This window comes from Pseudophryne corroboree, unplaced genomic scaffold, assembly GCF_028390025.1.
Source record: "Pseudophryne corroboree isolate aPseCor3 unplaced genomic scaffold, aPseCor3.hap2 scaffold_574, whole genome shotgun sequence".
NCBI lineage: Eukaryota > Metazoa > Chordata > Amphibia > Anura > Myobatrachidae > Pseudophryne > Pseudophryne corroboree.
This window is the reverse complement of record NW_026970173.1, coordinates 274,028-339,600: the sequence shown is the minus strand read 5'-3', so window position 1 is coordinate 339,600 and position 65,573 is coordinate 274,028. Positions and strand designations below refer to the sequence as shown.

The window sequence follows — 65,573 nt, the reverse complement described above, 5'->3', positions numbered from 1 at the left end:
TACACATCCCAGCATGCCCTGCCACAGTTTTGCTATTAAGGTATGCTAAAACTGAGGCAGGGCATGCTGGGATGTGTAGTTCCACAGCAGCTGGAGGGTCGCAGGTTGAAGACCCATGTTTTAGCATGCCTGTTCTATGATGCATGTTCCATGATGTCACAATCAGCTTGGAATGGGGTGTCTAGCAGGCATTTGCTGACAGCCACTTGAGGGAGACACACATCAGGAGATGCAGCATATCGGAGGTCTTCGATGCCTTTCCAGCAAATGCACACCACCTGCTGCTGGTCTGGACACAAAACAATGCCCACAATCGAAGTCCCAAAATGCCCAACTACAGGATTCATGTAAGTAGTGAATTTAGGAATGAATTTAGAAGTAGGAAATTAAGTTAGTTCACAAGTACATTCAAATTCAGATCTAAAGACTAAACACAAAACACAAAATAAGACTCCACAGAGCAATTATCAGGTGTCTTTATCAATTGTTGCATTTAAAAAATCAAGCAATTAGGGAACACAATGTTGCGACAATGTAACCCTATTTGCAAAATAGTACTAAATAAGTTTGTCGATGTAAGACATTTGCAAAGGCGCAAACAAAACACGCTGGAAAATGCAACTGAATCTGTTTTTGGAGGTTAGAAAAGATGCAGGATCAAGTAGCTCCATGGGTAGGGTGTTTGATTAGAATTCAACAGGTTATAGGTTTGAATCCAGGGTATGATAGTTTGAGGTGTTATTTAATAAAGTATGTTTATATATTAGTCACACATGGCTTACTTGTACAAATGGCATGTCACCAGTTAGTGCTGACTGCTGATATGCCTTTTGCACTAAAACAAATTAAAATGGTAAAAGTTATTGTACTTTAAGTAAAAATAAAAGCTAAAATATCAATCCCAGTTTTGGATTACTTTAATGAACAAAAAAAATATGCATATAGCAAAGGATAGTTTCAATCTGCCTACCTCTGGGTTATGGGCCCAGCATGCTTCCATTGCAGTACTCTGCTGCACATGTAAGTGCAAGAGATCCTGAAGCACTCACTCATCATGCGAAAGTACCAATGTGTTTCTTCATTGGTTGCTGGAAGAAACATCTTACAAAAACTCTCCAGATTATTGACTTTTTAAAGTTTTTCTAGGAAACGTTCTAGATGAATGCTTATTAATCTTTGTCAGTATGGACTTTTTGCAAAGTGTCTCTGTGGCGCAATCGGTTAGTGTGTTCAGCTATTAATCAAAAGGTTGGTGGTTCAATCCCACCCAGGGACGTAATTGACCTTGTAATCAGATTTTGGTGATATTTAAGTAGACAAGTCAAAATTGCAAACCCCCTCTTATGGTGTAGGGTACCTGGCCTTCTCTGATGTAATCAGAGTTAGATTTGATTAAGTGATTTTATAAAAAAAACAGCTAGGAAGCACAATTTAGCAGTGGGTTGCAGAGAAAAAGAAAAATGCTGGCAGAAAAATCCAATTGAGTGATTAAACAGCTCTTCATTTTCTGGGTTTATTTTTATGATAACAAATTTGTTCTCTGAAAAGTGTCCACAAAGCCAAGTATCTGATTAACATCTTTGTAGGGATGTTTTTTCACCTATTACTAAATTAAACTTGCTTCATTGGAAAGGCAGCAAGATGCATCCTCATTTCAATATCTACGGAAATAATACAGGTTGACACCAGGAAACATTAACGCCACTGCATCTTTGCTGTTTTCTCATGTGGAAGTCTGTTTAATGTGAAAACAAGGTGATATCTAATTAGCACACAGGTAAGGAATTAAGAAAATCTTTATTTAAGGGTGAAGATGTTTCTCACAAAATCGTTGCCCCAATGCATCATTGAAATTCAAGCTGGAAAGATGATTTTAATATATCACTTGTACATTTTGTATTGCTCTTCTGGTGACAATGTAGTTTGTTTTTGTCAATTACCATTTTAATAATCGGGTAAAGAAAATTAATTGGATTTTTGAAAGAAAACAATACTGTCAATATACTATTAAAACAAATTAAAATGGTAAAAGTTATTGTACTTTAAGTAAAAATAAAAGAGCAAAAATATCAATCCCAGTTTTGGATTAATTTAATTAACAAAACAAAATGCATATAGCAGAGGATAGTTTCAATCTGCCTACCTCTGGGTTATGGACCCAGCATGCTTCCATTACAGTACTCTGCTGCACATGTAAGTGCAAGAGATCCTGAAGCACTCACTCGTCATGGGAAAGTACCAATGTGTTTCTTCATTGGTTGATGGAAGAAACATCTTACAAAAACTCTCCACATTATTGACTTTTTAAAATGTTTCTAGGAATCGTTCTAGATGAATGCTTATTAGCCTTTGTAAGTATGTACTTTTGCAAAGTGTCGCTGTGGCGCAATCAGTTAGTGTGTAAGGCTATTAACCAAAAGGTTGGTGGTTCAATCCTACCCAGGGACTTAATTGACCTTGTTATCAGATTTTGGTGATCTTTAAGTAGACAAGTCAAAATTTCAAACCCCCTGTTATGGTGTAGGGTACCTGGCCTTCTCTGATGTAATCAGAGTTAGATTTGATTCAGTGATTTTATAAAAACAGCTAGGAAGCACAATTTAGCAGTGGGTTGCAGAGAAAAAGAAATATGCTGGCAGAAAAATCCAATTGAGTGATTAAACAGCTCTTCATTTTCTGGCTTTATTTTTATGCTAACTAATTTGTTCTCTGAAAAGTGTCCACAAAGCCAAGTATCTGATTAACATATTTGTAGGGATGGTTTTTCACCTATTACTAAATTAAACTTGCTTCATTGGAAAGGCAGCAAGATGCATCCTCATTTCAATATCTACTGAAATAATACAGGTTGACACCAGGAAACATTAACGCCACTGCATCCTTGCTGCTTTCTCATGTGGAAGTCTGTTTAATGTGAAAACAAGGTGATATCTAATTAGCACACAGGTAAGGAATTAAGAAAATCTTTATTTAAGGGTGAAGATGTTTCTCACAAAATCGTTGCCCCAATGCATCATTGAAATTCAAGCTGGAAAGATGATTTTAATATATCACTTGTACATTTTGTATTGCTCTTCTGGTGACAATGTAGTTTGTTTTTGTCAATTACCATTTTAATAATAGGGTAAAGAAAATTAAGTGGATTTTTGAAAGAAAACAATACTGTCAATATACTATTAAAACAAATTAAAATGGTAAAAGTTATTGTACTTTAAGTAAAAATAAAAGCTAAAATATCAATCCCAGTTTTGGATTACTTTAATGAACAAAAAAAAAATGCATATAGCAAAGGATAGTTTCAATCTGCCTACCTCTGGGTTATGGGCCCAGCATGCTTCCATTGCAGTACTCTGCTGCACATGTAAGTGCAAGAGATCCTGAAGCACTCACTCATCATGCGAAAGTACCAATGTGTTTCTTCATTGGTTGCTGGAAGAAACATCTTACAAAAACTCTCCAGATTATTGACTTTTTAAAGTTTTTCTAGGAAACGTTCTAGATGAATGCTTATTAGTCTTTGTCAGTATGGACTTTTTGCAAAGTGTCTCTGTGGCGCAATCGGTTAGTGTGTTCAGCTATTAGTCAAAAGGTTGGTGGTTCAATCCCACCCAGGGACGTAATTGACCTTGTGGTCAGATTTTGGTGATATTTAAGTAGACAAGTCAAAATTGCAAACCCCCTCTTATGGTGTAGGGTACCTGGCCTTCTCTGATGTAATCAGAGTTAGATTTGATTAAGTGATTTTATAAAAAAACAGCTAGGAAGCACAATTTAGCAGTGGGTTGCAGAGAAAAAGAAAAATGCTGGCAGAAAAATCCAATTGAGTGATTAAACAGCTCTTCATTTACTGGCTTTATTTTTATGATAACAAATTTGTTCTCTGAAAAGTGTCCACAAAGCCAAGTATCTGATTAACATCTTTGTAGGGATGGTTTTTCACCTATTACTAAATTAAACTTGCTTCATTGGAAAGGCAGCAAGATGCATCCTCATTTCAATATCTACGGAAATAATACAGGTTGACACCAGGAAACATTAACGCCACTGCATCTTTGCTGTTTTCTCATGTGGAAGTCTGTTTAATGTGAAAACAAGGTGATATCTAATTAGCACACAGGTAAGGAATTAAGAAAATCTTTATTTAAGGGTGAAGATGTTTCTCACAAAATCGTTGCCCCAATGCATCATTGAAATTCAAGCTGGAAAGATGATTTTAATATATCACTTGTACATTTTGTATTGCTCTTCTGGTGACAATGTAGTTTGTTTTTGTCAATTACCATTTTAATAATCGGGTAAAGAAAATTAATTGGATTTTTGAAAGAAAACAATACTGTCAATATACTATTAAAACAAATTAAAATGGTAAAAGTTATTGTACTTTAAGTAAAAATAAAAGAGCAAAAATATCAATCCCAGTTTTGGATTACTTTAATTAACAAAAAAAATGCATATAGCAGAGGATAGTTTCAATCTGCCTACCTCTGGGTTATGGACCCAGCATGCTTCCATTACAGTACTCTGCTGCACATGTAAGTGCAAGAGATCCTGAAGCACTCACTCATCATGGGAAAGTACCAATGTGTTTCTTCATTGGTTGATGGAAGAAACATCTTACAAAAACTCTCCACATTATTGACTTTTTAAAATGTTTCTAGGAATCGTTCTAGATGAATGCTTATTAGCCTTTGTCAGTATATAGTTTTGCAAAGTGTCGCTGTGGCGCAATCAGTTAGTGTGTAAGGCTATTAACCAAAAGGTTGGTGGTTCAATCCCACCCAGGGACTTAATTGACCTTGTGATCAGATTTTGGTGATCTTTAAGTAGACAAGTCAAAATTTCAAACCCCCTGTTATGGTGTAGGGTACCTGGCCTTCTCTGATGTAATCAGAGTTAGATTTGATTCAGTGATTTTATAAAAACAGCTAGGAAGCACAATTTAGCAGTGGGTTGCAGAGAAAAAGAAATATGCTGGCAGAAAAATCCAATTGAGTGATTAAACAGCTCTTCATTTTCTGGCTTTATTTTTATGCTAACTAATTTGTTCTCTGAAAAGTGTCCACAAAGCCAAGTATCTGATTAACATATTTGTAGTGATGGTTTTTCACCTATTACTAAATTAAACTTGCTTCATTGGAAAGGCAGCAAGATGCATCCTCATTTCAATATCTACTGAAATAATACAGGTTGACACCAGGAAACATTAACGCCACTGCATCCTTGCTGCTTTCTCATGTGGAAGTCTGTTTAATGTGAAAACAAGGTGATATCTAATTAGCACACAGGTAAGGAATTAAGAAAATCTTTATTTAAGGGTGAAGATGTTTCTCACAAAATCGTTGCCCCAATGCATCATTGAAATTCAAGCTGGAAAGATGATTTTAATATATCACTTGTACATTTTGTATTGCTCTTCTGGTGACAATGTAGTTTGTTTTTGTCAATTACCATTTTAATAATCGGGTAAAGAAAATTAATTGGATTTTTGAAAGAAAACAATACTGTCAATATACTATTAAAAAAAATTAAAATGGTAAAAGTTATTGTACTTTAAGTAAAAATAAAAGCTAAAATATCAATCCCAGTTTTGGATTACTTTAATGAACAAAAAAAAATGCATATAGCAAAGGATAGTTTCAATCTGCCTACCTCTGGGTTATGGGCCCAGCATGCTTCCAGTGCAGTACTCTGCTGCACATGTAAGTGCAAGAGATCCTGAAGCACTCACTCATCATGCGAAAGTACCAATGTGTTTCTTCATTGGTTGCTGGAAGAAACATCTTACAAAAACTCTCCAGATTATTGACTTTTTAAAGTTTTTCTAGGAAACGTTCTAGATGAATGCTTATTAGTCTTTGTCAGTATGTACTTTTTGCAAAGTGTCTCTGTGGCGCAATCGGTTAGTGTGTTCAGCTATTAATCAAAAGGTTGGTGGTTCAATCCCACCCAGGGACGTAATTGACCTTGTGATCAGATTTTGGTGATATTTAAGTAGACAAGTCAAAATTTCGAAAACCCCTGTTATGGTGTAGGGTACCTGGCCTTCTCTGATGTAATCAGAGTTAGATTTGATTCAGTGATTTTATAAAAACAGCTAGGAAGCACAATTTAGCAGTGGGTTGCAGAGAAAAAGAAATATGCTGGCAAAAAAATCAAATTGACTGATTAAACAGCTCTTCATTTTCTGGCTTTATTTTTATGCTAACAAATTTGTTCTCTGAAAAGTGTCCACAAAGCCAAGTATCTGATTAACATCTTTGTAGGGATGGTTTTTCACCTATTACTAAATTAAACTTGCTTCATTGGAAAGGCAGCAAGATGCATCCTCATTTCAATATCTACTGAAATAATACAGGTTGACACCAGGAAACATTAACGCCACTGCATCCTTGCTGCTTTCTCATGTGGAAGTCTGTTTAATGTGAAAACAAGGTGATATCTAATTAGCACACAGGTAAGGAATTAAGAAAATCTTTATTTAAGGGTGAAGATGTTTCTCACAAAATCGTTGCCCCAATGCATCATTGAAATTCAAGCTGGAAAGATGATTTTAATATATCACTTGTACATTTTGTATTGCTCTTCTGGTGACAATGTAGTTTGCTTTTGTCAATTACCATTTTAATAATCGGGTAAAGAAAATTAATTGGATTTTTGAAAGAAAACAATACTGTCAATATACTATTAAAACAAATTAAAATGGTAAAAGTTATTGTACTTTAAGTAAAAATAAAAGAGCAAAAATATCAATCCCAGTTTTGGATTACTTTAATTAACAAAAAAAAAATGCATATAGCAGAGGATAGTTTCAATCTGCCTACCTCTGGGTTATGGACCCAGCATGCTTCCATTACAGTACTCTGCTGCACATGTAAGTGCAAGAGATCCTGAAGCACTCACTCATCATGGGAAAGTACCAATGTGTTTCTTCATTGGTTGATGGAAGAAACATCATACAAAAACTCTCCACATTATTGACTTTTTAAAATGTTTCTAGGAATCGTTCTAGATGAATGCTTATTAGCCTTTGTCAGAATGTACTTTTGCAAAGTGTCGCAGTGGCGCAATCAGTTAGTGTGTAAGGCTATTAACCAAAAGGTTGGTGGTTCAATCCCACCCAGGGACTTAATTGACCTTGTTATCAGATTTTGGTGATCTTTAAGTAGACAAGTCAAAATTTCAAACCCCCTGTTATGGTGTAGGGTACCTGGCCTTCTCTGATGTAATCAGAGTTAGATTTGATTCAGTGATTTTATAAAAACAGCTAGGAAGCACAATTTAGCAGTGGGTTGCAGAGAAAAAGAAAAATGCTGGCAGAAAAATCCAATTGAGTGATTAAACAGCTCTTCATTTTCTGGCTTTATTTTTATGCTAACTAATTTGTTCTCTGAAAAGTGTCCACAAAGCCAAGTATCTGATTAACATATTTGTAGGGATGGTTTTTCACCTATTACTAAATTAAACTTGCTTCATTGGAAAGGCAGCAAGATGCATCCTCATTTCAATATCTACTGAAATAATACAGGTTGACACCAGGAAACATTAACGCCACTGCATCCTTGCTGCTTTCTCATGTGGAAGTCTGTTTAATGTGAAAACAAGGTGATATCTAATTAGCACACAGGTAAGGAGTTAAGAAAATCTTTATTTAAGGGTGAAGATGTTTCTCACAAAATCGTTGCCCCAATGCATCATTGAAATTCAAGCTGGAAAGATGATTTTAATATATCACTTGTACATTTTGTATTGCTCTTCTGGTGACAATGTAGTTTGTTTTTGTCAATTACCATTTTAATAATAGGGTAAAGAAAATTAAGTGGATTTTTGAAAGAAAACAATACTGTCAATATACTATTAAAACAAATTAAAATGGTAAAAGTTATTGTACTTTAAGTAAAAATAAAAGCTAAAATATCAATCCCAGTTTTGGATTACTTTAATGAACAAAAAAAAATGCATATAGCAAAGGATAGTTTCAATCTGCCTACCTCTGGGTTATGGGCCCAGCATGCTTCCATTGCAGTACTCTGCTGCACATGTAAGTGCAAGAGATCCTGAAGCACTCACTCATCATGCGAAAGTACCAATGTGTTTCTTCATTGGTTGCTGGAAGAAACATCTTACAAACACTCTCCAGATTATTGACTTTTTAAAGTTTTTCTAGGAAACGTTCTAGATGAATGCTTATTAGTCTTTGTCAGTATATACTTTTTGCAAAGTGTCTCTGTGGCGCAATCGGTTAGTGTGTTCAGCTATTAATCAAAAGGTTGGTGGTTCAATCCCACCCAGGGACGTAATTGACCTTGTGATCAGATTTTGGTGATATTTAAGTAGACAAGTCAAAATTGCAAACCCCCTCTTATGGTGTAGGGTACCTGGCCTTCTCTGATGTAATCAGAGTTAGATTTGATTCAGTGATTTTATAAAAACAGCTAGGAAGCACAATTTAGCAGTGGGTTGCAGAGAAAAAGAAATATGCTGGCAGAAAAATCCAATTGAGTGATTAAACAGCTCTTCATTTTCTGGCTTTATTTTTATGCTAACTAATTTGTTCTCTGAAAAGTGTCCACAAAGCCAAGTATCTGATTAACATATTTGTAGTGATGGTTTTTCACCTATTACTAAATTAAACTTGCTTCATTGGAAAGGCAGCAAGATGCATCCTCATTTCAATATCTACTGAAATAATACAGGTTGACACCAGGAAACATTAACGCCACTGCATCCTTGCTGCTTTCTCATGTGGAAGTCTGTTTAATGTGAAAACAAGGTGATATCTAATTAGCACACAGGTAAGGAATTAAGAAAATCTTTATTTAAGGGTGAAGATGTTTCTCACAAAATCGTTGCCCCAATGCATCATTGAAATTCAAGCTGGAAAGATGATTTTAATATATCACTTGTACATTTTGTATTGCTCTTCTGGTGACAATGTAGTTTGTTTTTGTCAATTACCATTTTAATAATCGGGTAAAGAAAATTAATTGGATTTTTGAAAGAAAACAATACTGTCAATATACTATTAAAAAAAATTAAAATGGTAAAAGTTATTGTACTTTAAGTAAAAATAAAAGCTAAAATATCAATCCCAGTTTTGGATTACTTTAATGAACAAAAAAAAATGCATATAGCAAAGGATAGTTTCAATCTGCCTACCTCTGGGTTATGGGCCCAGCATGCTTCCAGTGCAGTACTCTGCTGCACATGTAAGTGCAAGAGATCCTGAAGCACTCACTCATCATGCGAAAGTACCAATGTGTTTCTTCATTGGTTGCTGGAAGAAACATCTTACAAAAACTCTCCAGATTATTGACTTTTTAAAGTTTTTCTAGGAAACGTTCTAGATGAATGCTTATTAGTCTTTGTCAGTATGTACTTTTTGCAAAGTGTCTCTGTGGCGCAATCGGTTAGTGTGTTCAGCTATTAATCAAAAGGTTGGTGGTTCAATCCCACCCAGGGACGTAATTGACCTTGTGATCAGATTTTGGTGATATTTAAGTAGACAAGTCAAAATTTCGAAAACCCCTGTTATGGTGTAGGGTACCTGGCCTTCTCTGATGTAATCAGAGTTAGATTTGATTCAGTGATTTTATAAAAACAGCTAGGAAGCACAATTTAGCAGTGGGTTGCAGAGAAAAAGAAATATGCTGGCAAAAAAATCCAATTGACTGATTAAACAGCTCTTCATTTTCTGGCTTTATTTTTATGCTAACAAATTTGTTCTCTGAAAAGTGTCCACAAAGCCAAGTATCTGATTAACATCTTTGTAGGGATGGTTTTTCACCTATTACTAAATTAAACTTGCTTCATTGGAAAGGCAGCAAGATGCATCCTCATTTCAATATCTACTGAAATAATACAGGTTGACACCAGGAAACATTAACGCCACTGCATCCTTGCTGCTTTCTCATGTGGAAGTCTGTTTAATGTGAAAACAAGGTGATATCTAATTAGCACACAGGTAAGGAATTAAGAAAATCTTTATTTAAGGGTGAAGATGTTTCTCACAAAATCGTTGCCCCAATGCATCATTGAAATTCAAGCTGGAAAGATGATTTTAATATATCACTTGTACATTTTGTATTGCTCTTCTGGTGACAATGTAGTTTGCTTTTGTCAATTACCATTTTAATAATCGGGTAAAGAAAATTAATTGGATTTTTGAAAGAAAACAATACTGTCAATATACTATTAAAACAAATTAAAATGGTAAAAGTTATTGTACTTTAAGTAAAAATAAAAGAGCAAAAATATCAATCCCAGTTTTGGATTACTTTAATTAACAAAAAAAAAATGCATATAGCAGAGGATAGTTTCAATCTGCCTACCTCTGGGTTATGGACCCAGCATGCTTCCATTACTGTACTCTGCTGCACATGTAAGTGCAAGAGATCCTGAAGCACTCACTCATCATGGGAAAGTACCAATGTGTTTCTTCATTGGTTGCTGGAAGAAACATCTTACAAAAACTCTCCAGATTATTGACTTTTTAAAGTTTTTCTAGGAAACGTTCTAGATGAATGCTTATTAGTCTTTGTCAGTATGGACTTTTTGCAAAGTGTCTCTGTGGCGCAATCGGTTAGTGTGTTCAGCTATTAGTCAAAAGGTTGGTGGTTCAATCCCACCCAGGGACGTAATTGACCTTGTGATCAGATTTTGGTGATATTTAAGTAGACAAGTCAAAATTGCAAACCCCCTCTTATGGTGTAGGGTACCTGGCCTTCTCTGATGTAATCAGAGTTAGATTTGATTAAGTGATTTTATAAAAAATCAGCTAGGAAGCACAATTTAGCAGTGGGTTGCAGAGAAAAAGAAAAATGCTGGCAGAAAAATCCAATTGAGTGATTAAACAGCTCTTCATTTTCTGGCTTTATTTTTATGATAACAAATTTGTTCTCTGAAAAGTGTCCACAAAGCCAAGTATCTGATTAACATCTTTGTAGGGATGGTTTTTCACCTATTACTAAATTAAACTTGCTTCATTGGAAAGGCAGCAAGATGCATCCTCATTTCAATATCTACGGAAATAATACAGGTTGACACCAGGAAACATTAACGCCACTGCATCTTTGCTGTTTTCTCATGTGGAAGTCTGTTTAATGTGAAAACAAGGTGATATCTAATTAGCACACAGGTAAGGAATTAAGAAAATCTTTATTTAAGGGTGAAGATGTTTCTCACAAAATCGTTGCCCCAATGCATCATTGAAATTCAAGCTGGAAAGATGATTTTAATATATCACTTGTACATTTTGTATTGCTCTTCTGGTGACAATGTAGTTTGTTTTTGTCAATTACCATTTTAATAATCGGGTAAAGAAAATTAATTGGATTTTTGAAAGAAAACAATACTGTCAATATACTATTAAAACAAATTAAAATGGTAAAAGTTATTGTACTTTAAGTAAAAATAAAAGAGCAAAAATATCAATCCCAGTTTTGGATTACTTTAATTAACAAAAAAAATGCATATAGCAGAGGATAGTTTCAATCTGCCTACCTCTGGGTTATGGACCCAGCATGCTTCCATTACAGTACTCTGCTGCACATGTAAGTGCAAGAGATCCTGAAGCACTCACTCATCATGGGAAAGTACCAATGTGTTTCTTCATTGGTTGATGGAAGAAACATCTTACAAAAACTCTCAACATTATTGACTTTTTAAAATGTTTCTAGGAATCGTTCTAGATGAATGCTTATTAGCCATTGTCAGTATATAGTTTTGCAAAGTGTCGCTGTGGCGCAATCAGTTAGTGTGTAAGGCTATTAACCAAAAGGTTGGTGGTTCAATCCCACCCAGGGACTTAATTGACCTTGTTATCAGATTTTGGTGATCTTTAAGTAGACAAGTCAAAATTTCAAACCCCCTGTTATGGTGTAGGGTACCTGGCCTTCTCTGATGTAATCAGAGTTAGATTTGATTCAGTGATTTTATAAAAACAGCTAGGAAGCACAATTTAGCAGTGGGTTGCAGAGAAAAAGAAATATGCTGGCAGAAAAATCCAATTGAGTGATTAAACAGCTCTTCATTTTCTGGCTTTATTTTTATGCTAACTAATTTGTTCTCTGAAAAGTGTCCACAAAGCCAAGTATCTGATTAACATATTTGTAGTGATGGTTTTTCACCTATTACTAAATTAAACTTGCTTCATTGGAAAGGCAGCAAGATGCATCCTCATTTCAATATCTACTGAAATAATACAGGTTGACACCAGGAAACATTAACGCCACTGCATCCTTGCTGCTTTCTCATGTGGAAGTCTGTTTAATGTGAAAACAAGGTGATATCTAATTAGCACACAGGTAAGGAATTAAGAAAATCTTTATTTAAGGGTGAAGATGTTTCTCACAAAATCGTTGCCCCAATGCATCATTGAAATTCAAGCTGGAAAGATGATTTTAATATATCACTTGTACATTTTGTATTGCTCTTCTGGTGACAATGTAGTTTGTTTTTGTCAATTACCATTTTAATAATCGGGTAAAGAAAATTAATTGGATTTTTGAAAGAAAACAATACTGTCAATATACTATTAAAACAAATTAAAATGGTAAAAGTTATTGTACTTTAAGTAAAAATAAAAGCTAAAATATCAATCCCAGTTTTGGATTACTTTAATGAACAAAAAAAAAATGCATATAGCAAAGGATAGTTTCAATCTGCCTACCTCTGGGTTATGGGCCCGGCATGCTTCCAGTGCAGTACTCTGCTGCACATGTAAGTGCAAGAGATCCTGAAGCACTCACTCATCATGCGAAAGTACCAATGTGTTTCTTCATTGGTTGCTGGAAGAAACATCTTACAAAAACTCTCCAGATTATTGACTTTTTAAAGTTTTTCTAGGAAACGTTCTAGATGAATGCTTATTAGTCTTTGTCAGTATGTACTTTTTGCAAAGTGTCTCTGTGGCGCAATCGGTTAGTGTGTTCAGCTATTAATCAAAAGGTTGGTGGTTCAATCCCACCCAGGGACGTAATTGACTTTGTGATCAGATTTTGGTGATATTTAAGTAGACAAGTCAAAATTTCGAAAACCCCTGTTATGGTGTAGGGTACCTGGCCTTCTCTGATGTAATCAGAGTTAGATTTGATTCAGTGATTTTATAAAAACAGCTAGGAAGCACAATTTAGCAGTGGGTTGCAGAGAAAAAGAAATATGCTGGCAAAAAAATCCAATTGACTGATTAAACAGCTCTTCATTTTCTGGCTTTATTTTTATGCTAACAAATTTGTTCTCTGAAAAGTGTCCACAAAGCCAAGTATCTGATTAACATCTTTGTAGGGATGGTTTTTCACCTATTACTAAATTAAACTTGCTTCATTGGAAAGGCAGCAAGATGCATCCTCATTTCAATATCTACTGAAATAATACAGGTTGACACCAGGAAACATTAACGCCACTGCATCCTTGCTGCTTTCTCATGTGGAAGTCTGTTTAATGTGAAAACAAGGTGATATCTAATTAGCACACAGGTAAGGAATTAAGAAAATCTTTATTTAAGGGTGAAGATGTTTCTCACAAAATCGTTGCCCCAATGCATCATTGAAATTCAAGCTGGAAAGATGATTTTAATATATCACTTGTACATTTTGTATTGCTCTTCTGGTGACAATGTAGTTTGTTTTTGTCAATTACCATTTTAATAATCGGGTAAAGAAAATTAATTGGATTTTTGAAAGAAAACAATACTGTCAATATACTATTAAAACAAATTAAAATGGTAAAATTTATTGTACTTTAAGTAAAAATAAAAGAGCAAAAATATCAATCCCAGTTTTGGATTACTTTAATTAACAAAAAAAAAATGCATATAGCAGAGGATAGTTTCAATCTGCCTACCTCTGGGTTATGGACCCAGCATGCTTCCATTACAGTACTCTGCTGCACATGTAAGTGCAAGAGATCCTGAAGCACTCACTCATCATGCGAAAGTACCAATGTGTTTCTTCATTGGTTGCTGGAAGAAACATCTTACAAACACTCTCCAGATTATTGACTTTTTAAAGTTTTTCTAGGAAACGTTCTAGATGAATGCTTATTAGTCTTTGTCAGTATATACTTTTCGCAAAGTGTCTCTGTGGCGCAATCGGTTAGTGTGTTCAGCTATTAATCAAAAGGTTGGTGGTTCAATCCCACCCAGGGACGTAATTGACCTTGTGATCAGATTTTGGTGATATTTAAGTAGACAAGTCAAAATTGCAAACCCCCTCTTATGGTGTAGAGTACCTGGCCTTCTCTGATGTAATCAGAGTTAGATTTGATTCAGTGATTTTATAAAAACAGCTAGGAAGCACAATTTAGCAGTGGGTTGCAGAGAAAAAGAAATATGCTGGCAGAAAAATCCAATTGAATGATTAAACAGCTCTTCATTTTCTGGCTTTATTTTTATGCTAACTAATTTGTTCTCTGAAAAGTGTCCACAAAGCCAAGTATCTGATTAACATATTTGTAGTGATGGTTTTTCACCTATTACTAAATTAAACTTGCTTCATTGGAAAGGCAGCAAGATGCATCCTCATTTCAATATCTACTGAAATAATACAGGTTGACACCAGGAAACATTAACGCCACTGCATCCTTGCTGCTTTCTCATGTGGAAGTCTGTTTAATGTGAAAACAAGGTGATATCTAATTAGCACACAGGTAAGGAATTAAGAAAATCTTTATTTAAGGGTGAAGATGTTTCTCACAAAATCGTTGCCCCAATGCATCATTGAAATTCAAGCTGAAAAGATGATTTTAATATATCACTTGTACATTTTGTATTGCTCTTCTGGTGACAATGTAGTTTGTTTTTGTCAATTACCATTTTAATAATCGGGTAAAGAAAATTAATTGGATTTTTGAAAGAAAACAATACTGTCAATATACTATTAAAAAAAATTAAAATGGTAAAAGTTATTGTACTTTAAGTAAAAATAAAAGCTAAAATATCAATCCCAGTTTTGGATTACTTTAATGAACAAAAAAAAAATGCATATAGCAAAGGATAGTTTCAATCTGCCTACCTCTGGGTTATGGGCCCAGCATGCTTCCAGTGCAGTACTCTGCTGCACATGTAAGTGCAAGAGATCCTGAAGCACTCACTCATCATGCGAAAGTACCAATGTGTTTCTTCATTGGTTGCTGGAAGAAACATCTTACAAAAACTCTCCAGATTATTGACTTTTTAAAGTTTTTCTAGGAAACGTTCTAGATGAATGCTTATTAGTCTTTGTCAGTATGTACTTTTTGCAAAGTGTCTCTGTGGCGCAATCGGTTAGTGTGTTCAGCTATTAATCAAAAGGTTGGTGGTTCAATCCCACCCAGGGACGTAATTGACCTTGTGATCAGATTTTGGTGATATTTAAGTAGACAAGTCAAAATTTCGAAAACCCCTGTTATGGTGTAGGGTACCTGGCCTTCTCTGATGTAATCAGAGTTAGATTTGATTCAGTGATTTTATAAAAACAGCTAGGAAGCACAATTTAGCAGTGGGTTGCAGAGAAAAAGAAATATGCTGGCAAAAAAATCCAATTGACTGATTAAACAGCTCTTCATTTTCTGGCTTTATTTTTATGCTAACAAATTTGTTCTCTGAAAAGTGTCCACAAAGCCAAGTATCTGATTAACATCTTTGTAGGGATGGTTTTTCACCTATTACTAAATTAAACTTGCTTCATTGGAAAGGCAGCAAGATGCATCCTCATTTCAATATCTACTGAAATAATACAGGTTGACACCAGGAAACATTAACGCCACTGCATCCTTGCTGCTTTCTCATGTGGAAGTCTGTTTAATGTGAAAACAAGGTGATATCTAATTAGCACACAGGTAAGGAATTAAGAAAATCTTTATTTAAGGGTGAAGATGTTTCTCACAAAATCGTTGCCCCAATGCATCATTGAAATTCAAGCTGGAAAGATGATTTTAATATATCACTTGTACATTTTGTATTGCTCTTCTGGTGACAATGTAGTTTGCTTTTGTCAATTACCATTTTAATAATCGGGTAAAGAAAATTAATTGGATTTTTGAAAGAAAACAATACTGTCAATATACTATTAAAACAAATTAAAATGGTAAAAGTTATTGTACTTTAAGTAAAAATAAAAGAGCAAAAATATCAATCCCAGTTTTGGATTACTTTAATTAACAAAAAAAAAATGCATATAGCAGAGGATAGTTTCAATCTGCCTACCTCTGGGTTATGGACCCAGCATGCTTCCATTACAGTACTCTGCTGCACATGTAAGTGCAAGAGATCCTGAAGCACTCACTCATCATGGGAAAGTACCAATGTGTTTCTTCATTGGTTGATGGAAGAAACATCATACAAAAACTCTCCACATTATTGACTTTTTAAAATGTTTCTAGGAATCGTTCTAGATGAATGCTTATTAGCCTTTGTCAGTATGTACTTTTGCAAAGTGTCGCGGAGGCGCAATCAGTTAGTGTGTAAGGCTTTTAACCAAAAGGTTGGTGGTTCAATCCCACCCAGGGACTTAATTGACCTTGTTATCAGATTTTGGTGATCTTTAAGTAGACAAGTCAAAATTTCAAACCCCCTGTTATGGTGTAGGGTACCTGGCCTTCTCTGATGTAATCAGAGTTAGATTTGATTCAGTGATTTTATAAAAACAGCTAGGAAGCACAATTTAGCAGTGGGTTGCAGAGAAAAAGAAAAATGCTGGCAGAAAAATCCAATTGAGTGATTAAACAGCTCTTCATTTTCTGGCTTTATTTTTATGCTAACTAATTTGTTCTCTGAAAAGTGTCCACAAAGCCAAGTATCTGATTAACATATTTGTAGGGATGGTTTTTCACCTATTACTAAATTAAACTTGCTTCATTGGAAAGGCAGCAAGATGCATCCTCATTTCAATATCTACTGAAATAATACAGGTTGACACCAGGAAACATTAACGCCACTGCATCCTTGCTGCTTTCTCATGTGGAAGTCTGTTTAATGTGAAAACAAGGTGATATCTAATTAGCACACAGGTAAGGAATTAAGAAAATCTTTATTTAAGGGTGAAGATGTTTCTCACAAAATCGTTGCCCCAATGCATCATTGAAATTCAAGCTGGAAAGATGATTTTAATATATCACTTGTACATTTTGTATTGCTCTTCTGGTGACAATGTAGTTTGTTTTTGTCAATTACCATTTTAATAATCGGGTAAAGAAAATTAATTGGATTTTTGAAAGAAAACAATACTGTCAATATACTATTAAAAAAAATTAAAATGGTAAAAGTTATTGTACTTTAAGTAAAAATAAAAGCTAAAATATCAATCCCAGTTTTGGATTACTTTAATGAACAAAAAAAAAATGCATATAGCAAAGGATAGTTTCAATCTGCCTACCTCTGGGTTATGGGCCCAGCATGCTTCCAGTGCAGTACTCTGCTGCACATGTAAGTGCAAGAGATCCTGAAGCACTCACTCATCATGCGAAAGTACCAATGTGTTTCTTCATTGGTTGCTGGAAGAAACATCTTACAAACACTCTCCAGATTATTGACTTTTTAAAGTTTTTCTAGGAAACGTTCTAGATGAATGCTTATTAGTCTTTGTCAGTATATACTTTTCGCAAAGTGTCTCTGTGGCGCAATCGGTTAGTGTGTTCAGCTATTAATCAAAAGGTTGGTGGTTCAATCCCACCCAGGGACGTAATTGACCTTGTGATCAGATTTTGGTGATATTTAAGTAGACAAGTCAAAATTGCAAACCCCCTCTTATGGTGTAGGGTACCTGGCCTTCTCTGATGTAATCAGAGTTAGATTTGATTCAGTGATTTTATAAAAACAGCTAGGAAGCACAATTTAGCAGTGGGTTGCAGAGAAAAAGAAATATGCTGGCAGAAAAATCCAATTGAATGATTAAACAGCTCTTCATTTTCTGGCTTTATTTTTATGCTAACTAATTTGTTCTCTGAAAAGTGTCCACAAAGCCAAGTATCTGATTAACATATTTGTAGTGATGGTTTTTCACCTATTACTAAATTAAACTTGCTTCATTGGAAAGGCAGCAAGATGCATCCTCATTTCAATATCTACTGAAATAATACAGGTTGACACCAGGAAACATTAACGCCACTGCATCCTTGCTGCTTTCTCATGTGGAAGTCTGTTTAATGTGAAAACAAGGTGATATCTAATTAGCACACAGGTAAGGAATTAAGAAAATCTTTATTTAAGGGTGAAGATGTTTCTCACAAAATCGTTGCCCCAATGCATCATTGAAATTCAAGCTGAAAAGATGATTTTAATATATCACTTGTACATTTTGTATTGCTCTTCTGGTGACAATGTAGTTTGTTTTTGTCAATTACCATTTTAATAATCGGGTAAAGAAAATTAATTGGATTTTTGAAAGAAAACAATACTGTCAATATACTATTAAAAAAAATTAAAATGGTAAAAGTTATTGTACTTTAAGTAAAAATAAAAGCTAAAATATCAATCCCAGTTTTGGATTACTTTAATGAACAAAAAAAAAATGCATATAGCAAAGGATAGTTTCAATCTGCCTACCTCTGGGTTATGGGCCCAGCATGCTTCCAGTGCAGTACTCTGCTGCACATGTAAGTGCAAGAGATCCTGAAGCACTCACTCATCATGCGAAAGTACCAATGTGTTTCTTCATTGGTTGCTGGAAGAAACATCTTACAAAAACTCTCCAGATTATTGACTTTTTAAAGTTTTTCTAGGAAACGTTCTAGATGAATGCTTATTAGTCTTTGTCAGTATGTACTTTTTGCAAAGTGTCTCTGTGGCGCAATCGGTTAGTGTGTTCAGCTATTAATCAAAAGGTTGGTGGTTCAATCCCACCCAGGGACGTAATTGACCTTGTGATCAGATTTTGGTGATATTTAAGTAGACAAGTCAAAATTTCGAAAACCACTGTTATGGTGTAGGGTACCTGGCCTTCTCTGATGTAATCAGAGTTAGATTTGATTCAGTGATTTTATAAAAACAGCTAGGAAGCACAATTTAGCAGTGGGTTGCAGAGAAAAAGAAATATGCTGGCAAAAAAATCCAATTGACTGATTAAACAGCTCTTCATTTTCTGGCTTTATTTTTATGCTAACAAATTTGTTCTCTGAAAAGTGTCCACAAAGCCAAGTATCTGATTAACATCTTTGTAGGGATGGTTTTTCACCTATTACTAAATTAAACTTGCTTCATTGGAAAGGCAGCAAGATGCATCCTCATTTCAATATCTACTGAAATAATACAGGTTGACACCAGGAAACATTAACGCCACTGCATCCTTGCTGCTTTCTCATGTGGAAGTCTGTTTAATGTGAAAACAAGGTGATATCTAATTAGCACACAGGTAAGGAATTAAGAAAATCTTTATTTAAGGGTGAAGATGTTTCTCACAAAATCGTTGCCCCAATGCATCATTGAAATTCAAGCTGGAAAGATGATTTTAATATATCACTTGTACATTTTGTATTGCTCTTCTGGTGACAATGTAGTTTGCTTTTGTCAATTACCATTTTAATAATCGGGTAAAGAAAATTAATTGGATTTTTGAAAGAAAACAATACTGTCAATATACTATTAAAACAAATTAAAATGGTAAAAGTTATTGTACTTTAAGTAAAAATAAAAGAGCAAAAATATCAATCCCAGTTTTGGATTACTTTAATTAACAAAAAAAAAATGCATATAGCAGAGGATAGTTTCAATCTGCCTACCTCTGGGTTATGGACCCAGCATGCTTCCATTACAGTACTCTGCTGCACATGTAAGTGCAAGAGATCCTGAAGCACTCACTCATCATGGGAAAGTACCAATGTGTTTCTTCATTGGTTGATGGAAGAAACATCATACAAAAACTCTCCACATTATTGACTTTTTAAAATGTTTCTAGGAATCGTTCTAGATGAATGCTTATTAGCCTTTGTCAGTATGTACTTTTGCAAAGTGTCGCGGTGGCGCAATCAGTTAGTGTGTAAGGCTTTTAACCAAAAGGTTGGTGGTTCAATCCCACCCAGGGACTTAATTGACCTTGTTATCAGATTTTGGTGATCTTTAAGTAGACAAGTCAAAATTTCAAACCCCCTGTTATGGTGTAGGGTACCTGGCCTTCTCTGATGTAATCAGAGTTAGATTTGATTCAGTGATTTTATAAAAACAGCTAGGAAGCACAATTTAGCAGTGGGTTGCAGAGAAAAAGAAAAATGCTGGCAGAAAAATCCAATTGAGTGATTAAACAGCTCTTCATTTTCTGGCTTTATTTTTATGCTAACTAATTTGTTCTCTGAAAAGTGTCCACAAAGCCAAGTATCTGATTAACATATTTGTAGGGATGGTTTTTCACCTATTACTAAATTAAACTTGCTTCATTGGAAAGGCAGCAAGATGCATCCTCATTTCAATATCTACTGAAATAATACAGGTTGACACCAGGAAACATTAACGCCACTGCATCCTTGCTGCTTTCTCATGTGGAAGTCTGTTTAATGTGAAAACAAGGTGATATCTAATTAGCACACAGGTAAGGAATTAAGAAAATCTTTATTTAAGGGTGAAGATGTTTCTCACAAAATCGTTGCCCCAATGCATCATTGAAATTCAAGCTGGAAAGATGATTTTAATATATCACTTGTACATTTTGTATTGCCCTTCTGGTGACAATGTAGTTTGTTTTTGTCAATTACCATTTTAATAATCGGGTAAAGAAAATTAATTGGATTTTTGAAAGAAAACAATACTGTCAATATACTATTAAAAAAAATTAAAATGGTAAAAGTTATTGTACTTTAAGTAAAAATAAAAGCTAAAATATCAATCCCAGTTTTGGATTACTTTAATGAACAAAAAAAAAATGCATATAGCAAAGGATAGTTTCAATCTGCCTACCTCTGGGTTATGGGCCCAGCATGCTTCCAGTGCAGTACTCTGCTGCACATGTAAGTGCAAGAGATCCTGAAGCACTCACTCATCATGCGAAAGTACCAATGTGTTTCTTCATTGGTTGCTGGAAGAAACATCTTACAAAAACTCTCCAGATTATTGACTTTTTAAAGTTTTTCTAGGAAACGTTCTAGATGAATGCTTATTAGTCTTTGTCAGTATGTACTTTTTGCAAAGTGTCTCTGTGGCGCAATCGGTTAGTGTGTTCAGCTATTAATCAAAAGGTTGGTGGTTCAATCCCACCCAGGGATGTAATTGACCTGGTGATCAGATTTTGGTGATATTTAAGTAGACAAGTCAAAATTTCGAAACCCCCTGTTATGGTGTAGGGTACCTGGCCTTCTCTGATGTAATCAGAGTTAGATTTGATTCAGTGATTTTATAAAAACAGCTAGGAAGCACAATTTAGCAGTGGGTTGCAGAGAAAAAGAAAAATGCTGGCAGAAAAATCCAATTGAGTGATTAAACAGCTCTTCATTTTCTGGCTTTATTTTTATGCTAACTAATTTGTTCTCTGAAAAGTGTCCACAAAGCCAAGTATCTGATTAACATATTTGTAGGGATGGTTTTTCACCTATTACTAAATTAAACTTGCTTCATTGGAAAGGCAGCAAGATGCATCCTCATTTCAATATCTACTGAAATAATACAGGTTGACACCAGGAAACATTAACGCCACTGCATCCTTGCTGCTTTCTCATGTGGAAGTCTGTTTAATGTGAAAACAAGGTGATATCTAATTAGCACACAGGTAAGGAATTAAGAAAATCTTTATTTAAGGGTGAAGATGTTTCGCACAAAATCGTTGCCCCAATGCATCATTGAAATTCAAGCTGGAAAGATGATTTTAATATATCACTTGTACATTTTGTATTGCCCTTCTGGTGACAATGTAGTTTGTTTTTGTCAATTACCATTTTAATAATAGGGTAAAGAAAATTAAGTGGATTTTTGAAAGAAAACAATACTGTCAATATACTATTAAAACAAATTAAAATGGTAAAAGTTATTGTACTTTAAGTAAAAATAAAAGCTAAAATATCAATCCCAGTTTTGGATTACTTTAATGAACAACAAAAAAATGCATATAGCAAAGGATAGTTTCAATCTGCCTACCTCTGGGTTATGGACCCAGCATGCTTCCATTGCAGTACTCTGCTGCACATGTAAGTGCAAGAGATCCTGAAGCACTCACTCATCATGCGAAAGTACCAATGTGTTTCTTCATTGGTTGCTGGAAGAAACATCTTACAAACACTCTCCAGATTATTGACTTTTTAAAGTTTTTCTAGGAAACGTTCTAGATGAATGCTTATTAGTCTTTGTCAGTATATACTTTTTGCAAAGTGTCTCTGTGGCGCAATCGGTTAGTGTGTTCAGCTAACCCTTGTGCACTATCCTGACTTCTCCTCCTGTCTGCTTACTTTGTGCCTTCCAATGCACAATGCAAACTACAGGTAGTGCTGCAGGGCCCACACCCTTTTACTTGCCTTACGGAGCAGCTCTGGAGCTGTTTCAGTGCCAAGCTGCTGTAAGAAATAAGCTTGAATGCTTCAGAGGCTGGGGCATTGTCAACATGAGCCCCACACCAAAGGAGGGTGGAGGTGTTTAATGCGAACTAGGGGTCATCCAAGCGCCGCAAAAGGCCGCCATACCCTGCACGCCCCTTTTCTCTTTTCATATGCAGATGAGGATTGAAGCCAACTTTGACCCACTGCTTGGATGACATCACCATATGCAAATCCATCTGCTGCAGGCCTTCCCCCCGGAATGCTTGCACTAGTTGTTGCATTTGGTTTGTTGTTTGGGGGTGCTTCAGTATTAGGCAGCCTTCTGCCCTCCCATGTTCATCTGAAAATATGTGTTCTCCCTGCAGTTGTTGTCCCAAGATGAGAGTTCCCTTGTGCTGCCTCAGTTGAATCTCCTTTACTTGACAGAGATGTGCCTGAGCAGCGGCCCTCCCCAGCCCTATCCCAAATCATACTTATTTTGCATAGGAGATACCATGGTCATGAAGATTGTTCTCCCAGGGTGAGGTTCATTCATTGCATTTTGGGTATGCTGATCCCTGTGATTTCCCCAAATGTGGGTAACTCGACTGCATTATTTGTGGTAGTGGGGGACTGTGTTTGTGTTTTCCTCTGGTCAGCTCTGGTAAAAGTCAGATTTCTTTGTTTCAGATCTTCCTCTAGCCTTGTTCTTCTTTCGAGAGTTCCCTTGTGCTTCCTCAGTTGGATCTCCTTCAGTTGACAGGGCGGTGCCCGAGCAGCGACCCTCCCCAGCTCAAGCCCAACTCCTACTTACCTGCCAGGTGAGATACTATGATCATGAAGGTGCTTCTTCCAGGGCAAGGCTTACCCATTGCACTCTGGGTGTGCTGCCCCTGCGATTTCCCCAAATGTGGGAAACTTGACTGCATAATTTGTGTTTCCCCTGGTCGGCTCTCGTATAATTCAGATCTCTTTGTCTCAGGTCTCTCTCCAGCCTAGTTTGCTGTCTGTTTCCACTTCTTTTTTCTTGAGCCCCTCCCTTTTATACCCTTGTGCACTATCCTGACTTCTCCTCCTGTCTGCTTACTTTGTGCCTTCCAATGCACAATGCAAACTACACACCCTTTTACTTGCCTTACAGAGCAGCTCTGGAGCTGTTACAGTGCCAAGCTGCTGTAAGAAATCAGCTTGAATGCTTCAGGGGCTGGGGCATTGTCAACATGAGCCCCACACCGAAGGAGGGTGGGGGTGTTTAATGCGAACTAAGGGTCATCCAAGCGCCGCAAAAGGCCGCCATGCCCTGCATGCCCCTTTTCTCTTTTCATATGCAGATGAGGGTTCCAGCCAACTTTGGCCCACTGCTTGGATGACATCACCGTATGCAAATCCGTCTTCTGCAGAACTTCCCCCAGGAATGCTTGTACTAGTTGTTGCATTTGGTTTGTTGTTTGGGGGTGCTTCAGTATTAGGCAGCCTTCTGCCCTCCCATGTTCATCTGAAAATATGTGTTCTCCCTGCAGTTGTTGTCCCCAGATGAGAGTTCCCTTGTGCTGCCTCAGTTGAATCTCCTATACTTGACAGAGATGTGCCTGAGCAGCGGCCCTCCCCAGCCCTATCCCAAATCATACTTATTTTGCATAGGCGATACCATGGTCATGAAGATTGTTCTCCCAGGGTGAGGTTCATTCATTGCATTCTGGGTATGCTGACCCCTGTGATTTCCAAAATGTGGGAAACTCGACTGCATTATTTGTGGTAGTGGGGGACTGTGTTTGTGCTTTCCTCTGGTCAGCTCTGGTAAAAGTCAGATTTCTTTGTCTCAGATCTTCCTCTAGCCTTGTTCTTCTTTCGAGAGTTCCCTTGTGCTGCCTCAGTTGGATCTCCTTCACTTCACAGGGGGTGCCCGAGCAGCAATCCTCCACAGCTCTGGCCCAACTCCTACTTACCTGCCAGGTGAGATACTATGATCTTCACTGTTAGGGCAATCAGGATGTGGAATTCCCTGCCAGGGAAGGTGGTAATGGCGGACTCTGTAATTGGATTTAAAAAAGGAATGGATACATTTCTGAATGAAAAAGCTATCCAAGTTTATAATACTTAAAATATCAACATGGTTAATCCGGGGGTAACATGAGTTGTAGTAGCTAACTAGTCATAATACATTATTAAGCAAGTATGTAGAATCATCACAACTTAAAACAGGTTGAACACGATGGGCAATTTGCCTCTATTCAACCTCAAAAACTATGTTACTATATGTTACTATATTACTATGTTACTGTAGTATACAGAACACCACAATGCAATGAGCAGTGATAGTGAGCACTGATGAGGATACTAGAACTGACACTGAGCAGCAAGATGCAGCACTGGACTATTAGTAATGTACTGTAGTATGCTGAGCACAACAATGCAGCACAAGACAATGAGCAGTGATACTGAGCACTGATGAGGATACTACTGAGAACTGACACTGAGCAGGAGAGACACACTACTAGTATTACTGAGCAGCAATAAGTATCCACTGATACTGAGCACTGATATTGAGATTTCCACTGAGAGAACATAGCCACGTCCTCTCCGCTCTCTCTTCAATGCACGAGTAAAAATGGCGGCAACGCGCAGCTCTTTATATGGAATCCGAATCTCGCGAGAATCCGACAGCGGGATGATGACATTTTCCCTTGTTCATAGAATTTGGGAGTCATTTTGATCCCAAAGTATTATTAACCTCAATAACCATAATTTCCACTCATTTTCAGTCTATTCTTAACACCTTACACCTCACAATATTATTTTTAGTCCTAAAATTTGCACCGAGGTCGCTGGATGACTAAGCTCAGCGACCCAAGTGGCCGACACAAACACCTGGCCCATCTAGGAGTGGCACTGCAGTGTCACGCAGGATAGCCCTTCCAAAAAACACTCCCCAAACAGCACATGACGCAAAGAAAAAAAGAGGCGCAATGAGGTAGCTGTGTGACTAAGCTCAGCGACCCAAGTGGCCGACACAAACACCTGGCCCATCTAGGAGTGGCACTGCAGTGTCACGCAGGATGGCCCTTCCAAAAAACACTCCCCAAACAGCACATGACGCAAAGAAAAAAAGAGGCGCAATGAGGTAGCTGTGTGACTAAGCTCAGCGACCCAAGTGGCCGACACAAACACCTGGCCCATCTAGGAGTGGCACTGCAGTGTCACGCAGGATGGCCCTTCCAAAAACACTCCCCAAACAGCACATGACGCAAAGAAAAAAAGAGGCGCAATGAGGTAGCTGTGTGACTAAGCTCAGCGACCCAAGTGGCCGACACAAACACCTGGCCCATCTAGGAGTGGCACTGCAGTGTCACGCAGGATGGCCCTTCCAAAAAACACTCCCCAAACAGCACATGACGCAAAGAAAAAAAGAGGCGCAATGAGGTAGCTGTGTGACTAAGCTCAGCGACCCAAGTGGCCGACACAAACACCTGGCCCATCTAGGAGTGTCACTGCAGTGTCACGCAGGATGGCCCTTCCAAAAAACACTCCCCAAACAGCACATGACGCAAAGAAAAAAAGAGGCGCAATGAGGTAGCTGTGTGACTAAGCTCAGCGACCCAAGTGGCCGACACAAACACCTGGCCCATCTAGGAGTGGCACTGCAGTGTCACGCAGGATGGCCCTTCCAAAAAACACTCCCCAAACAGCACATGACGCAAAGAAAAATGAAAGAAAAAAGAGGTGCAAGATGGAATTGTCCTTGGGCACTCCCACCCACCCTTATGTTGTATAAACAGGACATGCACACTTTAACCAACCCATCATTTCAGTGACAGGGTCTGCCACACGACTGTGACTGAAATGACGGGTTGGTTTGGACCCCCACCAAAAAAGAAGCAATTAATCTCTCCTTGCACAAACTGGCTCTACAGAGGCAAGATGTCCACCTCATCATCATCCTCCGATTCATCACCGTGTACATCCCCCTCCTCACAGATTATCAATTCGTCCCCACTGGAATCTACCATCTCAGCTCCCTGTGTACTTTGTGGAGGCAATTGCTGCTGGTCAATGTCTCCACGGAGCAATTGATTATAATTCATTTTAATGAACATCATCTTCTCCACATTTTCTGGAAGTAACCTCGTACGCCGATTGCTGACAAGGTGAGCGGCGGCACTAAACACTCTTTCGGAGTACTACTTGTGGGAGGGCAACTTAGGTAGAATAAAGCCAGTTTGTGCAAGGGCCTCCAAATTGCCTCTTTTTCCTGCCAGTATACGTACGGACTGTCTGACGTGCCTACTTGGATGCGGTCACTCATATAATCCTCCACCATTCTTTCAATGGTGAGAGAATCATATGCAGTGACAGTAGACGTCATGTCCGTAATCGTTGGCAGGTCCTTCAGTCCGGACCAGATGTCAGCATCAGCAGTCGCTCCAGACTGCCCTGCATCACCGCCAGCGGGTGGGCTCGGAATTCTGAGCCTTTTCCTCGCACCCCCAATTGCGGGAGAATGTGAAGGAGGAGCTGTTGACCGATCAAGTTCCACTTGACTTGATAATTTTCTCACCAGCAGGTCTTTGAACCCCTGCAGACTTGTGTCTGCCGGAAAGAGAGATACAACGTAGGTTTTAAATCTAGGATCGAGCACGGTGGCCAAAATGTAGTGCTCTGATTTCAACAGATTGACCACCCGTGAATCCTGGTTAAGCGAATGAAGGGCTCCATCCACAAGTCCCACATGCCTAGCGGAATCGCTCTGTCTTAGCTCCTCCTTCAATGTCTCCAGCTTCTTCTGCAAAAGCCTGATGACGGGAATGACCTGACTCAGGCTGGCAGTGTCTGAACTGACTTCACGTGTGGCAAGTTCAAAAGGTTGCAGAACCTTGCACAACGTTGAAATCATTCTCCACTGCGCTTGAGACAGGTGCATTCCACCTCCTATATCGTGGTCAGATGTATAGGCTTGAATGGCCTTTTGCTGCTCCTCCATCCTCTGAAGCATATAGAGGGTTGAATTCCACCTCGTTACCACTTCTTGCTTCAGATGATGGCAGGGCAGGTTCAGGCGTTTTTGGTGTTGCTCCAGTCTTCTGTACGTGGTGCCTGTACGCCGAAAGTGTCCCGCAATTCTTCTGGCCACCGACAGCATCTCTTGCACACCCCTGTCGTTTTTTAAATAATTCTGCACCACCAAATTCAAGGTATGTGCAAAACATGGGACGTGCTGGAATTTGCCCAGATATAATGCACGCACAATATTGCTGGCGTTGTCCGATGCCACAAATCCACAGGAGAGTCCAATTGGGGTAAGCCATTCTGCGATGATCTTCCTCAGTTGCCGTAAGAGGTTTTCAGCTGTGTGCGTATTCTGGAAAGCGGTGATACAAAGCGTAGCCTGCCTAGGAAAGAGTTGGCGTTTGCGAGATGCTGCTACTGGTGCCGCCGCTGCTGTTCTTGCGGCGGGAGTCAATACATCTACCCAGTGGGCTGTCACAGTCATATAGTCCTGAGTCTGCCCTGCCCCATTTGTCCACATGTCCGTGGTTAAGTGGACATTGGGTACAACTGCATTTTTTAGGACACTGGTGAGTCTTTTTCTGAGGTCTGTGTACATTTTCGGTATCGCCTGCCTAGAGAAATGGAACCTAGATGGTATTTGGTACCGGGGACACAGTACCTCAATCAAGTCTATAGTTGGCTCTGAAGTAATGATGGATACCGGAACCACGTTTCTCACCGCCCAGGATGCCAAGGCCTCAGTTATCCGCTTTGCAGCAGGATGACTGCTGTGATATTTCATCTTCCTTGCAAAGGACTGTTGGACAGTCAATTGCTTGGTGGAAGTAGTAAAAGTGGTCTTACGACTTCCCCTCTGGGATGACCATCGACTCCCAGCAGCAACAACAGCAGCGCCAGCAGCAGTAGGCGTTACACTCAAGGATGCATCGGAGGAATCCCAGGCAGGAGAGAACTCGTCAGAATTGCCAGTGACATGGCCTGCAGGACTATTGGCATTCCTGGGGAAGGAGGAAATTGACACTGAGGGAGTTGGTGGGGTGGTTTGCGTGAGCTTGGTTACAAGAGGAAGGGATTTACTGGTCAGTGGACTGCTTCCGCTGTCGCCCAAAGTTTTTGAACTTGTCACTGACTTATGATGAATGCGCTGCAGGTGACGTATAAGGGAGGATGTTCCGAGGTGGTTAACGTCCTTACCCCTACTTATTACAGCTTGACAAAGGCAACACACGGCTTGACACCTGTTGTTCGCATTTCTGTTGAAATACTTCCACACCGAAGAGCAGTTTTTTTTGGTATTTTCACCAGGCATGTCAATGGCCATATTCCTCCCACGGACAACAGGTGTCTCCCCGGGTGCCTGACTTAAACAAACCACCTCACCTCCCCAGCGCCAGCAACACCCATATCCTCCTCATCCTGGTGTACTTCAACACTGACATCTTCAATCTGACTATCAGGAACTGGACTGCGGGTGCTCCTTCCAGCACTTGCAGGGGGTGTGCAAATGGTGGAAGGTGCATGCTCTTCACGTCCAGTGTTGGGAAGGTCAGGCATCGCAACCGACACAATTGGACTCTCCTTGTGGATTTGTGATTTTGAAGAACGCACAGTTCTTTGCTGTGCTTTTGCCAGCTTAAGTCTTTTCATTTTTCTAGCGAGAGGCTGAGTGCTTCCATCCTCATGTGAAGCTGAACCACTAGCCATGAACATAGGCCAGGGCCTCAGCCGTTCCTTGCCACTCCGTGTGGTAAATGGCATATTGGCAAGTTTACGCTTCTCCTCCGACGATTTTTATTTAGATTTTTGAGTCCTTTTTTTTACTGATCTTTTGTGTTTTGAATTTTACATGCTCTGTACTATGACATTGGGCATCGGCCTCGGCAGACGACGTTGATGGAATTTCATCGTCTCGGCCATGACTAGTGGCAGCAGCTTCAGCACGAGGTGGAAGTGGATCTTGATCTTTCCCTATTTTTGGAACCTCAACATTTTTGTTCTCCATATTTTAATAGGCACAACTAAAAGGCACCTCAGGTAAACAATGGAGATGGATGGATACTAGTATACTTATGGATGACGAGTGACTGACGACACAGAGGTAGCTACAGCCGTGGACTACCGTACTGCGTCTGCTAGTATAGAGATGATAATTAATGATATAAAAAAAATATATATATAACTACTGTAGGTATATATTATATAATGACGGACCTGGTGGACACTGTCAGCAGACTGCTAAACTACTAGTATGATGAAGACAGAAAAAAAAACCCCACCACAGGTAGGTAGGTATACAATTATGGACGAGCACTGACGACACAGAGATAGCCACAGCCGTGGCCTACCGTACTGCGTCTGCTAGTATAGAGATGATAATTAATGATATAAAAAAAAATATATATAACTACTGTAGGTATATATAATGTAATGACGGACCTGGTGGACACTGTCAGCAGACTGCTAAACTACTAGTATGAAGAAGATAGAAAAAAAACTTCACCACAGGTAGGTATACAATTATGGACGAGTGACGACACAGAGGTAGGTACAGCCGTGGACTACCGTACTGCGTCTGCTAGTATAGATAATATACTAAATATATTACTACTGTAGGTATATAATATAATGACGGACCTGGTGGACACTGTCAGCAGACTCCTAAACTACTAGTATGAAGAAGATAGAAAAAAAAACCCACCACAGGTAGGTAGGTATACAATTATGGATGAGCACTGACGACACAGAGATAGCCACAGCCGTGGCCTACCGTACTGCGTCTGCTAGCATAGATAATATACTAAATATATTACTACTGTAGGTATATAATATAATGACGGACCTGGTGGACACTGTCAGCAGACTGCTAAACTACTAGTATGAAGAAGATAGAAAAAAAAACCCCACCACAGGTAGGTATACAATTATGGACGAGTGACGACACAGAGGTAGGTACAGCCGTGGACTACAGTACTGCGTCTGCTAGTATAGATAATATACTAAATATATTACTACTGTAGGTATATAATATAATGACGGACCTGGTGGACACTGTCAGCAGACTCCTAAACTACTAGTATGAAGAAGATAGAAAAAAAAACCCCACCACAGTTAGGTATACAATTATGGACGAGTGACGACACAGAGGTAGGTACAGCCGTGGACTACCGTACTGCGTCTGCTAGTATAGATAATATACTAAATATATTACTACTGTAGGTATATAATATAATGACGGACCTGGTGGACACTGTCAGCAGACTCCTAAACTACTAGTATGAAGAAGATAGAAAAAAAACACCCCACCACAGGTAGGTATACAATTATGGACGAGCACTGACGACACAGAGATAGCCACAGCCGTGGACTACCGTACTGCGTCTGCTAGTATAGATAATATAATAAATATATTACTACTGTAGGTATATAATATAATGATGGACCTGGTGGACACTGTCAGCAGACTCCTAAACTACTAGTATGAAGAAGATAGAAAAAAAAAACCCACCACAGGTAGGTAGGTATACAATTATGGACGAGCACTGACGACACAGAGATAGCCACAGCCGTGGACTACCGTACTGCGTCTGCTAATATAGAGATGATAAAGATGATAGAGATGAAAAAAAAATATAACACTACTGCAGGTAAATATTTATATAATATAATGTATGACCGACCTGCTGGACACTGTCAGCAGAATGCGTTTATAGAATAAAAAAAAAAAACACCACAGGAGTGTTTAACTTTTTCAGGCAGACAATATACTGGTGGTCACACTGGCAGCAAAAGTGTGCACTGTACTCCTGCTATAACTGCTCCCCAGTCTCCCCCACAATTAAGTTGTGTGAGCAGTGAGCACTCAGCACAGTCAGATATACATAGATGATATATCATGCAGCACACTGAGGCTGAGCACATATATGGTATGTGTATCGTTTTTTTTCAGGCAGAGAACGGATTATAAATAATAAAACTGGTGGTCACTATCAGCAAAACTCTGCACTACTGAGTACTCCTGACAAGTTCAACTGCTCCCCAAATTAGTAGTAAATCAAATGTCACTCGTCTCTATCTTCTAATCTAAACGGAGAGGACGCCAGCCACGTCCTCTCCCTATCAATCTCAATGCACGTGTGAAAATGGCGGCGACGCGCGGCTCCTTATATAGAATCCGAGTCTTGTGAGAATCCGACAGCGGGATGATGACGTTCGGGCGCGCTCGGGATAACCGAGCAAGGCGGGAGGATCCGAGTCTGCTCGGACCCGTGCAAAAAAGGGTGAAGTTCGGGCGGGTTCGGATTCCGAGGAACCGAACCCGCTCATCTCTAATGGCCACCCAGCATGACGCCTCCCTTCTTGACCATGCTGTAATTGCAGTCGCACTGCAGTTCAGCGTGATCATAAAAAATGGTGTAGCCTCCTGCTGGTGCAGACTGTATGTGCGCGCAGGAAGCCGCCACCATTTTTGTGATCACAGCGGCTGAATGTGATGTCATACAGCCGCTGTGACCACGCCCCCTGTGTCTCCTCCATTGCAGACCCCATTTTGAAGCCTTGCCCCCGCACCGCTCCATCCCTGACTTGGAAATGGAGTGTTGCTGACCCCCCTCTCCCCCCCTGCCCCGATTGACAGGCAGAGGCGATCGCATTCTCTGCGGGGTGCCGCAGAAAATGCAGGCACATGCGTATGCTCTTAGCAATTTTTGCAGTTGGATCGCTTATTGTGATTGCAATCCAACCTGAATCAGGCCCTATTACCTATCACAATGCGCTGCGGGCAGTACAAAATTGGTTTAATATAGGAGAAAAACCCCCAGACCTGTGCTCCTTAACTGTACCTGGTGGCTAGTGGAGCGGCTGCCCAGTAATCAGTGTCCACGACAGTGCGCACACGGTCCACCCCCTACGGCCACGCTCCCCTTCATCAGCGGCCTCGTGATCCGGAAGGGCGGTGTGTGTGTGACTGACCTTAGGAAGAAACCGGAGCCTCCGCTGCAGTGACCCAGCAACCAGGGCACGGGAGTATACAGCGCCGCTGGGAGTGATGAAGCTGCAGTAAAGATGTCTATTAGACCTAGCCTGCTGCAGCCCTTGTAGATTCTCATAAAACAAGTTCTTCTTTTCTTGTCAAAATTAATAGCTAAGAATAGGCTGCCTGAGGCAGGCCCCTGTTAAGTGGCCTGCTACTGAAGGCACCAACTACAAACTGAGCTCCCTGTTCATGGAAGCGGGGTTATAGAGGAGAATGCACTGAGCTTCTTGGGAACAGTCAAAAGCTTTGAGCCGGTTGGTGCCTCAGATCAAGATCCTACTCTACACACCAATGTGAATCCTTGTGGAGTCCAGTGTACCCCACAGAAGAAATTAATGTGTCACACCCATTGGCAGCAACCTTAGAATAGCTGCTGACGGGCACAATTGAGAAAGGAAGGGGGGGGGGGACATTTGAATCCAACACATAGATGCAATTCAAATATGTAATTTGTACCTTCCTATTTTAAAATATAATGGATGAACCTCACCCTGTGAGAACAATCTTCATGATCAAGAGATCTCATATGCAAAATAAGTATGAGTTGGGATAGGGCTGGGGAGGGTGGCTGCTCGGGCAGCCCCTCCCCCGTCAAGTTAAGGAGATTCAACTGAGGAAGCACAAGGGAACTTTCGTCTGGGGACAACAACTGCAGGGAGACCACATCTTTTCAGATGAACATGGGAGGGTGGAAGGCTGCCTAATACTGAAGCACCATCAAATATCAAACCATATGCAACAACTAGTACAAGCATTCCTGGGGGAAGGTCTGCAGAAGACGGATTTGCATACGGTGATGTCATCCAAGCAGTGGGCCAAAGTTGGCTGGAACCCTCATCTGCATATGAAAAGAGAAAAGGGGCATGCAGGGCATGGCGGCCTTTTGCGGTGCTTGGATGACCCTTAGTTCGCATTAAACACCCCCACCCTCCTTTTGTGTGGGGCTCATGTTGGCTCTGCCCCAGCCCCTGAAGCATTCAAGCTGATTTCTTGCAGCAGCTGGGCACTGTAACAGCTCCAGAGCTGCTCTGTAAGGCAACTAAAAGGGTGTGGGCCCTGCAGCACTACCTGTAGTTCGCATTGTGCGTTTGAAGGCACAAAGTAAGCAGACAGGAGGATAAGTCAGGATAGTGCGCAAGGGCATAGAAGGGAGCGGCTCAAGAAAAGAGAAGTGGAAACAGACAGCAAACTAGGCTGGAGAGAGACCTGAGACAAAGAGATCTGAATTATACGAGAGCCGACCAGGGGAAACACAAATTATGCAGTCAAGTTTCCCACATTTGGGGAAATCGCAGGGGCAGCACACCCAGAGTGCAATGGGTGAGCCTTGCCCTGGGAGAAGCACCTTCATGATCATAGTATCTCACCTGGCAGGTAAGTAGGAGTTGGGCTAGAGCTGGGGAGGGTCGCTGCTCGGGTACCCCCCTGTAAAGTGAAGGAGATCCAACTGAGGCAGCACAAGGGAACTCTCGAAAGAAGAACAAGGCTAGAGGAAAATCTGAGACAAAGAAATCTGACTTTTACCAGAGCTGACCAGAGGAAAGCACAAACACAGTCCCCCACTACCAAAAATAATGCAGTCAAGTTTCCCACATTTGGGGAAATCACAGGGGTCAGTATACCCAAAATGCAATGAATGAACCTCACCCTGGGAGAACAATCTTCATGACCATGGTATCTCCTATGCAAAATAAGTATGATTTGGAATAGGGCTGGGGAGGGCCGCTGCTCAGGCACATCTCTGTCAAGTAAAGGAGATTCAACTGAGGCAGCACAAGGGAACTCTCATCTGGGGACAACAACTGCAGGGAGAACACATATTTTCAGATGAACATGGGAGGGCAGAAGGCTGCCTAATACTGAAGCACCCCCAAACAACAAACCAAATGCAACAACTAGTGCAAGCATTCCTGGGGGAAGTTCTGCAGAAGACGGATTTGCATACGGTGATGTCATCCAAGCAGTGGGTCAAAGTTGGCTTCAACCCTCATCTGCATATGAAAAGAGAAAAGGGGCGTGCAGGGCTTGGCGGCCTTTTGCGGTGCTTGGATGACCCCTAGTTCGCATTAAACTCCTCCACCCTCCTTTGGTGTGGGGCTCATGTTGGCCATGCCCCATCCCCTGAAGCATTCAAGCTGATTTCTTGCAGCAGCTGGGCACTGTAACAGCTCCAGAGCTGCTCTGTAAGGCAAGTAAAAGGGTGTGGGCCCTGCAGCACTACCTGTAGTTTGCATTGTGCATTGGAAGGCACAAAGTAAGCAGACGGGAGGAGAAGTCAGGATAGTGCACAAGGGTATAGAAGGGAGCGGCTAAAGAAAAGAGAAGTGGAAACAGACAGCAAACTAGGCTGGAGAGAGACCTGAGACAAAGAGATCTGAATTATACGAGAGCCGACCAGGGGAAACACAAATTATGCAGTCAAGTTTCCCACATTTGGGGAAATCGCAGGGGCAGCACACCCAGAGTGCAATGGGTGAGCCTTGCCCTGGGAGAAGCACCTTCATGATCATAGTATCTCACCTGGCAGGTAAGTAGGAGTTGGGCTAGAGCTGGGGAGGGTCGCTGCTCGGGCACCCCCCTGTCAAGTGAAGGAGATCCAACTGAGGCAGCACAAGGGAACTCTCGAAAGAAGAACAAGGCTAGAGGAAGATCTGAAACAAAGAAATCTGACTTTTACCAGAGCTGACCAGAGGAAAACACAAACACAGTCCCCCACTACCACAAATAAAGCAGTCGAGTTTCCCACATTTGGGGAAATCACAGGGGTCAGCATACCCAGAATGCAATGAATGAACCTCACCCTGGGAGAATAATCTTCATGACCATGGTATCTCCTATGCAAAATAAGTATGATTTGGGATAGAGCTGGGGAGGGCCGCTGCTCAGGCACATCTCTGTCAAGTAAAGGAGATTCAACTGAGGCAGCACAAGGGAACTCTCATCTGGGGATAACAACTGCAGGGAGAACACATATTTTCAGATGAACATGGAGGGCAGAAGGCTGCCTAATACTGAAGCACCCCCAAACAACAAACCAAATGCAACAACTAGTGCAAGCATTCCTGGGGGAAGGCCTGCCGCAGATGGATTTGCATATGGTGATGTCATCCAAGCAGTGGGTCAAAGTTGGCTTCAACCCTCGTCTGCATATGAAAAGAGAAAAGGGGCGTGCAGGGCATGGTGGCCTTTTGCGGCGCTTGGCTGACCCCTAGTTTGCATTAAACACCTCCACCCTCCTTCGGTGTGGGGCTCATGTTGGCTATGCCCCAGCCCCTGAAGCATTCAAGCTGATTTCTTGCAGCAGCTGGGCACTGTAACAGCTCCAGAGCTGCTCTGTAAGGCAAGTAAAAGGGTGTGGGCCCTGCAGCACTACCTGTAGTTTGCATTGTGCATTGGAAGGCACAAAGTAAGCAGACGGGAGGAGAAGTCAGGATAGTGCACAAGGGTATAGATGGGAGGGGCTCAAGAAAAAAGAAGTGGAAACAGACAGCAAACTAGGCTGGAGAGAGACCTGAGACAAAGAGATCTAAATTATACGAGAGCCGACCAGGGGAAACACAAATTATGCAGTCAAGTTTCCCACATTTCGGGAAATCGCAGGGGCAGCACACCCAGAGTGCAATGGTGGGCCTTGCCCTGGGAGAAGCACCTTCATGATCATAGTATCTCACCTGGCAGGTAAGTAGGAGTTGGGCTAGAGCTGGGGAGGGTCGCTGCTCGGGCACCCCCCTGTCAAGTGAAGGAGATCCAACTGAGGCAGCACAAGGGAACTCTCGAAAGAAGAACAAGGCTAGAGGAAGATCTGAAACAAAGAAATCTGACTTTTACCAGAGCTGACCAGAGGAAAACACAAACACAGTCCCCCACTACCACAAATAAAGCAGTCGCGTTTCCCACATTTGGGGAAATCACAGAGGTCAGCATACCCAGAATGCAATGAATGAACCTCACCCTGGGAGAACAATCTTCATGACCATGGTATCTCCTATGCAAAATAAGTATGATTTGGAATAGGGCTGGGGAGGGCCGCTGCTCATGCACATCTCTGTCAAGTAAAGGAGATTCAACTGAGGCAGCACAAGGGAACTCTCATCTGGGGACAACAACTGCAGGGAGAACACATATTTTCAGATGAACATGGGAGGGCAGAAGGCTGCCTAATACTGAAGCACCCCCAAACAACAAACCAAATGCAACAACTAGTACAAGCATTCCTGGGGGAAGTTCTGCAGAAGACGGATTTGCATATGGTGATGTCATCCAAGCAGTGGGTCAAAGTTGGCTTCAACCCTCGTCTGCATATGAAAAGAGAAAAGGGGCGTTCAGGGCATGGCGGCCTTTTGCGGCGCTTGGATGACCCCTAGTTCGCATTAAACACCTCCACCCTCCTTCGGTGTGGGGCTCATGTTGGCTATGCCCCAGCCCCTGAAGCATTCAAGCTGATTTCTAGCAGCAGCTGGGCACTGTAACAGCTCCAGAGCTGCTCTGTAAGGCAAGTAAAAGGGTGTGGGCCCTGCAGCACTACCTGTAGTTCGCATTGTGCGTTGGAAGGCACAAAGTAAGCAGACAGGAGGAGAAGTCAGGATAGTGCGCAAGGGCATAGAAGGGAGCGGCTCAAGAAAAGAGAAGTGGAAACAGACAGCAAACTAGGCTGGAGAGAGACCTGAGACAAAGAGATCTGAATTATACGAGAGCCGACCAGGGGAAACACAAATTATGCAGTCAAGTTTCCCACATTTGGGGAAATCGCAGGAGCAGCACACCCAGAGTGCAATGGGTGAGCCTTGCCCTGGGAGAAGCACCTTCATGATCATAGTATCTCACCTGGCAGGTAAGTAGGATTTGGGCTAGAGCTGGGGAGGGTCGCTGCTCGGGTACCCCCCTGTCAAGTGAAGGAGATCCAACTGAGGCAGCACAAGGGAACTCTCGAAAGAAGAACAAGGCTAGAGTAAAATATGAGACAAAGAAATCTGACTTTTACCAGAGCTGACCAGAGGAAAGCACAAACACAGTCCCCCACTACCACAAATAATGCAGTCAAGTTTCCCACATTTGGGGAAATCACAGGGGTCAGCATACCCAGAATGCAATGAATGAACCTCACCCTGGAAGAACAATCTTCATGACCATGGTATCTCCTATGCAAAATAAGTATGATTTGGAATAGGGCTGGGGAGGGCCGCTACTCAGCCCTATTCCAAATCATACTTATTTTGCATAGGAGATACCATGGTCATGAAGATTATTCTCCCAGGGTGAGGTTCATTCATTGCATTCTGGGTATGCTGACCCCTGTGATTTCCCCAAATGTGGGAAACTCGACTGCTTTATTTGTGGTAGTGGGGGACTGTGTTTGTGTTTTCCTCTGGTCAGCTCTGGTAAAAGTCAGATTTCTTTGTTTCAGATCTTCCTCTAGCCTTGTTCTTCTTTCGAGAGTTCCCTTGTGCTGCCTCAGTTGGATCTCCTTCACTTGACAGGGGGGTGAGATACTATGATCATGAAGGTGCTTCTCCCAGGGCAAGGCTCACCCATTGCACTCTGGGTGTGCTGCCCCTGCGATTTCCCCAAATGTGGGAAACTTGACTGCATAATTTGTGTTTCCCCTGGTCGGCTCTCGTATAATTCAGATCTCTTTGTCTCAGGTCTCTCTCCAGCCTAGTTTGCTGTCTGTTTCCACTTCTCTTTTCTTTAGCCGCTCCCTTCTATACCCTTGTGCACTATCCTGACTTCTCCTCCCGTCTGCTTACTTTGTGCCTTCCAATGCACAATGCAAACTACAGGTAGTGCTGCAGGGCCCACACCCTTTTACTTGCCTTACAGAGCAGCTCTGGAGCTGTTACAGTGCCCAGCTGCTGCAAGAAATCAGCTTGAATGCTTCAGGGGATGGGGCATGGCCAACATGAGCCCCACACCAAAGGAGGGTGGAGGAGTTTAATGCGAACTAGGGGTCATCCAAGCACCGCAAAAGGCCGCCAAGCCCTGCACGCCCCTTTTCTCTTTTCATATGCAGATGAGGGTTGAAGCCAACTTTGACCCACTGCTTGGATGACATCACCGTATGCAAATCCGTCTTCTGCAGAACTTCCCCCAGGAATGCTTGCACTAGTTGTTGCATTTGGTTTGTTGTTTGGGGGTGCTTCAGTATTAGGCAGCCTTCTGCCCTCCCATGTTCATCTGAAAATATGTGTTCTCCCTGCAGTTGTTGTCCCCAGATGAGAGTTCCCTTGTGCTGCCTCAGTTGAATCTCCTTTACTTGACAGAGATGTGCCTGAGCAGCGGCCCTCCCCAGCCCTATTCCAAATCATACTTATTTTGCATAGGAGATACCATGGTCATGAAGATTGTTCTCCCAGGGTGAGGTTCATTCATTGCATTTTGGGTATACTGACCCCTGTGATTTCCCCAAATGTGGGAAACTTGACTGCATTATTTTTGGTAGTGGGGGACTGTGTTTGTGCTTTCCTCTGGTCAGCTCTGGTAAAAGTCAGATTTCTTTGTCTCAGATTTTCCTCTAGCCTTGTTCTTCTTTCGAGAGTTCCCTTGTGCTGCCTCAGTTGGATCTCCTTCACTTTACAGGGGGGTACCCGAGCAGCGACCCTCCCCAGCTCTAGCCCAACTCCTACTTACCTGCCAGGTGAGATACTATGATCATGAAGGTGCTTCTCCCAGGGCAAGGCTCACCCATTGCACTCTGGGTGTGCTGCCCCTGCGATTTCCCCAAATGTGGGAAACTTGACTGCATAATTTGTGTTTCCCCTGGTCGGCTCTCGTATAATTCAGATCTCTTTGTCTCAGGTCTCTCTCCAGCCTAGTTTGCTGTCTGTTTCCACTTCTCTTTTCTTGAGCCGCTCCCTTCTATGCCCTTGCGCACTATCCTGACTTATCCTCCTGTCTGCTTACTTTGTGCCTTCAAACGCACAATGCGAACTACAGGTAGTGCTGCAGGGCCCACACCCTTTTAGTTGCCTTACAGAGCAGCTCTGGAGCTGTTACAGTGCCCAGCTGCTGCAAGAAATCAGCTTGAATGCTTCAGGGGCTGGGGCAGAGCCAACATGAGCCCCACACAAAAGGAGGGTGGGGGTGTTTAATGCGAACTAAGGGTCATCCAAGCACCGCAAAAGGCCGCCATGCCCTGCATGCCCCTTTTCTCTTTTCATATGCAGATGAGGGTTCCAGCCAACTTTGGCCCACTGCTTGGATGACATCACCGTATGCAAATCCGTCTTCTGCAGACCTTCCCCCAGGAATGCTTGTACTAGTTGTTGCATATGGTTTGATATTTGATGGTGCTTCAGTATTAGGCAGCCTTCCGCCCTCCCATGTTCATCTGAAAAGATGTGGTCTCCCTGCAGTTGTTGTCCCCAGACGAAAGTTCCCTTGTGCTTCCTCAGTTGAATCTCCTTAACTTGACGGGGGAGGGGCTGCCCGAGCAGCCACCCTCCCCAGCCCTATCCCAACTCATACTTATTTTGCATATGAGATCTCTTGATCATGAAGATTGTTCTCACAGGGTGAGGTTCATCCATTATATTTTAAAATAGGAAGGTACAAATTACATATTTGAATTGCATCTATGTGTTGGATTCAAATGTCCCCCCCCCCCCTTCCTTTCTCAATTGTGCCCGTCAGCAGCTATTCTAAGGTTGCTGCCAATGGGTGTGACACATTAATTTCTTCTGTGGGGTACACTGGACTCCACAAGGATTCACATTGGTGTGTAGAGTAGGATCTTGATCTGAGGCACCAACCGGCTCAAAGCTTTTGACTGTTCCCAAGAAGCTCAGTGCATTCTCCTCTATAACCCCGCTTCCATGAACAGGGAGCTCAGTTTGTAGTTGGTGCCTTCAGTAGCAGGCCACTTAACAGGGGCCTGCCTCAGGCAGCCTATTCTTAGCTATTAATTTTGACAAGAAAAGAAGAACTTGTTTTATGAGAATCTACAAGGGCTGCAGCAGGCTAGGTCTAATAGACATCTTTACTGCAGCTTCATCACTCCCAGCGGCGCTGTATACTCCCGTGCCCTGGTTGCTGGGTCACTGCAGCGGAGGCTCCGGTTTCTTCCTAAGGTCAGTCACACACACACCGCCCTTCCGGATCACGAGGCCGCTGATGAAGGGGAGCGTGGCCGTAGGGGGTGGACCGTGTGCGCACTGTCGTGGACACTGATTACTGGGCAGCCGCTCCACTAGCCACCAGGTACAGTTAAGGAGCACAGGTCTGGGGGTTTTTCTCCTATATTAAACCAATTTTGTACTGCCCGCAGCGCATTGTGATAGGTAATAGGGCCTGATTCAGGTTGGATTGCAATCACAATAAGCGATCCAACTGCAAAAATTGCTAAGAGCATACGCATGTGCCTGCATTTTCTGCGGCACCCCGCAGAGAATGCGATCGCCTCTGCCTGTCAATCGGGGCAGGGGGGGAGAGGGGGGTCAGCAACACTCCATTTCCAAGTCAGGGATGGAGCGGTGCGGGGGCAAGGCTTCAAAATGGGGTCTGCAATGGAGGAGACACAGGGGGCGTGGTCACAGCGGCTGTATGACATCACATTCAGCCGCTGTGATCACAAAAATGGTGGCGGCTTCCTGCGCGCACATACAGTCTGCACCAGCAGGAGGCTACACCATTTTTTATGATCACGCTGAACTGCAGTGCGACTGCAATTACAGCATGGTCAAGAAGGGAGGCGTCATGCTGGGTGGCCATTAGAGATGAGCGGGTTCGGTTCCTCGGAATCCGAACCCGCCCGAACTTCACCCTTTTTTGCACGGGTCCGAGCAGACTCGGATCCTCCCGCCTTGCTCGGTTATCCCGAGCGCGCCCGAACGTCATCATCCCGCTGTCGGATTCTCACAAGACTCGGATTCTATATAAGGAGCCGCGCGTCGCCGCCATTTTCACACGTGCATTGAGATTGATAGGGAGAGGACGTGGCTGGCGTCCTCTCCGTTTAGATTAGAAGATAGAGACGAGTGACATTTGATTTACTACTAATTTGGGGAGCAGTTGAACTTGTCAGGAGTACTCAGTAGTGCAGAGTTTTGCTGATAGTGACCACCAGTTTTATTATTTATAATCCGTTCTCTGCCTGAAAAAAAACGATACACATACCATATATGTGCTCAGCCTCAGTGTGCTGCATGATATATCATCTATGTATATCTGACTGTGCTGAGTGCTCACTGCTCACACAGCTTAATTGTGGGGGAGACTGGGGAGCAGTTATAGCAGGAGTACAGTGCACACTTTTGCTGCCAGTGTGACCACCAGTATATTGTCTGCCTGAAAAAGTTAAACACTCCTGTGGTGTTTTTTTTTTTTATTCTATAAACGCATTCTGCTGACAGTGTCCAGCAGGTCGGTCATACATTATATTATATAAATATTTACCTGCAGTAGTGTTATATTTTTTTTTCATCTCTATCATCTTTATCATCTCTATATTAGCAGACGCAGTACGGTAGTCCACGGCTGTGGCTATCTCTGTGTCGTCAGTGCTCGTCCATAATTGTATACCTACCTACCTGTGGTGGGTTTTTTTTTTCTATCTTCTTCATACTAGTAGTTTAGGAGTCTGCTGACAGTGTCCACCAGGTCCATCATTATATTATATACCTACAGTAGTAATATATTTATTATATTATCTATACTAGCAGACGCAGTACGGTAGTCCACGGCTGTGGCTATCTCTGTGTCGTCAGTGCTCGTCCATAATTGTATACCTACCTGTGGTGGGGTGTTTTTTTTCTATCTTCTTCATACTAGTAGTTTAGGAGTCTGCTGACAGTGTCCACCAGGTCCGTCATTATATTATATACCTACAGTAGTAATATATTTAGTATATTATCTATACTAGCAGACGCAGTACGGTAGTCCACGGCTGTACCTACCTCTGTGTCGTCACTCGTCCATAATTGTATACCTAACTGTGGTGGGGTTTTTTTTTCTATCTTCTTCATACTAGTAGTTTAGGAGTCTGCTGACAGTGTCCACCAGGTCCGTCATTATATTATATACCTACAGTAGTAATATATTTAGTATATTATCTATACTAGCAGACGCAGTACTGTAGTCCACGGCTGTACCTACCTCTGTGTCGTCACTCGTCCATAATTGTATACCTACCTGTGGTGGGGTTTTTTTTTCTATCTTCTTCATACTAGTAGTTTAGCAGTCTGCTGACAGTGTCCACCAGGTCCGTCATTATATTATATACCTACAGTAGTAATATATTTAGTATATTATCTATGCTAGCAGACGCAGTACGGTAGGCCACGGCTGTGGCTATCTCTGTGTCGTCAGTGCTCATCCATAATTGTATACCTACCTACCTGTGGTGGGTTTTTTTTTCTATCTTCTTCATACTAGTAGTTTAGGAGTCTGCTGACAGTGTCCACCAGGTCCGTCATTATATTATATACCTACAGTAGTAATATATTTAGTATATTATCTATACTAGCAGACGCAGTACGGTAGTCCACGGCTGTACCTACCTCTGTGTCGTCACTCGTCCATAATTGTATACCTACCTGTGGTGAAGTTTTTTTTCTATCTTCTTCATACTAGTAGTTTAGCAGTCTGCTGACAGTGTCCACCAGGTCCGTCATTACATTATATATACCTACAGTAGTTATATATATTTTTTTTTATATCATTAATTATCATCTCTATACTAGCAGACGCAGTACGGTAGGCCACGGCTGTGGCTATCTCTGTGTCGTCAGTGCTCGTCCATAATTGTATACCTACCTACCTGTGGTGGGGTTTTTTTTTCTGTCTTCATCATACTAGTAGTTTAGCAGTCTGCTGACAGTGTCCACCAGGTCCGTCATTATATAATATATACCTACAGTAGTTATATATATATTTTTTTTATATCATTAATTATCATCTCTATACTAGCAGACGCAGTACGGTAGTCCACGGCTGTAGCTACCTCTGTGTCGTCAGTCACTCGTCATCCATAAGTATACTAGTATCCATCCATCTCCATTGTTTACCTGAGGTGCCTTTTAGTTGTGCCTATTAAAATATGGAGAACAAAAATGTTGAGGTTCCAAAAATAGGGAAAGATCAAGATCCACTTCCACCTCGTGCTGAAGCTGCTGCCACTAGTCATGGCCGAGACGATGAAATTCCATCAACGTCGTCTGCCGAGGCCGATGCCCAATGTCATAGTACAGAGCATGTAAAATTCAAAACACAAAAGATCAGTAAAAAAAAGGACTCAAAAATCTAAATAAAAATCGTCGGAGGAGAAGCGTAAACTTGCCAATATGCCATTTACCACACGGAGTGGCAAGGAACGGCTGAGGCCCTGGCCTATGTTCATGGCTAGTGGTTCAGCTTCACATGAGGATGGAAGCACTCAGCCTCTCGCTAGAAAAATGAAAAGACTTAAGCTGGCAAAAGCACAGCAAAGAACTGTGCGTTCTTCAAAATCACAAATCCACAAGGAGAGTCCAATTGTGTCGGTTGCGATGCCTGACCTTCCCAACACTGGACGTGAAGAGCATGCACCTTCCACCATTTGCACACCCCCTGCAAGTGCTGGAAGGAGCACCCGCAGTCCAGTTCCTGATAGTCAGATTGAAGATGTCAGTGTTGAAGTACACCAGGATGAGGAGGATATGGGTGTTGCTGGCGCTGGGGAGGTGAGGTGGTTTGTTTAAGTCAGGCACCCGGGGAGACACCTGTTGTCCGTGGGAGGAATATGGCCATTGACATGCCTGGTGAAAATACCAAAAAAAACTGCTCTTCGGTGTGGAAGTATTTCAACAGAAATGCGAACAACAGGTGTCAAGCCGTGTGTTGCCTTTGTCAAGCTGTAATAAGTAGGGGTAAGGACGTTAACCACCTCGGAACATCCTCCCTTATACGTCACCTGCAGCGCATTCATCATAAGTCAGTGACAAGTTCAAAAACTTTGGGCGACAGCGGAAGCAGTCCACTGACCAGTAAATCCCTTCCTCTTGTAACCAAGCTCACGCAAACCACCCCACCAACTCCCTCAGTGTCAATTTCCTCCTTCCCCAGGAATGCCAATAGTCCTGCAGGCCATGTCACTGGCAATTCTGACGAGTTCTCTCCTGCCTGGGATTCCTCCGATGCATCCTTGAGTGTAACGCCTACTGCTGCTGGCGCTGCTGTTGTTGCTGCTGGGAGTCGATGGTCATCCCAGAGGGGAAGTCGTAAGACCACTTTTACTACTTCCACCAAGCAATTGACTGTCCAACAGTCCTTTGCAAGGAAGATGAAATATCACAGCAGTCATCCTGCTGCAAAGCGGATAACTGAGGCCTTGGCATCCTGGGCGGTGAGAAACGTGGTTCCGGTATCCATCATTACTTCAGAGCCAACTATAGACTTGATTGAGGTACTGTGTCCCCGGTACCAAATACCATCTAGGTTCCATTTCTCTAGGCAGGCGATACCGAAAATGTACACAGACCTCAGAAAAAGACTCACCAGTGTCCTAAAAAATGCAGTTGTACCCAATGTCCACTTAACCACGGACATGTGGACAAATGGGGCAGGGCAGACTCAGGACTATATGACTGTGACAGCCCACTGGGTAGATGTATTGACTCCCGCCGCAAGAACAGCAGCGGCGGCACCAGTAGCAGCATCTCGCAAACGCCAACTCTTTCCTAGGCAGGCTACGCTTTGTATCACCGCTTTCCAGAATACGCACACAGCTGAAAACCTCTTACGGCAACTGAGGAAGATCATCGCAGAATGGCTTACCCCAATTGGACTCTCCTGTGGATTTGTGGCATCGGACAACGCCAGCAATATTGTGCGTGCATTATATCTGGGCAAATTCCAGCACGTCCCATGTTTTGCACATACCTTGAATTTGGTGGTGCAGAATTATTTAAAAAACGACGGGGGTGTGCAAGAGATGCTGTCGGTGGCCAGAAGAATTGCGGGACACTTTCGGCGTACAGGCACCACGTACAGAAGACTGGAGCAACACCAAAAACGCCTGAACCTGCCCTGCCATCATCTGAAGCAAGAAGTGGTAACGAGGTGGAATTCAACCCTCTATATGCTTCAGAGGATGGAGGAGCAGCAAAAGGCCATTCAAGCCTATACATCTGACCACGATATAGGAGGTGGAATGCACCTGTCTCAAGCGCAGTGGAGAATGATTTCAACGTTGTGCAAGGTTCTGCAACCTTTTGAACTTGCCACACGTGAAGTCAGTTCAGACACTGCCAGCCTGAGTCAGGTCATTCCCGTCATCAGGCTTTTGCAGAAGAAGCTGGAGACATTGAAGGAGGAGCTAAGACAGAGCGATTCCGCTAGGCATGTGGGACTTGTGGATGGAGCCCTTCATTCGCTTAACCAGGATTCACGGGTGGTCAATCTGTTGAAATCAGAGCACTACATTTTGGCCACCGTGCTCGATCCTAGATTTAAAACCTACGTTGTATCTCTCTTTCCGGCAGACACAAGTCTGCAGGGGTTCAAAGACCTGCTGGTGAGAAAATTATCAAGTCAAGTGGAACTTGATCGGTCAACAGCTCCTCCTTCACATTCTCCCGCAATTGGGGGTGCGAGGAAAAGGCTCAGAATTCCGAGCCCACCCGCTGGCGGTGATGCAGGGCAGTCTGGAGCGACTGCTGATGCTGACATCTGGTCCGGACTGAAGGACCTGCCAACGATTACGGACATGACGTCTACTGTCACTGCATATGATTCTCTCACCATTGAAAGAATGGTGGAGGATTATATGAGTGACCGCATCCAAGTAGGCACGTCAGACAGTCCGTACGTATACTGGCAGGAAAAAGAGGCAATTTGGAGGCCCTTGCACAAACTGGCTTTATTCTACCTAAGTTGCCCTCCCACAAGTAGTACTCCGAAAGAGTGTTTAGTGCCGCCGCTCACCTTGTCAGCAATCGGCGTACGAGGTTACTTCCAGAAAATGTGGAGAAGATGATGTTCATTAAAATGAATTATAATCAATTGCTCCGTGGAGACATTGACCAGCAGCAATTGCCTCCACAAAGTACACAGGGAGCTGAGATGGTAGATTCCAGTGGGGACGAATTGATAATCTGTGAGGAGGGGGATGTACACGGTGATGAATCGGAGGATGATGATGAGGTGGACATCTTGCCTCTGTAGAGCCAGTTTGTGCAAGGAGAGATTAATTGCTTCTTTTTTGGTGGGGGTCCAAACCAACCCGTCATTTCAGTCACAGTCGTGTGGCAGACCCTGTCACTGAAATGATGGGTTGGTTAAAGTGTGCATGTCCTGTTTATACAACATAAGGGTGGGTGGGAGTGCCCAAGGACAATTCCATCTTGCACCTCTTTTTTCTTTTATTTTTCTTTGCGTCATGTGCTGTTTGGGGAGTGTTTTTTGGAAGGGCCATCCTGCGTGACACTGCAGTGCCACTCCTAGATGGGCCAGGTGTTTGTGTCGGCCACTTGGGTCGCTGAGCTTAGTCACACAGCTACCTCATTGCGCCTCTTTTTTTCTTTGCGTCATGTGCTGTTTGGGGAGTGTTTTTTGGAAGGGCCATCCTGCGTGACACTGCAGTGACACTCCTAGATGGGCCAGGTGTTTGTGTCGGCCACTTGGGTCGCTGAGCTTAGTCACACAGCTACCTCATTGCGCCTCTTTTTTTCTTTGCGTCATGTGCTGTTTGGGGAGTGTTTTTTGGAAGGGCCATCCTGCGTGACACTGCAGTGCCACTCCTAGATGGGCCAGGTGTTTGTGTCGGCCACTTGGGTCGCTGAGCTTAGTCACACAGCTACCTCATTGCGCCTCTTTTTTTCTTTGCGTCATGTGCTGTTTGGGGAGTGTTTTTGGAAGGGCCATCCTGCGTGACACTGCAGTGCCACTCCTAGATGGGCCAGGTGTTTGTGTCGGCCACTTGGGTCGCTGAGCTTAGTCACACAGCTACCTCATTGCGCCTCTTTTTTTCTTTGCGTCATGTGCTGTTTGGGGAGTGTTTTTTGGAAGGGCCATCCTGCGTGACACTGCAGTGCCACTCCTAGATGGGCCAGGTGTTTGTGTCGGCCACTTGGGTCGCTGAGCTTAGTCACACAGCTACCTCATTGCGCCTCTTTTTTTCTTTGCGTCATGTGCTGTTTGGGGAGTGTTTTTTGGAAGGGCTATCCTGCGTGACACTGCAGTGCCACTCCTAGATGGGCCAGGTGTTTGTGTCGGCCACTTGGGTCGCTGAGCTTAGTCATCCAGCGACCTCTGTGCAAATTTTAGGACTAAAAATAATATTGTGAGGTGTAAGGTGTTAAGAATAGACTGAAAATGAGTGGAAATTATGGTTATTGAGGTTAATAATACTTTGGGATCAAAATGACTCCCAAATTCTATGAACAAGGGAAAATGTCATCATCCCGCTGTCGGATTCTCGCGAGATTCGGATTCCATATAAAGAGCTGCGCGTTGCCGCCATTTTTACTCGTGCATTGAAGAGAGAGCGGAGAGGACGTGGCTATGTTCTCTCAGTGGAAATCTCAATATCAGTGCTCAGTATCAGTGGATACTTATTGCTGCTCAGTAATACTAGTAGTGTGTCTCTCCTGCTCAGTGTCAGTTCTCAGTAGTATCCTCATCAGTGCTCAGTATCACTGCTCATTGTCTTGTGCTGCATTGTTGTGCTCAGCATACTACAGTACATTACTAATAGTCCAGTGCTGCATCTTGCTGCTCAGTGTCAGTTCTAGTATCCTCATCAGTGCTCACTATCACTGCTCATTGCATTGTGGTGTTCTGTATACTACAGTAACATAGTAATATAGTAACATATAGTAACATAGTTTTTGAGGTTGAATAGAGGCAAATTGCCCATCGTGTTCAACCTGTTTTAAGTTGTGATGATTCTACATACTTGCTTAATAATGTATTATGACTAGTTAGCTACTACAACTCATGTTACCCCCGGATTAACCATGTTGATATTTTAAGTATTATAAACTTGGATAGCTTTTTCATTCAGAAATGTATCCATTCCTTTTTTAAATCCAATTACAGAGTCCGCCATTACCACCTTCCCTGGCAGGGAATTCCACATCCTGATTGCCCTAACAGTGAAGATCATAGTATCTCACCTGGCAGGTAAGTAGGAGTTGGGCCAGAGCTGTGGAGGATTGCTGCTCGGGCACCCCCTGTGAAGTGAAGGAGATCCAACTGAGGCAGCACAAGGGAACTCTCGAAAGAAGAACAAGGCTAGAGGAAGATCTGAGACAAAGAAATCTGACTTTTACCAGAGCTGACCAGAGGAAAGCACAAACACAGTCCCCCACTACCACAAATAATGCAGTCGAGTTTCCCACATTTTGGAAATCACAGGGGTCAGCATACCCAGAATGCAATGAATGAACCTCACCCTGGGAGAACAATCTTCATGACCATGGTATCGCCTATGCAAAATAAGTATGATTTGGGATAGGGCTGGGGAGGGCCGCTGCTCAGGCACATCTCTGTCAAGTATAGGAGATTCAACTGAGGCAGCACAAGGGAACTCTCATCTGGGGACAACAACTGCAGGGAGAACACATATTTTCAGATGAACATGGGAGGGCAGAAGGCTGCCTAATACTGAAGCACCCCCAAACAACAAACCAAATGCAACAACTAGTACAAGCATTCCTGGGGGAAGTTCTGCAGAAGACGGATTTGCATACGGTGATGTCATCCAAGCAGTGGGCCAAAGTTGGCTGGAACCCTCATCTGCATATGAAAAGAGAAAAGGGGCATGCAGGGCATGGCGGCCTTTTGCGGCGCTTGGATGACCCTTAGTTCGCATTAAACACCCCCACCCTCCTTCGGTGTGGGGCTCATGTTGACAATGCCCCAGCCCCTGAAGCATTCAAGCTGATTTCTTACAGCAGCTTGGCACTGTAACAGCTCCAGAGCTGCTCTGTAAGGCAAGTAAAAGGGTGTGTAGTTTGCATTGTGCATTGGAAGGCACAAAGTAAGCAGACAGGAGGAGAAGTCAGGATAGTGCACAAGGGTATAAAAGGGAGGGGCTCAAGAAAAAAGAAGTGGAAACAGACAGCAAACTAGGCTGGAGAGAGACCTGAGACAAAGAGATCTGAATTATACGAGAGCCGACCAGGGGAAACACAAATTATGCAGTCAAGTTTCCCACATTTGGGGAAATCGCAGGGGCAGCACACCCAGAGTGCAATGGGTAAGCCTTGCCCTGGAAGAAGCACCTTCATGATCATAGTATCTCACCTGGCAGGTAAGTAGGAGTTGGGCTTGAGCTGGGGAGGGTCGCTGCTCGGGCACCGCCCTGTCAACTGAAGGAGATCCAACTGAGGAAGCACAAGGGAACTCTCGAAAGAAGAACAAGGCTAGAGGAAGATCTGAAACAAAGAAATCTGACTTTTACCAGAGCTGACCAGAGGAAAACACAAACACAGTCCCCCACTACCACAAATAATGCAGTCGAGTTACCCACATTTGGGGAAATCACAGGGATCAGCATACCCAAAATGCAATGAATGAACCTCACCCTGGGAGAACAATCTTCATGACCATGGTATCTCCTATGCAAAATAAGTATGATTTGGGATAGGGCTGGGGAGGGCCGCTGCTCAGGCACATCTCTGTCAAGTAAAGGAGATTCAACTGAGGCAGCACAAGGGAACTCTCATCTTGGGACAACAACTGCAGGGAGAACACATATTTTCAGATGAACATGGGAGGGCAGAAGGCTGCCTAATACTGAAGCACCCCCAAACAACAAACCAAATGCAACAACTAGTGCAAGCATTCCGGGGGGAAGGCCTGCAGCAGATGGATTTGCATATGGTGATGTCATCCAAGCAGTGGGTCAAAGTTGGCTTCAATCCTCATCTGCATATGAAAAGAGAAAAGGGGCGTGCAGGGTATGGCGGCCTTTTGCGGCGCTTGGATGACCCCTAGTTCGCATTAAACACCTCCACCCTCCTTTGGTGTGGGGCTCATGTTGACAATGCCCCAGCCTCTGAAGCATTCAAGCTTATTTCTTACAGCAGCTTGGCACTGAAACAGCTCCAGAGCTGCTCCGTAAGGCAAGTAAAAGGGTGTGGGCCCTGCAGCACTACCTGTAGTTTGCATTGTGCATTGGAAGGCACAAAGTAAGCAGACAGGAGGAGAAGTCAGGATAGTGCACAAGGGTTAGCTGAACACACTAACCGATTGCGCCACAGAGACACTTTGCAAAAAGTATATACTGACAAAGACTAATAAGCATTCATCTAGAACGTTTCCTAGAAAAACTTTAAAAAGTCAATAATCTGGAGAGTGTTTGTAAGATGTTTCTTCCAGCAACCAATGAAGAAACACATTGGTACTTTCGCATGATGAGTGAGTGCTTCAGGATCTCTTGCACTTACATGTGCAGCAGAGTACTGCAATGGAAGCATGCTGGGTCCATAACCCAGAGGTAGGCAGATTGAAACTATCCTTTGCTATATGCATTTTTTTGTTGTTCATTAAAGTAATCCAAAACTGGGATTGATATTTTAGCTTTTATTTTTACTTAAAGTACAATAACTTTTACCATTTTAATTTGTTTTAATAGTATATTGACAGTATTGTTTTCTTTCAAAAATCCACTTAATTTTCTTTACCCTATTATTAAAATGGTAATTGACAAAAACAAACTACATTGTCACCAGAAGGGCAATACAAAATGTACAAGTGATATATTAAAATCATCTTTCCAGCTTGAATTTCAATGATGCATTGGGGCAACGATTTTGTGCGAAACATCTTCACCCTTAAATAAAGATTTTCTTAATTCCTTACCTGTGTGCTAATTAGATATCACCTTGTTTTCACATTAAACAGACTTCCACATGAGAAAGCAGCAAGGATGCAGTGGCGTTAATGTTTCCTGGTGTCAACCTGTATTATTTCAGTAGATATTGAAATGAGGATGCATCTTGCTGCCTTTCCAATGAAGCAAGTTTAATTTAGTAATAGGTGAAAAACCATCCCTACAAATATGTTAATCAGATACTTGGCTTTGTGGACACTTTTCAGAGAACAAATTAGTTAGCATAAAAATAAAGCCAGAAAATGAAGAGCTGTTTAATCACTCAATTGGATTTTTCTGCCAGCATTTTTCTTTTTCTCTGCAACCCACTGCTAAATTGTGCTTCCTAGCTGTTTTTATAAAATCACTGAATCAAATCTAACTCTGATTACATCAGAGAAGGCCAGGTACCCTACACCATAACAGGGGGTTTGAAATTTTGACTTGTCTACTTAAAGATCACCAAAATCTGATAACAAGGTCAATTAAGTCCCTGGGTGGGATTGAACCACCAACCTTTTGGTTAATAGCCTTACACACTAACTGATTGCGCCACCGCGACACTTTGCAAAAGTACATACTGACAAAGGCTAATAAGCATTCATCTAGAACGATTCCTAGAAACATTTTAAAAAGTCAATAATGTGGAGAGTTTTTGTATGATGTTTCTTCCATCAACCAATGAAGAAACACATTGGTACTTTCCCATGATGAGTGAGTGCTTCAGGATCTCTTGCACTTACATGTGCAGCAGAGTACTGTAATGGAAGCATGCTGGGTCCATAACCCAGAGGTAGGCAGATTGAAACTATCCTCTGCTATATGCATTTTTTTTTGTTAATTAAAGTAATCCAAAACTGGGATTGATATTTTTGCTCTTTTATTTTTACTTAAAGTACAATAACTTTTACCATTTTAATTTGTTTTAATAGTATATTGACAGTATTGTTTTCTTTCAAAAATCCAATTAATTTTCTTTACCCGATTATTAAAATGGTAATTGACAAAAGCAAACTACATTGTCACCAGAAGAGCAATACAAAATGTACAAGTGATATATTAAAATCATCTTTCCAGCTTGAATTTCAATGATGCATTGGGGCAACGATTTTGTGAGAAACATCTTCACCCTTAAATAAAGATTTTCTTAATTCCTTACCTGTGTGCTAATTAGATATCACCTTGTTTTCACATTAAACAGACTTCCACATGAGAAAGCAGCAAGGATGCAGTGGCGTTAATGTTTCCTGGTGTCAACCTGTATTATTTCAGTAGATATTGAAATGAGGATGCATCTTGCTGCCTTTCCAATGAAGCAAGTTTAATTTAGTAATAGGTGAAAAACCATCCCTACAAAGATGTTAATCAGATACTTGGCTTTGTGGACACTTTTCAGAGAACAAATTTGTTAGCATAAAAATAAAGCCAGAAAATGAAGAGCTGTTTAATCAGTCAATTGGATTTTTTTGCCAGCATATTTCTTTTTCTCTGCAACCCACTGCTAAATTGTGCTTCCTAGCTGTTTTTATAAAATCACTGAATCAAATCTAACTCTGATTACATCAGAGAAGGCCAGGTACCCTACACCATAACAGGGGTTTTCGAAATTTTGACTTGTCTACTTAAAGATCACCAAAATCTGATAACAAGGTCAATTAAGTCCCTGGGTGGGATTGAACCACCAACCTTTTGGTTAATAGCCTTACACACTAACTGATTGCGCCACCGCGACACTTTGCAAAAGTACATACTGACAAAGGCTAATAAGCATTCATCTAGAACGATTCCTAGAAACATTTTAAAAAGTCAATAATGTGGAGAGTTTTTGTATGATGTTTCTTCCATCAACCAATGAAGAAACACATTGGTACTTTCCCATGATGAGTGAGTGCTTCAGGATCTCTTGCACTTACATGTGCAGCAGAGTACTGTAATGGAAGCATGCTGGGTCCATAACCCAGAGGTAGGCAGATTGAAACTATCCTCTGCTATATGCATTTTTTTTTTGTTAATTAAAGTAATCCAAAACTGGGATTGATATTTTTGCTCTTTTATTTTTACTTAAAGTACAATAACTTTTACCATTTTAATTTGTTTTAATAGTATATTGACAGTATTGTTTTCTTTCAAAAATCCAATTAATTTTCTTTACCCGATTATTAAAATGGTAATTGACAAAAGCAAACTACATTGTCACCAGAAGAGCAATACAAAATGTACAAGTGATATATTAAAATCATCTTTCCAGCTTGAATTTCAATGATGCATTGGGGCAACGATTTTGTGAGAAACATCTTCACCCTTAAATAAAGATTTTCTTAATTCCTTACCTGTGTGCTAATTAGATATCACCTTGTTTTCACATTAAACAGACTTCCACATGAGAAAGCAGCAAGGATGCAGTGGCGTTAATGTTTCCTGGTGTCAACCTGTATTATTTCAGTAGATATTGAAATGAGGATGCATCTTGCTGCCTTTCCAATGAAGCAAGTTTAATTTAGTAATAGGTGAAAAACCATCCCTACAAAGATGTTAATCAGATACTTGGCTTTGTGGACACTTTTCAGAGAACAAATTTGTTAGCATAAAAATAAAGCCAGAAAATGAAGAGCTGTTTAATCAGTCAATTGGATTTTTTTGCCAGCATATTTCTTTTTCTCTGCAACCCACTGCTAAATTGTGCTTCCTAGCTGTTTTTATAAAATCACTGAATCAAATCTAACTCTGATTACATCAGAGAAGGCCAGGTACCCTACACCATAACAGGGGTTTTCGAAATTTTGACTTGTCTACTTAAATATCACCAAAATCTGATCACAAGGTCAATTACGTCCCTGGGTGGGATTGAACCACCAACCTTTTGATTAATAGCTGAACACACTAACCGATTGCGCCACAGAGACACTTTGCAAAAAGTACATACTGACAAAGACTAATAAGCATTCATCTAGAACGTTTCCTAGAAAAACTTTAAAAAGTCAATAATCTGGAGAGTTTTTGTAAGATGTTTCTTCCAGCAACCAATGAAGAAACACATTGGTACTTTCGCATGATGAGTGAGTGCTTCAGGATCTCTTGCACTTACATGTGCAGCAGAGTACTGCACTGGAAGCATGCTGGGCCCATAACCCAGAGGTAGGCAGATTGAAACTATCCTTTGCTATATGCATTTTTTTTTTGTTCATTAAAGTAATCCAAAACTGGGATTGATATTTTAGCTTTTATTTTTACTTAAAGTACAATAACTTTTACCATTTTAATTTTTTTTAATAGTATATTGACAGTATTGTTTTCTTTCAAAAATCCAATTAATTTTCTTTACCCGATTATTAAAATGGTAATTGACAAAAACAAACTACATTGTCACCAGAAGAGCAATACAAAATGTACAAGTGATATATTAAAATCATCTTTTCAGCTTGAATTTCAATGATGCATTGGGGCAACGATTTTGTGAGAAACATCTTCACCCTTAAATAAAGATTTTCTTAATTCCTTACCTGTGTGCTAATTAGATATCACCTTGTTTTCACATTAAACAGACTTCCACATGAGAAAGCAGCAAGGATGCAGTGGCGTTAATGTTTCCTGGTGTCAACCTGTATTATTTCAGTAGATATTGAAATGAGGATGCATCTTGCTGCCTTTCCAATGAAGCAAGTTTAATTTAGTAATAGGTGAAAAACCATCACTACAAATATGTTAATCAGATACTTGGCTTTGTGGACACTTTTCAGAGAACAAATTAGTTAGCATAAAAATAAAGCCAGAAAATGAAGAGCTGTTTAATCATTCAATTGGATTTTTCTGCCAGCATATTTCTTTTTCTCTGCAACCCACTGCTAAATTGTGCTTCCTAGCTGTTTTTATAAAATCACTGAATCAAATCTAACTCTGATTACATCAGAGAAGGCCAGGTACCCTACACCATAAGAGGGGGTTTGCAATTTTGACTTGTCTACTTAAATATCACCAAAATCTGATCACAAGGTCAATTACGTCCCTGGGTGGGATTGAACCACCAACCTTTTGATTAATAGCTGAAGACACTAACCGATTGCGCCACAGAGACACTTTGCGAAAAGTATATACTGACAAAGACTAATAAGCATTCATCTAGAACGTTTCCTAGAAAAACTTTAAAAAGTCAATAATCTGGAGAGTGTTTGTAAGATGTTTCTTCCAGCAACCAATGAAGAAACACATTGGTACTTTCGCATGATGAGTGAGTGCTTCAGGATCTCTTGCACTTACATGTGCAGCAGAGTACTGCACTGGAAGCATGCTGGGCCCATAACCCAGAGGTAGGCAGATTGAAACTATCCTTTGCTATATGCATTTTTTTTTTGTTCATTAAAGTAATCCAAAACTGGGATTGATATTTTAGCTTTTATTTTTACTTAAAGTACAATAACTTTTACCATTTTAATTTTTTTTAATAGTATATTGACAGTATTGTTTTCTTTCAAAAATCCAATTAATTTTCTTTACCCGATTATTAAAATGGTAATTGACAAAAACAAACTACATTGTCACCAGAAGAGCAATACAAAATGTACAAGTGATATATTAAAATCATCTTTCCAGCTTGAATTTCAATGATGCATTGGGGCAACGATTTTGTGAGAAACATCTTCACCCTTAAATAAAGATTTTCTTAATTCCTTACCTGTGTGCTAATTAGATATCACCTTGTTTTCACATTAAACAGACTTCCACATGAGAAAGCAGCAAGGATGCAGTGGCGTTAATGTTTCCTGGTGTCAACCTGTATTATTTCAGTAGATATTGAAATGAGGATGCATCTTGCTGCCTTTCCAATGAAGCAAGTTTAATTTAGTAATAGGTGAAAAACCATCCCTACAAATATGTTAATCAGATACTTGGCTTTGTGGACACTTTTCAGAGAACAAATTAGTTAGCATAAAAATAAAGCCAGAAAATGAAGAGCTGTTTAATCACTCAATTGGATTTTTCTGCCAGCATTTTTCTTTTTCTCTGCAACCCACTGCTAAATTGTGCTTCCTAGCTGTTTTTATAAAATCACTGAATCAAATCTAACTCTGATTACATCAGAGAAGGCCAGGTACCCTACACCATAACAGGGGGTTTGAAATTTTGACTTGTCTACTTAAAGATCACCAAAATCTGATAACAAGGTCAATTAAGTCCCTGGGTGGGATTGAACCACCAACCTTTTGGTTAAAAGCCTTACACACTAACTGATTGCGCCTCCGCGACACTTTGCAAAAGTACATACTGACAAAGGCTAATAAGCATTCATCTAGAACGATTCCTAGAAACATTTTAAAAAGTCAATAATGTGGAGAGTTTTTGTATGATGTTTCTTCCATCAACCAATGAAGAAACACATTGGTACTTTCCCATGATGAGTGAGTGCTTCAGGATCTCTTGCACTTACATGTGCAGCAGAGTACTGTAATGGAAGCATGCTGGGTCCATAACCCAGAGGTAGGCAGATTGAAACTATCCTCTGCTATATGCATTTTTTTTTTGTTAATTAAAGTAATCCAAAACTGGGATTGATATTTTTGCTCTTTTATTTTTACTTAAAGTACAATAACTTTTACCATTTTAATTTGTTTTAATAGTATATTGACAGTATTGTTTTCTTTCAAAAATCCAATTAATTTTCTTTACCCGATTATTAAAATGGTAATTGACAAAAGCAAACTACATTGTCACCAGAAGAGCAATACAAAATGTACAAGTGATATATTAAAATCATCTTTCCAGCTTGAATTTCAATGATGCATTGGGGCAACGATTTTGTGAGAAACATCTTCACCCTTAAATAAAGATTTTCTTAATTCCTTACCTGTGTGCTAATTAGATATCACCTTGTTTTCACATTAAACAGACTTCCACATGAGAAAGCAGCAAGGATGCAGTGGCGTTAATGTTTCCTGGTGTCAACCTGTATTATTTCAGTAGATATTGAAATGAGGATGCATCTTGCTGCCTTTCCAATGAAGCAAGTTTAATTTAGTAATAGGTGAAAAACCATCCCTACAAAGATGTTAATCAGATACTTGGCTTTGTGGACACTTTTCAGAGAACAAATTTGTTAGCATAAAAATAAAGCCAGAAAATGAAGAGCTGTTTAATCAGTCAATTGGATTTTTTTGCCAGCATATTTCTTTTTCTCTGCAACCCACTGCTAAATTGTGCTTCCTAGCTGTTTTTATAAAATCACTGAATCAAATCTAACTCTGATTACATCAGAGAAGGCCAGGTACCCTACACCATAACAGGGGTTTTCGAAATTTTGACTTGTCTACTTAAATATCACCAAAATCTGATCACAAGGTCAATTACGTCCCTGGGTGGGATTGAACCACCAACCTTTTGATTAATAGCTGAACACACTAACCGATTGCGCCACAGAGACACTTTGCAAAAAGTACATACTGACAAAGACTAATAAGCATTCATCTAGAACGTTTCCTAGAAAAACTTTAAAAAGTCAATAATCTGGAGAGTTTTTGTAAGATGTTTCTTCCAGCAACCAATGAAGAAACACATTGGTACTTTCGCATGATGAGTGAGTGCTTCAGGATCTCTTGCACTTACATGTGCAGCAGAGTACTGCACTGGAAGCATGCTGGGCCCATAACCCAGAGGTAGGCAGATTGAAACTATCCTTTGCTATATGCATTTTTTTTTTGTTCATTAAAGTAATCCAAAACTGGGATTGATATTTTAGCTTTTATTTTTACTTAAAGTACAATAACTTTTACCATTTTAATTTTTTTTAATAGTATATTGACAGTATTGTTTTCTTTCAAAAATCCAATTAATTTTCTTTACCCGATTATTAAAATGGTAATTGACAAAAACAAACTACATTGTCACCAGAAGAGCAATACAAAATGTACAAGTGATATATTAAAATCATCTTTTCAGCTTGAATTTCAATGATGCATTGGGGCAACGATTTTGTGAGAAACATCTTCACCCTTAAATAAAGATTTTCTTAATTCCTTACCTGTGTGCTAATTAGATATCACCTTGTTTTCACATTAAACAGACTTCCACATGAGAAAGCAGCAAGGATGCAGTGGCGTTAATGTTTCCTGGTGTCAACCTGTATTATTTCAGTAGATATTGAAATGAGGATGCATCTTGCTGCCTTTCCAATGAAGCAAGTTTAATTTAGTAATAGGTGAAAAACCATCACTACAAATATGTTAATCAGATACTTGGCTTTGTGGACACTTTTCAGAGAACAAATTAGTTAGCATAAAAATAAAGCCAGAAAATGAAGAGCTGTTTAATCATTCAATTGGATTTTTCTGCCAGCATATTTCTTTTTCTCTGCAACCCACTGCTAAATTGTGCTTCCTAGCTGTTTTTATAAAATCACTGAATCAAATCTAACTCTGATTACATCAGAGAAGGCCAGGTACCCTACACCATAAGAGGGGGTTTGCAATTTTGACTTGTCTACTTAAATATCACCAAAATCTGATCACAAGGTCAATTACGTCCCTGGGTGGGATTGAACCACCAACCTTTTGATTAATAGCTGAACACACTAACCGATTGCGCCACAGAGACACTTTGCGAAAAGTATATACTGACAAAGACTAATAAGCATTCATCTAGAACGTTTCCTAGAAAAACTTTAAAAAGTCAATAATCTGGAGAGTGTTTGTAAGATGTTTCTTCCAGCAACCAATGAAGAAACACATTGGTACTTTCGCATGATGAGTGAGTGCTTCAGGATCTCTTGCACTTACATGTGCAGCAGAGTACTGCACTGGAAGCATGCTGGGCCCATAACCCAGAGGTAGGCAGATTGAAACTATCCTTTGCTATATGCATTTTTTTTTTGTTCATTAAAGTAATCCAAAACTGGGATTGATATTTTAGCTTTTATTTTTACTTAAAGTACAATAACTTTTACCATTTTAATTTTTTTTAATAGTATATTGACAGTATTGTTTTCTTTCAAAAATCCAATTAATTTTCTTTACCCGATTATTAAAATGGTAATTGACAAAAACAAACTACATTGTCACCAGAAGAGCAATACAAAATGTACAAGTGATATATTAAAATCATCTTTCCAGCTTGAATTTCAATGATGCATTGGGGCAACGATTTTGTGAGAAACATCTTCACCCTTAAATAAAGATTTTCTTAATTCCTTACCTGTGTGCTAATTAGATATCACCTTGTTTTCACATTAAACAGACTTCCACATGAGAAAGCAGCAAGGATGCAGTGGCGTTAATGTTTCCTGGTGTCAACCTGTATTATTTCAGTAGATATTGAAATGAGGATGCATCTTGCTGCCTTTCCAATGAAGCAAGTTTAATTTAGTAATAGGTGAAAAACCATCCCTACAAATATGTTAATCAGATACTTGGCTTTGTGGACACTTTTCAGAGAACAAATTAGTTAGCATAAAAATAAAGCCAGAAAATGAAGAGCTGTTTAATCACTCAATTGGATTTTTCTGCCAGCATTTTTCTTTTTCTCTGCAACCCACTGCTAAATTGTGCTTCCTAGCTGTTTTTATAAAATCACTGAATCAAATCTAACTCTGATTACATCAGAGAAGGCCAGGTACCCTACACCATAACAGGGGTTTTCGAAATTTTGACTTGTCTACTTAAATATCACCAAAATCTGATCACAAGGTCAATTAAGTCCCTGGGTGGGATTGAACCACCAACCTTTTGGTTAAAAGCCTTACACACTAACTGATTGCGCCTCCGCGACACTTTGCAAAAGTACATACTGACAAAGGCTAATAAGCATTCATCTAGAACGATTCCTAGAAACATTTTAAAAAGTCAATAATGTGGAGAGTTTTTGTATGATGTTTCTTCCATCAACCAATGAAGAAACACATTGGTACTTTCCCATGATGAGTGAGTGCTTCAGGATCTCTTGCACTTACATGTGCAGCAGAGTACTGCACTGGAAGCATGCTGGGCCCATAACCCAGAGGTAGGCAGATTGAAACTATCCTTTGCTATATGCATTTTTTTTTTGTTCATTAAAGTAATCCAAAACTGGGATTGATATTTTAGCTTTTATTTTTACTTAAAGTACAATAACTTTTACCATTTTAATTTTTTTTAATAGTATATTGACAGTATTGTTTTCTTTCAAAAATCCAATTAATTTTCTTTACCCGATTATTAAAATGGTAATTGACAAAAACAAACTACATTGTCACCAGAAGAGCAATACAAAATGTACAAGTGATATATTAAAATCATCTTTCCAGCTTGAATTTCAATGATGCATTGGGGCAACGATTTTGTGAGAAACATCTTCACCCTTAAATAAAGATTTTCTTAATTCCTTACCTGTGTGCTAATTAGATATCACCTTGTTTTCACATTAAACAGACTTCCACATGAGAAAGCAGCAAGGATGCAGTGGCGTTAATGTTTCCTGGTGTCAACCTGTATTATTTCAGTAGATATTGAAATGAGGATGCATCTTGCTGCCTTTCCAATGAAGCAAGTTTAATTTAGTAATAGGTGAAAAACCATCCCTACAAATATGTTAATCAGATACTTGGCTTTGTGGACACTTTTCAGAGAACAAATTAGTTAGCATAAAAATAAAGCCAGAAAATGAAGAGCTGTTTAATCACTCAATTGGATTTTTCTGCCAGCATTTTTCTTTTTCTCTGCAACCCACTGCTAAATTGTGCTTCCTAGCTGTTTTTATAAAATCACTGAATCAAATCTAACTCTGATTACATCAGAGAAGGCCAGGTACCCTACACCATAACAGGGGTTTTCGAAATTTTGACTTGTCTACTTAAATATCACCAAAATCTGATCACAAGGTCAATTAAGTCCCTGGGTGGGATTGAACCACCAACCTTTTGGTTAAAAGCCTTACACACTAACTGATTGCGCCTCCGCGACACTTTGCAAAAGTACATACTGACAAAGGCTAATAAGCATTCATCTAGAACGATTCCTAGAAACATTTTAAAAAGTCAATAATGTGGAGAGTTTTTGTATGATGTTTCTTCCATCAACCAATGAAGAAACACATTGGTACTTTCCCATGATGAGTGAGTGCTTCAGGATCTCTTGCACTTACATGTGCAGCAGAGTACTGTAATGGAAGCATGCTGGGTCCATAACCCAGAGGTAGGCAGATTGAAACTATCCTCTGCTATATGCATTTTTTTTTTGTTAATTAAAGTAATCCAAAACTGGGATTGATATTTTTGCTCTTTTATTTTTACTTAAAGTACAATAACTTTTACCATTTTAATTTGTTTTAATAGTATATTGACAGTATTGTTTTCTTTCAAAAATCCAATTAATTTTCTTTACCCGATTATTAAAATGGTAATTGACAAAAGCAAACTACATTGTCACCAGAAGAGCAATACAAAATGTACAAGTGATATATTAAAATCATCTTTCCAGCTTGAATTTCAATGATGCATTGGGGCAACGATTTTGTGAGAAACATCTTCACCCTTAAATAAAGATTTTCTTAATTCCTTACCTGTGTGCTAATTAGATATCACCTTGTTTTCACATTAAACAGACTTCCACATGAGAAAGCAGCAAGGATGCAGTGGCGTTAATGTTTCCTGGTGTCAACCTGTATTATTTCAGTAGATATTGAAATGAGGATGCATCTTGCTGCCTTTCCAATGAAGCAAGTTTAATTTAGTAATAGGTGAAAAACCATCCCTACAAAGATGTTAATCAGATACTTGGCTTTGTGGACACTTTTCAGAGAACAAATTTGTTAGCATAAAAATAAAGCCAGAAAATGAAGAGCTGTTTAATCAGTCAATTGGATTTTTTTGCCAGCATATTTCTTTTTCTCTGCAACCCACTGCTAAATTGTGCTTCCTAGCTGTTTTTATAAAATCACTGAATCAAATCTAACTCTGATTACATCAGAGAAGGCCAGGTACCCTACACCATAACAGGGGTTTTCGAAATTTTGACTTGTCTACTTAAATATCACCAAAATCTGATCACAAGGTCAATTACGTCCCTGGGTGGGATTGAACCACCAACCTTTTGATTAATAGCTGAACACACTAACCGATTGCGCCACAGAGACACTTTGCAAAAAGTACATACTGACAAAGACTAATAAGCATTCATCTAGAACGTTTCCTAGAAAAACTTTAAAAAGTCAATAATCTGGAGAGTTTTTGTAAGATGTTTCTTCCAGCAACCAATGAAGAAACACATTGGTACTTTCGCATGATGAGTGAGTGCTTCAGGATCTCTTGCACTTACATGTGCAGCAGAGTACTGCACTGGAAGCATGCTGGGCCCATAACCCAGAGGTAGGCAGATTGAAACTATCCTTTGCTATATGCATTTTTTTTTTGTTCATTAAAGTAATCCAAAACTGGGATTGATATTTTAGCTTTTATTTTTACTTAAAGTACAATAACTTTTACCATTTTAATTTTTTTTAATAGTATATTGACAGTATTGTTTTCTTTCAAAAATCCAATTAATTTTCTTTACCTGATTATTAAAATGGTAATTGACAAAAACAAACTACATTGTCACCAGAAGAGCAATACAAAATGTACAAGTGATATATTAAAATCATCTTTTCAGCTTGAATTTCAATGATGCATTGGGGCAACGATTTTGTGAGAAACATCTTCACCCTTAAATAAAGATTTTCTTAATTCCTTACCTGTGTGCTAATTAGATATCACCTTGTTTTCACATTAAACAGACTTCCACATGAGAAAGCAGCAAGGATGCAGTGGCGTTAATGTTTCCTGGTGTCAACCTGTATTATTTCAGTAGATATTGAAATGAGGATGCATCTTGCTGCCTTTCCAATGAAGCAAGTTTAATTTAGTAATAGGTGAAAAACCATCACTACAAATATGTTAATCAGATACTTGGCTTTGTGGACACTTTTCAGAGAACAAATTAGTTAGCATAAAAATAAAGCCAGAAAATGAAGAGCTGTTTAATCATTCAATTGGATTTTTCTGCCAGCATATTTCTTTTTCTCTGCAACCCACTGCTAAATTGTGCTTCCTAGCTGTTTTTATAAAATCACTGAATCAAATCTAACTCTGATTACATCAGAGAAGGCCAGGTACCCTACACCATAAGAGGGGGTTTGCAATTTTGACTTGTCTACTTAAATATCACCAAAATCTGATCACAAGGTCAATTACGTCCCTGGGTGGGATTGAACCACCAACCTTTTGATTAATAGCTGAACACACTAACCGATTGCGCCACAGAGACACTTTGCGAAAAGTGTATACTGACAAAGACTAATAAGCATTCATCTAGAACGTTTCCTAGAAAAACTTTAAAAAGTCAATAATCTGGAGAGTGTTTGTAAGATGTTTCTTCCAGCAACCAATGAAGAAACACATTGGTACTTTTGCATGATGAGTGAGTGCTTCAGGATCTCTTGCACTTACATGTGCAGCAGAGTACTGCAATGGAAGCATGCTGGGTCCATAACCCAGAGGTAGGCAGATTGAAACTATCCTTTGCTATATGCATTTTTTTTTGTTCATTAAAGTAATCCAAAACTGGGATTGATATTTTAGCTTTTATTTTTACTTAAAGTACAATAACTTTTACCATTTTAATTTGTTTTAATAGTATATTGACAGTATTGTTTTCTTTCAAAAATCCACTTAATTTTCTTTACCCTATTATTAAAATGGTAATTGACAAAAACAAACTACATTGTCACCAGAAGAGCAATACAAAATGTACAAGTGATATATTAAAATCATCTTTCCAGCTTGAATTTCAATGATGCATTGGGGCAACGATTTTGTGAGAAACATCTTCACCCTTAAATAAAGATTTTCTTAATTCCTTACCTGTGTGCTAACTAGATATCACCTTGTTTTCACATTAAACAGACTTCCACATGAGAAAGCAGCAAGGATGCAGTGGCGTTAATGTTTCCTGGTGTCAACCTGTATTATTTCAGTAGATATTGAAATGAGGATGCATCTTGCTGCCTTTCCAATGAAGCAAGTTTAATTTAGTAATAGGTGAAAAACCATCCCTACAAATATGTTAATCAGATACTTGGCTTTGTGGACACTTTTCAGAGAACAAATTAGTTAGCATAAAAATAAAGCCAGAAAATGAAGAGCTGTTTAATCACTCAATTGGATTTTTCTGCCAGCATTTTTCTTTTTCTCTGCAACCCACTGCTAATTTGTGCTTCCTAGCTGTTTTTATAAAATCACTGAATCAAATCTAACTCTGATTACATCAGAGAAGGCCAGGTACCCTACACCATAACAGGGGGTTTGACATTTTGACTTGTCTACTTAAAGATCACCAAAATCTGATAACAAGGTCAATTAAGTCCCTGGGTGGGATTGAACCACCAACCTTTTGGTTAATAGCCTTACACACTAACTGATTGCGCCACCGCGACACTTTGCAAAAGTACATACTGACAAAGGCTAATAAGCATTCATCTAGAACGATTCCTAGAAACATTTTAAAAAGTCAATAATGTGGAGAGTTTTTGTATGATGTTTCTTCCATCAACCAATGAAGAAACACATTGGTACTTTCCCATGATGAGTGAGTGCTTCAGGATCTCTTGCACTTACATGTGCAGCAGAGTACTGTAATGGAAGCATGCTGGGTCCATAACCCAGGGGTAGGCAGATTGAAACTATCCTCTGCTATATGCATTTTTTTTTGTTAATTAAAGTAATCCAAAACTGGGATTGATATTTTTGCTCTTTTATTTTTACTTAAAGTACAATAACTTTTACCATTTTAATTTTATTTTAATAGTATATTGACAGTATTGTTTTCTTTCAAAAATCCAATTAATTTTCTTTACCCGATTATTAAAATGGTTATTGACAAAAGCAAACTACATTGTCACCAGAAGAGCAATACAAAATGTACAAGTGATATATTAAAATCATCTTTCCAGCTTGAATTTCAATGATGCATTTGGGCAACGATTTTGTGAGAAACATCTTCACCCTTAAATAAAGATTTTCTTAATTCCTTACCTGTGTGCTAATTAGATATCACCTTGTTTTCACATTAAACAGACTTCCACATGAGAAAGCAGCAAGGATGCAGTGGCGTTAATGTTTCCTGGTGTCAACCTGTATTATTTCAGTAGATATTGAAATGAGGATGCATCTTGCTGCCTTTCCAATGAAGCAAGTTTAATTTAGTAATAGGTGAAAAACCATCCCTACAAAGATGTTAATCAGATACTTGGCTTTGTGGACACTTTTCAGAGAACAAATTTGTTAGCATAAAAATAAAGCCAGAAAATGAAGAGCTGTTTAATCAGTCAATTGGATTTTTTTGCCAGCAT

At 40.4% G+C, this 65,573-nt stretch overlaps 17 non-coding genes and 1 pseudogene across 17 annotated transcripts; 7 read left to right on the top strand and 11 right to left on the bottom strand.

The window, feature by feature from the left end:
- The first annotated feature begins 22,891 nt into the window (after positions 1-22,891).
- Positions 22,892-23,055, top strand: LOC135033656 (U1 spliceosomal RNA). Its single transcript, XR_010228999.1, has one exon. It is a non-coding gene; the product is annotated as a U1 spliceosomal RNA (small nuclear RNA).
- A 152-nt stretch (positions 23,056-23,207) lies between these two features.
- Positions 23,208-23,370, top strand: LOC135033603 (U1 spliceosomal RNA). The gene has a single exon (XR_010228954.1). It is a non-coding gene; the product is annotated as a U1 spliceosomal RNA (small nuclear RNA).
- Positions 23,371-24,025: 655 nt separating this feature from the next.
- On the top strand, positions 24,026-24,188 carry LOC135033669 (U1 spliceosomal RNA). Its single transcript, XR_010229011.1, has one exon. It is a non-coding gene; the product is annotated as a U1 spliceosomal RNA (small nuclear RNA).
- A 9,471-nt stretch (positions 24,189-33,659) lies between these two features.
- On the bottom strand, positions 33,660-33,822 carry LOC135033579 (U1 spliceosomal RNA). The gene has a single exon (XR_010228932.1). It is a non-coding gene; the product is annotated as a U1 spliceosomal RNA (small nuclear RNA).
- A 152-nt stretch (positions 33,823-33,974) lies between these two features.
- LOC135033615 (U1 spliceosomal RNA) lies at positions 33,975-34,138 on the bottom strand. Its single transcript, XR_010228965.1, has one exon. It is a non-coding gene; the product is annotated as a U1 spliceosomal RNA (small nuclear RNA).
- Positions 34,139-34,812: 674 nt separating this feature from the next.
- On the bottom strand, positions 34,813-34,975 carry LOC135033578 (U1 spliceosomal RNA). Its single transcript, XR_010228931.1, has one exon. It is a non-coding gene; the product is annotated as a U1 spliceosomal RNA (small nuclear RNA).
- Positions 34,976-35,127: 152 nt separating this feature from the next.
- On the bottom strand, positions 35,128-35,291 carry LOC135033664 (U1 spliceosomal RNA). The gene has a single exon (XR_010229007.1). It is a non-coding gene; the product is annotated as a U1 spliceosomal RNA (small nuclear RNA).
- A 694-nt stretch (positions 35,292-35,985) lies between these two features.
- Positions 35,986-36,126, bottom strand: LOC135033619 (U1 spliceosomal RNA; annotated as a pseudogene).
- A 152-nt stretch (positions 36,127-36,278) lies between these two features.
- On the bottom strand, positions 36,279-36,442 carry LOC135033677 (U1 spliceosomal RNA). Its single transcript, XR_010229019.1, has one exon. It is a non-coding gene; the product is annotated as a U1 spliceosomal RNA (small nuclear RNA).
- A 674-nt stretch (positions 36,443-37,116) lies between these two features.
- Positions 37,117-37,279, bottom strand: LOC135033584 (U1 spliceosomal RNA). The gene has a single exon (XR_010228937.1). It is a non-coding gene; the product is annotated as a U1 spliceosomal RNA (small nuclear RNA).
- Positions 37,280-37,431: 152 nt separating this feature from the next.
- LOC135033654 (U1 spliceosomal RNA) lies at positions 37,432-37,595 on the bottom strand. The gene has a single exon (XR_010228997.1). It is a non-coding gene; the product is annotated as a U1 spliceosomal RNA (small nuclear RNA).
- Positions 37,596-37,644: 49 nt separating this feature from the next.
- LOC135033663 (U1 spliceosomal RNA) lies at positions 37,645-37,808 on the top strand. Its single transcript, XR_010229006.1, has one exon. It is a non-coding gene; the product is annotated as a U1 spliceosomal RNA (small nuclear RNA).
- Positions 37,809-37,906: 98 nt separating this feature from the next.
- On the top strand, positions 37,907-38,069 carry LOC135033620 (U1 spliceosomal RNA). The gene has a single exon (XR_010228969.1). It is a non-coding gene; the product is annotated as a U1 spliceosomal RNA (small nuclear RNA).
- Positions 38,070-38,743: 674 nt separating this feature from the next.
- Positions 38,744-38,907, top strand: LOC135033604 (U1 spliceosomal RNA). Its single transcript, XR_010228955.1, has one exon. It is a non-coding gene; the product is annotated as a U1 spliceosomal RNA (small nuclear RNA).
- Positions 38,908-39,059: 152 nt separating this feature from the next.
- Positions 39,060-39,222, top strand: LOC135033577 (U1 spliceosomal RNA). Its single transcript, XR_010228930.1, has one exon. It is a non-coding gene; the product is annotated as a U1 spliceosomal RNA (small nuclear RNA).
- A 9,472-nt stretch (positions 39,223-48,694) lies between these two features.
- Positions 48,695-48,857, bottom strand: LOC135033668 (U1 spliceosomal RNA). The gene has a single exon (XR_010229010.1). It is a non-coding gene; the product is annotated as a U1 spliceosomal RNA (small nuclear RNA).
- Positions 48,858-49,512: 655 nt separating this feature from the next.
- LOC135033601 (U1 spliceosomal RNA) lies at positions 49,513-49,675 on the bottom strand. The gene has a single exon (XR_010228953.1). It is a non-coding gene; the product is annotated as a U1 spliceosomal RNA (small nuclear RNA).
- A 152-nt stretch (positions 49,676-49,827) lies between these two features.
- On the bottom strand, positions 49,828-49,991 carry LOC135033655 (U1 spliceosomal RNA). Its single transcript, XR_010228998.1, has one exon. It is a non-coding gene; the product is annotated as a U1 spliceosomal RNA (small nuclear RNA).
- Positions 49,992-65,573: the final 15,582 nt, after the last annotated feature.